A 72,089-nucleotide genomic window follows, 5' to 3' on the forward strand; every position below is an offset into this window, starting at 1 on the left:
TCTATGTTGTAGGGAGAAAGCTTGAGGAACTGCAAATCGATATGATATGTCTGTTTGTATAGATGACATTTTATGCACTTGCGATGGAAAAGACTTTTTGCCTTTCTCTAAAACCATTTTTACTGCGATTTTGTTGGTCCATTGCATACGAATTCCAACCCACTTTGTCCGGATATGACTGGATGAAACCAGAAATATCCGGTTGTGTTTTGGCTAACTCAATCCCAGATATTGTGAAAGATTCTGTATTTGTGTTCTCCGGATATTATGAACGGATTTTATGGTTTTGCATGTTTTTTGTCAGGGAACATTTAATTTTGTACCGTAGAAACACTAATTGGTTCCACACGGAGACACCAGCTCTACACATTTGTATTTTCTAGGGAGAAAGCTAGAGGAACTGCGGCAAACAAACATGATATTTCTGTTTGTATAGATGACATTTTATGCACTTTCTTAACAAAAAGACTTTACTTTTCTCCAAAACCATTTTTACTGTGATTTTCTCGGTCCATTGCATACGAATTCCACCTCACTTTGTCCGGATATGACTGGATGAAACCAGAAATATCCGTTTTCTTTTTTTTTGGCTTACTATATCCCAGATATTACTACAGACTCTGTGTTTGTGTTTTCTGGATATTATCGATGGATTATATTGTTTTGAATGTTTTTATCCGGGAACATTTAATTTTGTGCTGGGAAACACTAATTGGTTCCACATGGAGACACCAGTCTACACATTCGTATTTTCTAGGGAGAAAGCTAGAATAACTGCGGTAAACAAACATGATGTTTCTGTTTGTATAGATGACATTTTATGCACTGGCTTAAGGAAAAGACTTTGTTTTCCTCCAAAACCATTTTTACTGCGATTTTCCCGGTTCATTGCATACGAATTCCACCAACCTTAGTCCGGATATGACTGGATGAAACCAGAAATATCCGGTTGTGTTTTGGCTAACTCAATCCCAGATATTGCGACGGAATCGGTGTTTGTGTTTTCTGGACATTATCAACGGACTTTATTGTTTTGAATGTTTTTATCAGGGAACATTTAATTTTGTACCTTAGAAACACTAATAGGTTCAACATGGAGACACCAGTCTACACATTCGTATGTTCTAGGGAGAAAGTTAGAGGAACTGCGGCAAACAAACATGATATTTCTGTTTGTATACATGACATTTTATGCACTTGCATAACGAAAAAAACTTTGCTTTTCTCCAAAACCATTTTTACTGTGATTTTCTCGGTCCATTGCATACGAATTCCACACCACTTTGTCCGGATATGACTGGATGAAACCAGAAATATCCGGTTGTGTTTTGGCTAACTCAATCCCAGATATTGTGAAAGCTTCTGTATTTGTGTTCTCCGGATATTATGAACGGATTTTATGGTTTTGCATGTATTTTATCAGGGAACATTTAATTTTGTACCGTAGAAACACTAATTGGTTCCACACGGAGACACCAGCTCTACACATTTGTATTTTCTAGGGAGAAAGCTAGAGGAACTGCGGCAAACAAACATGATATTTCTGTTTCTATAGATGACATTTTATGCACTTTCCTAAGAAAAAGACTTTACTTTTCTCCAAAACCATTTTTACTGTGATTTTCTCTGTCCATTGCATACGAATTCCACCTCACTTTGTCCGGATATGACTGGATGAAACCAGAAATATCCGTTTTCTTTTTTTTTTTTGGCTTACTATATCCCAGATATTACTACAGACTCTGTGTTTGTGTTTTCTGGATATTATCGATGGATTATATTGTTTTGAATGTTTTTATCAGGGAACATTTAATTTTGTGCTGGGAAACACTAATTGGTTCCACATGGAGACACCAGTCTACACATTCGTATTTTCTAGGGAGAAAGCTAGAATAACTGCGGTAAACAAACATGATGTTTCTGTTTGTATAGATGACATTTTATGCACTGGATTAAGGAAAAGACTTTGTTTTACTCCAAAACCATTTTTACTGCGATTTTCCCGGTTCATTGCATACGAATTCCACCAACCTTAGTCCGGATATGACTGGATGAAACCAGAAATATCCGGTTGTGTTTTGGCTAACTCAATCCCAGATATTGCGACGGACTCTGTGTTTGTGTTTTCTGGACATTATCAACGGACTTTATTGTTTTGAATGTTTTTATCAGGGAACATTTAATTTTGTACCTTAGAAACACTAATAGGTTCAACATGGAGACACCAGTATACACATTCGTATGTTCTAGGGAGAAAGTTAGAGGAACTGCGGCAAACAAACATGATATTTCTGTTTGTATACATGACATTTTATGCACTTGCACAACGAAAAAAACTTTGCTTTTCTCCAAAACCATTTTTACTGTGATTTTCTCGGTCCATTGCATACGAATTCCACCTCGCTTTGTCCAGATATGACTGGATGAAACCAGAAATATCCGGTTGTGTTTTGGCTTACTACAACCCAGATATTGTGAAAGCCTCTGTGTTTATGTTTTCCGGATATTTTCAACGGAATTTATGTTTTTGCATGTTATTTATCAGGGAACATTTAATTTTGTGCTGGGAAACACTAATTGGTTCCACATGGAGACACCAGCTCTACACATTCATATTTTCTAGGGAGAAAGCTAGAGGAACTGCGGCAAACAAACATCATATTTCTGTTTGTATAGATGACATTTTATGCACTTTCCTAAAGAAAAGTCTTTGCTTTTCTCCAAAACCATTTTTCCTGTGATATTCTCGATCCATTACATATGAATTCCACCCCACTTTGTCCAGATATGAGTGGATGAAACCAGAAATATCCGGTTGTGTTTTGTCTTACTATATCCCAGATATTGCTACAGCCTCAGTGTCTGTGTTTTCTGGATATTATCGATGGATTTTATTGTTTTGAATGTTTTTATCAGGGAACATTTAATTTTGTACCGTAGAAACACTAATTGGTTCCACATGGAGACACCAGTAACACATTCCTATGTCCTAGGGAGAAAGCTTGAGGAACTGCAAATCGATATGATATGTCTGTTTGTATAGATGACATTTTATGCACTTGCGATGGAAAAGACTTTTTGCCTTTCTCTAAAACCATTTTTACTGCGATTTTGTTGGTCCATTGCATACGAATTCCAACCCACTTTGTCGGGATATGACTGGATGAAACCAGAAATATCCGGTTGTGTTTTGGCTAACTCAATCCCAGATATTGTGAAAGCTTCTGTATTTGTGTTCTCCAGATATTATGAATGGATTTTATGGTTTTGCATGTTTTTTGTCAGGGAACATTTAATTTTGTACCGTAGAAACACTAATTGGTTCCACACGGAGACACCAGCTCTACACATTTGTATTTTCTAGGGAGAAAGCTAGAGGAACTGCGGCAAACAAACATGATATTTCTGTTTGTATAGATGACATTTTATGCACTTTCCTAAGAAAAAGACTTTACTTTTCTCCAAAACCATTTTTACTGTGATTTTCTCGGTCCATTGCATACGAATTCCACCTCACTTTGTCCGGATATGACTGGATGAAACCAGAAATATCCGTTTTCTTTTTTTTTTGGCTTACTATATCCCAGATATTACTACAGACTCTGTGTTTGTGTTTTCTGGATAATATCGATGGATTATATTGTTTTGAATGTTTTTATCAGGGAACATTTAATTTTGTGCTGGGAAACACTAATTGGTTCCACATGGAGACACCAGTCTACACATTCGTATTTTCTAGGGAGAAAGCTAGAATAACTGCGGTAAACAAACATGATGTTTCTGTTTGTATAGATGACATTTTATGCACTGGCTTAAGGAAAAGACTTTGTTTTACTCCAAAACCATTTTTACTGCGATTTTCCCGGTTCATTGCATACGAATTCCACCAACCTTAGTCTGGATATGACTGGATGAAACCAGAAATATCCGGTTGTGTTTTGGCTAACTCAATCCCAGATATTGCGACGGACTCTGTGTTTGTGTTTTCTGGACATTATCAACGGACTTTATTGTTTTGAATGTTTTTATCAGGGAACATTTAATTTTGTACCTTAGAAACACTAATAGGTTCAACATGGAGACACCAGTATACACATTCGTATGTTCTAGGGAGAAAGTTAGAGGAACTGCGGCAAGCAAACATGATATTTCTGTTTGTATACATGACATTTTATGCACTTGCATAATGAAAAAAACTTTGCTTTTCTCCAAAACCATTTTTACTGTGATTTTCTCGGTCCATTGCATACGAATTCCACCTCGCTTTGTCCGGATATGACTGGATGAAACCAGAAATATCCGGTTGTGTTTTGGCTTACTACAACCCAGATATTGTGAAAGCCTCTGTGTTTATGTTTTCCGGATATTATCAACGGAATTTATGTTTTTGCATGTTATTTATCAGGGAACATTTAATTTTGTGCTGGGAAACACTAATTGGTTCCACATGGGACACCAGCTCTACACATTCATATTTTCTAGGGAGAAAGCTAGAGGAACTGCGGCAAACAAACATGATATTTCTGTTTGTATAGATGACATTTTATGCACTTTCCTAAAGAAAAGACTTTGCTTTTCTCCAAAACCATTTTTCCTGTGATATTCTCAATCCATTACATATGAATTCCACCCCACTTTGTCCGGATATGAGTGGATGAAACCAGAAATATCCGGTTGTGTTTTGTCTTACTATATCCCAGATATTGCTACAGCCTCAGTGTCTGTGTTTTCTGGATATTATCGATGGATTTTATTGTTTTGAATGTTTTTATCAGGGAACATTTAATTTTGTACCGTAGAAACACTAATTGGTTCCACATGGAGACACCAGTAACACATTCCTATGTTGTAGGGAGAAAGCTTGAGGAACTGCAAATCGATATGATATGTCTGTTTGTATAGATGACATTTTATGCACTTGCGATGGAAAAGACTTTTTGCCTTTCTCTAAAACCATTTTTACTGCGATTTTGTTGGTCCATTGCATACGAATTCCAACCCACTTTGTCCGGATATGACTGGATGAAACCAGAAATATCCGGTTGTGTTTTGGCTAACTCAATCCCAGATATTGTGAAAGCTTCTGTATTTGTGTTCTCCAGATATTATGAATGGATTTTATGGTTTTGCATGTTTTTTGTCAGGGAACATTTAATTTTGTACCGTAGAAACACTAATTGGTTCCACACGGAGACACCAGCTCTACACATTTGTATTTTCTAGGGAGAAAGCTAGAGGAACTGCGGTAAACAAACATGATATTTCTGTTTGTATAGATGACATTTTATGCACTTTCCTAAGAAAAAGACTTTACTTTTCTCCAAAACCATTTTTACTGTGATTTTCTCGGTCCATTGCATACGAATTCCACCTCACTTTGTCCGGATATGACTGGATGAAACCAGAAATATCCGTTTTCTTTTTTTTTTGGCTTACTATATCCCAGATATTACTACAGACTCTGTGTTTGTGTTTTCTGGATAATATCGATGGATTATATTGTTTTGAATGTTTTTATCAGGGAACATTTAATTTTGTGCTGGGAAACACTAATTGGTTCCACATGGAGACACCAGTCTACACATTCGTATTTTCTAGGGAGAAAGCTAGAATAACTGCGGTAAACAAACATGATGTTTCTGTTTGTATAGATGACATTTTATGCACTGGCTTAAGGAAAAGACTTTGTTTTACTCCAAAACCATTTTTACTGCGATTTTCCCGGTTCATTGCATACGAATTCCACCAACCTTAGTCTGGATATGACTGGATGAAACCAGAAATATCCGGTTGTGTTTTGGCTAACTCAATCCCAGATATTGCGACGGACTCTGTGTTGGTGTTTTCTGGACATTATCAACGGACTTTATTGTTTTGAATGTTTTTATCAGGGAACATTTAATTTTGTACCTTAGAAACACTAATAGGTTCAACATGGAGACACCAGTATACACATTCGTATGTTCTAGGGAGAAAGTTAGAGGAACTGCGGCAAGCAAACATGATATTTCTGTTTGTATACATGACATTTTATGCACTTGCATAATGAAAAAAACTTTGCTTTTCTCCAAAACCATTTTTACTGTGATTTTCTCGGTCCATTGCATACGAATTCCACCTCGCTTTGTCCGGATATGACTGGATGAAACCAGAAATATCCGGTTGTGTTTTGGCTTACTACAACCCAGATATTGTGAAAGCCTCTGTGTTTATGTTTTCCGGATATTATCAACGGAATTTATGTTTTTGCATGTTATTTATCAGGGAACATTTAATTTTGTGCTGGGAAACACTAATTGGTTCCACATGGAGACACCAGCTCTACACATTCATATTTTCTAGGGAGAAAGCTAGAGGAACTGCGGCAAACAAACATGATATTTCTGTTTGTATAGATGACATTTTATGCACTTTCCTAAAGAAAAGACTTTGCTTTTCTCCAAAACCATTTTTCCTGTGATATTCTTGATCCATTACATATGAATTCCACCCCACTTTGTCCGGATATGAGTGGATGAAACCAGAAATATCCGGTTGTGTTTTGTCTTACTATATCCCAGATATTGCTACAGCCTCAGTGTCTGTGTTTTCTGGATATTATCGATGGATTTTATTGTTTTGAATGTTTTTATCAGGGAACATTTAATTTTGTACCATAGAAACACTAATTGGTTCCACATGGAGACACCAGTAACACATTCCTATGTTCTAGGGAGAAAGCTTGAGGAACTGCAAATCGATATGATATGTCTGTTTGTATAGATGACATTTTATGCACTTGCGATGGAAAAGACTTTTTGCCTTTCTCTAAAACCATTTTTACTGTGATTTTGTTGGTCCATTGCATACGAATTCCAACCCACTTTGTCCGGATATGACTGGATGAAACCAGAAATATCCGGTTGTGTTTTGGCTAACTCAATCCCAGATATTGTGAAAGCTTCTGTATTTGTGTTCTCCGGATATTATGAACGGATTTTATGGTTTTGCATGATTTTTGTCAGGGAACATTTAATTTTGTACCGTAGAAACACTAATTGGTTCCACATGGAGACACCAGCTCTACACATTTGTATATTCTAGGGAGAAAGCTAGAGGAACTGCGGCAAACAAACATGATATTTCTGTTTGTATAGATGACATTTTATGCACTTTCCTAACAAAAAGACTTTACTTTTCTCCAAAACCATTTTTACTGTGATTTTCTCGGTCCATTGCATACGAATTCCACCTCACTTTGTCCGGATATGACTGGATGAAACCAGAAATATCCGTTTTCTTTTTTTTTGGCTTACTATATCCCAGATATTACTACAGACTCTGTGTTTGTGTTTTCTGGATATTATCGATGGATTATATTGTTTTGAATGTTTTTATCAGGGAACATTTAATTTTGTGCTGGGAAACACTAATTGGTTCCACATGGAGACACCAGTCTACACATTTGTATTTTCTAGGGAGAAAGCTAGAATAACTGCGGTAAACAAACATGATGTTTCTGTTTGTATAGATGACATTTTATGCACTGGATTAAGGAAAAGACTTTGTTTTACTCCAAAACCATTTTTACTGCGATTTTCCCGGTTCATTGCATACGAATTCCACCAACCTTAGTCCGGATATGACTGGATGAAACCAGAAATATCCGGTTGTGTTTTGGCTAACTCAATCCCAGATATTGCGACGGACTCTGTGTTTGTGTTTTCTGGACATTATCAACGGACTTTATTGTTTTGAATGTTTTTATCAGGGAACATTTAATTTTGTACCTTAGAAACACTAATAGGTTCAACATGGAGACACCAGTATACACATTCGTATGTTCTAGGGAGAAAGTTAGAGGAACTGCGGCAAACAAACATGATATTTCTGTTTGTATACATGACATTTTATGCACTTGCATAATGAAAAAAACTTTGCTTTTCTCCAAAACCATTTTTACTGTGATTTTCTCGGTCCATTGCATACGAATTCCACCTCGCTTTGTCCGGATATGACTGGATGAAACCAGAAATATCCGGTTGTGTTTTGGCTTACTACAACCCAGATATTGTGAAAGCCTCTGTGTTTATGTTTTCCGGATATTATCAACGGAATTTATGTTTTTGCATGTTATTTATCAGGGAACATTTCATTTTGTGCTGGGAAACACTAATTGGTTCCACATGGAGACACCAGCTCTACACATTCATATTTTCTAGGGAGAAAGCTAGAGGAACTGCCGCAAACAAACATCATATTTCTGTTTGTATAGATGACATTTTATGCACTTTCCTAAAGAAAAGACTTTGCTTTTCTCCAAAACCATTTTTCCTGTGATATTCTCGATCCATTACATATGAATTCCACCCCACTTTGTCCAGATATGAGTGGATGAAACCAGAAATATCCGGTTGTGTTTTGTCTTACTATATCCCAGATATTGCTACAGCCTCAGTGTCTGTGTTTTCTGGATATTATCGATGGATTTTATTGTTTTGAATATTTTTATCAGGGAACATTTAATTTTGTACCGTAGAAACACTAATTGGTTCCACATGGAGACACCAGTAACACATTCCTATGTTGTAGGGAGAAAGCTTGAGGAACTGCAAATCGATATGATATGTCTGTTTGTATAGATGACATTTTATGCACTTGCGATGGAAAAGACTTTTTGCCTTTCTCTAAAACCATTTTTACTGCGATTTTGTTGGTCCATTGCATACGAATTCCAACCCACTTTGTCCGGATATGACTGGATGAAACCAGAAATATCCGGTTGTGTTTTGGCTAACTCAATCCCAGATATTGTGAAAGCTTCTGTATTTGTGTTCTCCGGATATTATGAACGGATTTTATGGTTTTGCATGTTTTTTGTCAGGGAACATTTAATTTTGTACCGTAGAAACACTAATTGGTTCCACACGGAGACACCAGCTCTACACATTTGTATTTTCTAGGGAGAAAGCTAGAGGAACTGCGGCAAACAAACATGATATTTCTGTTTGTATAGATGACATTTTATGCACTTTCCTAACAAAAAGACTTTACTTTTCTCCAAAACCATTTTTACTGTGATTTTCTCGGTCCATTGCATACGAATTCCAACCCACTTTGTCCGGATATGACTGGATGAAACCAGAAATATCCGTTTTCTTTTTTTTTTGGCTTACTATATCCCAGATATTACTACAGACTCTGTGTTTATGTTTTCTGGATATTATCGGTGGATTATATTGTTTTGAATGTTTTTATCAGGGAACATTTAATTTTGTGCTGGGAAACACTAATTGGTTCCACATGGAGACACCAGTCTACACATTCGTATTTTCTAGGGAGAAAGCTAGAATAACTGCGGTAAACAAACATGATGTTTCTGTTTGTATAGATGACATTTTATGCACTTTCCTAAGAAAAAGACTTTACTTTTCTCCAAAACCATTTTTACTGTGATTTTCTCGGTCCATTGCATACGAATTCCACCTCACTTTGTCCGGATATGACTGGATGAAACCAGAAATATCCGTTTCCTTTTTTTTTTGTCTTACTATATCCCAGATATTACTACAGACTCTGTGTTTGTGTTTTCTGGATAATATCGATGGATTATATTGTTTTGAATGTTTTTATCAGGGAACATTTAATTTTGTGCTGGGAAACACTAATTGGTTCCACATGGAGACACCAGTCTACACATTCGTATTTTCTAGGGAGAAAGCTAGAATAACTGCGGTAAACAAACATGATGTTTCTGTTTGTATAGATGACATTTTATGCACTGGATTAAGGAAAAGACTTTGTTTTACTCCAAAACCATTTTTACTGCGATTTTCCCGGTTCATTGCATACGAATTCCACCAACCTTAGTCTGGATATGACTGGATGAAACCAGAAATATCCGGTTGTGTTTTGGCTAACTCAATCCCAGATATTGCGACGGACTCTGTGTTTGTGTTTTCTGGTCATTATCAACGGACTTTATTGTTTTGAATGTTTTTATCAGGGAACATTTAATTTTGTACTTTAGAAACACTAATAGGTTCAACATGGAGACACCAGTATACACATTCGTATGTTCTAGGGAGAAAGTTAGAGGAACTGCGGCAAACAAACATGATATTTCTGTTTGTATACATGACATTTTATGCACTTGCATAACGAAAAAAACTTTGCTTTTCTCCAAAACCATTTTTACTGTGATTTTCTCGGTCCATTGCATACGAATTCCACCTCGCTTTGTCCGGATATGAGTGGATGAAACCAGAAATCTCCGGTTGTGTTTTGGCTTACTACAACCCAGATATTGTGAAAGCCTCTGTGTTTATGTTTTCCGGATATTATCAACGGAATTTATGTTTTTGCATGTTATTTATCAGGGAACATTTAATTTTGTGCTGGGAAACACTAATTGGTTCCACATGGAGACACCAGCTCTACACATTCATATTTTCTAGGGAGAAAGCTAGAGGAATTGCGGCAAATAAACATCATATTTCTGTTTGTATAGATGACATTTTATGCACTTTCCTAAAGAAAAGACTTTGCTTTTCTCCAAAACCATTTTTCCTGTGATATTCTCGATCCATTACATATGAATTCCACCCCACTTTGTCCAGATATGAGTGGATGAAACCAGAAATATCCGGTTGTGTTTTGTCTTACTATATCCCAGATATTGCTACAGCCTCAGTGTCTGTGTTTTCTGGATATTATCGATGGATTTTATTGTTTTGAATGTTTTTATCAGGGAACATTTAATTTTGTACCGTAGAAACACTAATTGGTTCCACATGGAGACACCAGTAACACATTCCTATGTTGTAGGGAGAAAGCTTGAGGAACTGCAAATCGATATGATATGTCTGTTTGTATAGATGACATTTTATGCACTTGCGATGGAAAAGACTTTTTGCCTTTTTCTAAAACCATTTTTACTGCGATTTTGTTGGTCCATTGCATACGAATTCCAACCCACTTTGTCCGGATATGACTGGATGAAACCAGAAATATCCGGTTGTGTTTTGGCTAACTCAATCCCAGATATTGTGAAAGCTTCTGTATTTGTGTTCTCCGGATATTATGAACGGATTTTATGGTTTTGCATGATTTTTGTCAGGGAACATTTAATTTTGTACCGTAGAAACACTAATTGGTTCCACACGGAGACACCAGCTCTACACATTTGTATTTTCTAGGGAGAAAGCTTGAGGAACTGCGGCAAACAAACATGATATTTCTGTTTGTATAGATGACATTTTATGCACTTTCCTAAGAAAAAGACTTTACTTTTCTCCAAAACCATTTTTACTGTGATTTTCTCGGTCCATTGCATACGAATTCCACCTCACTTTGTCCGGATATGACTGGATGAAACCAGAAATATCCGGTTGTGTTTTGGCTAACTCAATCCCAGATATTGTGAAAGCTTCTGTATTTGTGTTCTCCGGATATTATGAACGGATTTTATGGTTTTGCATGTTTTTTGTCAGGGAACATTTAATTTTGTACCGTAGAAACACTAATTGGTTCCACACGGAGACACCAGCTCCACACATTTGTATTTTCTAGGGAGAAAGCTAGAGGAACTGCGGCAAACAAACATGATATTTCTGTTTGTATAGATGACATTTTATGCACTTTCCTAACAAAAAGACTTTACTTTTCTCCAAAACCATTTTTACTGTGATTTTCTCGGTCCATTGCATACGAATTCCACCTCACTTTGTCCGGATATGACTGGATGAAACCTGAAATATCCGTTTTCTTTTTTTTTGGCTTACTATATTCAAGATATTACTACAGACTCTGTGTTTGTGTTTTCTGGATATTATCGATGGATTATATTGTTTTGAATGTTTTTATCAGGGAACATTTAATTTTGTGCTGGGAAACACTAATTGGTTCCACATGGAGACACCAGTCTACACATTCGTATTTTCTAGGGAGAAAGCTAGAATAACTGCGGTAAACAAACATGATGTTTCTGTGTGTATAGATGACATTTTATGCACTGGCTTAAGGAAAAGACTTTGTTTTACTCCAAAACCATTTTTACTGCGATTTTCCCGGTTCATTGCATACGAATTCCACCAAACTTAGTCCGGATATGACTGGATGAAACCAGAAATATCCGGTTGTGTTTTGGCTAACTCAATCCCAGATATTGCGACGGACTCTGTGTTTGTGTTTTCTGGACATTATCAACGGACTTTATTGTTTTGAATGTTTTTATCAGGGAACATTTAATTTTGTACCTTAGAAACACAAATAGGTTCAACATGGAGACACCAGTATACACATTCGTATGTTCTAGGGAGAAAGTTAGAGGAACTGCGGCAAACAAACATGATATTTCTGTTTGTATACATGACATTTTATACACTTGCATAACGAATAAACTTTGCTTTTCTCCAAAACCATTTTTACTGTGATTTTCTCAGTCCATTGCATACGAATTCCACCTCACTTTGTCCGGATATGACTGGATGAAACCAGAAATATCCGTTTCCTTTTTTTTTTTGGCTTACTATATCCCAGATATTACTACAGACTCTGTGTTTGTGTTTTCTGGATATTATCGATGGATTATATTGTTTTGAATGTTTTTATCAGGGAACATTTAATTTTGTGCTGGGAAACACTAATTGGTTCCACATGGAGACACCAGCTCTACACATTCATATTTTCTAGGGAGAAAGCTAGAGGAATTGCGGCAAACAAACATCATATTTCTGTTTGTATAGATGACATTTTATGCACTTTCCTAAAGAAAAGACTTTGCTTTTCTCCAAAACCATTTTTCCTGTGATATTCTCGATCCATTACATATGAATTCCACCCCACTTTGTCCAGATATGAGTGGATGAAACCAGAAATTTCCGGTTTTGTTTTGTCTTACTATATCCCAGATATTGCTACAGCCTCAGTGTCTGTGTTTTCTGGATATTATCGATGGATTTTATTGTTTTGAATGTTTTTATCAGGGAACATTTAATTTTGTACCGTAGAAACACTAATTGGTTCCACATGGAGACACCAGTAACACATTCCTATGTTGTAGGGAGAAAGCTTGAGGAACTGCAAATCGATATGATATGTCTGTTTGTATAGATGACATTTTATGCACTTGCGATGGAAAAGACTTTTTGCCTTTCTCTAAAACCATTTTTACTGCGATTTTGTTGGTCCATTGCATACGAATTCCAACCCACTTTGTCCGGATATGACTGGATGAAACCAGAAATATCCGGTTGTGTTTTGGCTAACTCAATCCCAGATATTGTGAAAGCTTCTGTATTTGTGTTCTCCGGATATTATGAACGGATTTTATGGTTTTGCATGATTTTTGTCAGGGAACATTTAATTTTGTACCGTAGAAACACTAATTGGTTCCACACGGAGACACCAGCTCTACACATTTGTATTTTCTAGGGAGAAAGCTTGAGGAACTGCGGTAAACAAACATGATATTTCTGTTTGTATAGATGACATTTTATGCACTTTCCTAAGAAAAAGACTTTACTTTTCTCCAAAACCATTTTTACTGTGATTTTCTCGGTCCATTGCATACGAATTCCACCTCACTTTGTCTGGATATGACTGGATGAAACAAGAAATATCCGGTTGTGTTTTGGCTAACTCAATCCCAGATATTGTGAAAGCTTCTGTATTTGTGTTCTCCGGATATTATGAACGGATTTTATGGTTTTGCATGTTTTTTTTTCAGGGAACATTTAATTTTTTACCGTAGAAACACTAATTGGTTCCACACGGAGACACCAGCTCCACACATTTGTATTTTCTAGGGAGAAAGCTAGAGGAACTGCGGCAAACAAACATGATATTTCTGTTTGTATAGATGACATTTTATGCACTTTCCTAACAAAAAGACTTTACTTTTCTCCAAAACCATTTTTACTGTGATTTTCTCGGTCCATTGCATACGAATTCCACCTCACTTTGTCCGGATATGACTGGATGAAACCAGAAATATCCGTTTTCTTTTTTTTTGGCTTACTATATTCAAGATATTACTACAGACTCTGTGTTTGTGTTTTCTGGATATTATCGATGGATTATATTGTTTTGAATGTTTTTATCAGGGAACATTTAATTTTGTGCTGGGAAACACTAATTGGTTCCACATGGAGACACCAGTCTACACATTCGTATTTTCTAGGGAGAAAGCTAGAATAACTGCGGTAAACAAACATGATGTTTCTGTGTGTATAGATGACATTTTATGCACTGGCTTAAGGAAAAGACTTTGTTTTACTCCAAAACCATTTTTACTGCGATTTTCCCGGTTCATTGCATACGAATTCCACCAAACTTAGTCCGGATATGACTGGATGAAACCAGAAATATCCGGTTGTGTTTTGGCTAACTCAATCCCAGATATTGCGACGGACTCTGTGTTTGTGTTTTCTGGACATTATCAACGGACTTTATTGTTTTGAATGTTTTTATCAGGGAACATTTAATTTTGTACCTTAGAAACACTAATAGGTTCAACATGGAGACACCAGTATACACATTCGTATGTTCTAGGGAGAAAGTTAGAGGAACTGCGGCAAACAAACATGATATTTCTGTTTGTATACATGACATTTTATACACTTGCATAACGAATAAACTTTGCTTTTCTCCAAAACCATTTTTACTGTGATTTTCTCAGTCCATTGCATACGAATTCCACCTCACTTTGTCCGGATATGACTGGATGAAACCAGAAATATCCGTTTTCTTTTTTTTTTGGCTTACTATATCCCAGATATTACTACAGACTCTGTGTTTGTGTTTTCTGGATATTATCGATGGATTATATTGTTTTGAATGTTTTTATCAGGGAACATTTAATTTTGTGCTGGGAAACACTAATTGGTTCCACATGGAGACACCAGCTCTACACATTCATATTTTCTAGGGAGAAAGCTAGAGGAACTGCGGCAAACAAACATCATATTTCTGTTTGTATAGATGACATTTTATGCACTTTCCTAAAGAAAAGACTTTGCTTTTCTCCAAAACCATTTTTCCTGTGATATTCTCGATCCATTACATATGAATTCCACCCCACTTTGTCCAGATATGAGTGGATGAAACCAGAAATATCCGGTTGTGTTTTGTCTTACTATATCCCAGATATTGCTACAGCCTCAGTGTCTGTGTTTTCTGGATATTATCGATGGATTTTATTGTTTTGAATATTTTTATCAGGGAACATTTAATTTTGTACCGTAGAAACACTAATTGGTTCCACATGGAGACACCAGTAACACATTCCTATGTTGTAGGGAGAAAGCTTGAGGAACTGCAAATCGATATGATATGTCTGTTTGTATAGATGACATTTTATGCACTTGCGATGGAAAAGACTTTTTGCCTTTCTCTAAAACCATTTTTACTGCGATTTTGTTGGTCCATTGCATACGAATTCCAACCAACTTTGTCCGGATATGACTGGATGAAACCAGAAATATCCGGTTGTGTTTTGGCTAACTCAATCCCAGATATTGTGAAAGCTTCTGTATTTGTGTTCTCCGGATATTATGAACGGATTTTATGGTTTTGCATGTTTTTTGTCAGGGAACATTTAATTTTGTACCGTAGAAACACTAATTGGTTCCACACGGAGACACCAGCTCTACACATTTGTATTTTCTAGGGAGAAAGCTAGAGGAACTGCGGCAAACAAACATGATATTTCTGTTTGTATAGATGACATTTTATGCACTTTCCTAAGAAAAAGACTTTACTTTTCTCCAAAACCATTTTTACTGTGATTTTCTCGGTCCATTGCATACGAATTCCACCTCACTTTGTCCGGATATGACTGGATGTAACCAGAAATATCCGATTCCTTTTTTTTTTGTCTTACTATATCCCAGATATTACTACAGACTCTGTGTTTGTGTTTTCTGGATAATATCGATGGATTATATTGTTTTGAATGTTTTTATCAGGGAACATTTAATTTTGTGCTGGGAAACACTAATTGGTTCCACATGGAGACACCAGTCTACACATTCGTATTTTCTAGGGAGAAAGCTAGAATAACTGCGGTAAACAAACATGATGTTTCTGTTTTTATAGATGACATTTTATGCACTGGCTTAAGGAAAAGACTTTGTTTTACTCAAAAACCATTTTTACTGCGATTTTCCCGGTTCATTGCATACGAATTCCACCAACCTTAGTCTGGATATGACTGGATGAAACCAGAAATATCCGGTTGTGTTTTGGCTAACTCAATCCCAGATATTGCGACGGACTCTGTGTTTGTGTTTTCTGGTCATTATCAACGGACTTTATTGTTTTGAATGTTTTTATCAGGGAACATTTAATTTTGTACCTTAGAAACACAAATAGGTTCAACATGGAGACACCAGTCTACACATTCGTATGTTCTAGGGAGAAAGTTAGAGGAACTGCGGCAAACAAACATGATATTTCTGTGTGTATACATGACATTTTATGCACTTGCATAACGAAAAAAACTTTGCTTTTCTCCAAAACCATTTTTAATGTGATTTTCTCGGTCCATTGCATACGAATTCCACCTCGCTTTGTCCGGATATGAGTGGATGAAACCAGAAATATCCGGTTGTGTTTTGGCTTACTACAACCCAGATATTGTGAAAGCCTCTGTGTTTATGTTTTCCGGATATTATCAACGGAATTTATGTTTTTGCATGTTATTTATCAGGGAACATTTAATTTTGTGCTGGGAAACACTAATTGGTTCCACATGGAGACACCAGCTCTACACATTCATATTTTCTAGGGAGAAAGCTAGAGGAATTGCGGCAAACAAACATCATATTTCTGTTTGTATAGATGACATTTTATGCACTTTCCTAAAGAAAAGACTTTGCTTTTCTCCAAAACCATGTTTCCTGTGATATTCTCGATCCATTACATATGAATTCCACCCCACTTTGTCCAGATATGAGTGGATGAAACCAGAAATATCCGGTTGTGTTTTGTCTTACTATATCCCAGATATTGCTACAGCCTCAGTGTCTGTGTTTTCTGGATATTATCGATGGATTTTATTGTTTTGAATGTTTTTATCAGGGAACATTTAATTTTGTACCTTAGAAACACTAATTGGTTCCACATGGAGACACCAGTAACACATTCCTATGTTGTAGGGAGAAAGCTTGAGGAACTGCAAATCGATATGATATGTCTGTTTGTATAGATGACATTTTATGCACTTGCGATGGAAAAGACTTTTTGCCTTTCTCTAAAACCATTTTTACTGTGATTTTGTTGGTCCATTGCATACGAATTCCAACCCACTTTGTCCGGATATGACTGGATGAAACCAGAAATATCCGGTTGTGTTTTGGCTAACTCAATCCCAGATATTGTGAAAGCTTCTGTATTTGTGTTCTCCGGATATTATCAACGGATTTTATGGTTTTGCATGTTTTTTGTGAGGGAACATTTAATTTTGTACCGTAGAAACACTAATTGGTTCCACACGGAGACACCAGCTCTACACATTTGTATTTTCTATGGAGAAAGCTTGAGGAACTGCGGCAAACAAACATGATATTTCTGTTTGTATAGATGACATTTTATGCACTTTCCTAAGAAAAAGACTTTACTTTTCTCCAAAACCATTTTTACTGTGATTTTCTCGGTCCATTGCATACGAATTCCACCTCACTTTGTCCGGATATGACTGGATGAAACCAGAAATATCCGGTTGTGTTTTGGCTAACTCAATCCCAGATATTGTGAAAGCTTCTGTATTTGTGTTCTCCGGATATTATGAACGGATTTTATGGTTTTGCATGTTTTTTGTCAGGGAACATTTAATTTTGTACCGTAGAAACACTAATTGGTTCCACACGGAGACACCAGCTCCACACATTTGTATTTTCTAGGGAGAAAGCTAGAGGAACTGCGGCAAACAAACATGATATTTCTGTTTGTATAGATGACATTTTATGCACTTTCCTAACAAAAAGACTTTACTTTTCTCCAAAACCATTTTTACTGTGATTTTCTCGGTCCATTGCATACGAATTCCCCCTCACTTTGTCCGGATATGACTGGATGAAACCTGAAATATCCGTTTTCTTTTTTTTTGGCTTACTATATTCAAGATATTACTACAGACTCTGTGTTTGTGTTTTCTGGATATTATCGATGGATTATATTGTTTTGAATGTTTTTATCAGGGAACATTTAATTTTGTGCTGGGAAACACTAATTGGTTCCACATGGAGACACCAGTCTACACATTCGTATTTTCTAGGGAGAAAGCTAGAATAACTGCGGTAAACAAACATGATGTTTCTGTGTGTATAGATGACATTTTATGCACTGGCTTAAGGAAAAGACTTTGTTTTACTCCAAAACCATTTTTACTGCGATTTTCCCGGTTCATTGCATACGAATTCCACCAAACTTAGTCCGGATATGACTGGATGAAACCAGAAATATCCGGTTGTGTTTTGGCTAACTCAATCCCAGATATTGCGACGGACTCTGTGTTTGTGTTTTCTGGACATTATCAACGGACTTTATTGTTTTGAATGTTTTTATCAGGGAACATTTAATTTTGTACCTTAGAAACATTAATAGGTTCAACATGGAGACACCAGTATACACATTCGTATGTTCTAGGGAGAAAGTTAGAGGAACTGCGGCAAACAAACATGATATTTCTGTTTGTATACATGACATTTTATGCACTTGCATAATGAAATAAACTTTGCTTTTCTCCAAAACCATTTTTACTGTGATTTTCTCAGTCCATTGCATACGAATTCCACCTCGCTTTGTCCGGATATGACTGGATGAAACCAGAAATATCCGTTTTCTTTTTTTTTTGGCTTACTATATCCCAGATATTACTACAGACTCTGTGTTTGTGTTTTCTGGATATTATCGATGGATTATATTGTTTTGAATGTTTTTATCAGGGAACATTTAATTTTGTGCTGGGAAACACTAATTGGTTCCACATGGAGACACCAGCTCTACACATTCATATTTTCTAGGGAGAAAGCTAGAGGAATTGCGGCAAACAAACATCATATTTCTGTTTGTATAGATGACATTTTATGCACTTTCCTAAAGAAAAGACTTTGCTTTTCTCCAAAACCATTTTTCCTGTGATATTCTCGATCCATTACATATGAATTCCACCCCACTTTGTCCAGATATGTGTGGATGAAACCAGAAATTTCCGGTTTTGTTTTGTCTTACTATATCCCAGATATTGCTACAGCCTCAGTGTCTGTGTTTTCTGGATATTATCGATGGATTTTATTGTTTTGAATGTTTTTATCAGGGAACATTTAATTTTGTACCGTAGAAACACTAATTGGTTCCACATGGAGACACCAGTAACACATTCCTATGTTGTAGGGAGAAAGCTTGAGGAACTGCAAATCGATATGATATGTCTGTTTGTATAGATGACATTTTATGCACTTGCGATGGAAAAGCCTTTTTGCCTTTCTCTAAAACCATTTTTACTGCGATTTTGTTGGTCCATTGCATACGAATTCCAACCCACTTTGTCCGGATATGACTGGATGAAACCAGAAATATCCGGTTGTGTTTTGGCTAACTCAATCCCAGATATTGTGAAAGCTTCTGTATTTGTGTTCTCCGGATATTATGAACGGATTTTATGGTTTTGCATGATTTTTGTCAGGGAACATTTAATTTTGTACCGTAGAAACACTAATTGGTTCCACACGGAGACACCAGCTCTACACATTTGTATTTTCTAGGGAGAAAGCTAGAGGAACTGCGGCAAACAAACATGATATTTCTGTTTGTATAGATGACATTTTATGCACTTTCCTAAGAAAAAGACTTTACTTTTCTCCAAAACCATTTTTACTGTGATTTTCTCGGTCCATTGCATACGAATTCCACCTCACTTTGTCCGGATATGACTGGATGAAACCAGAAATATCCGGTTGTGTTTTGGCTAACTCAATCCCAGATATTGTGAAAGCTTCTGTATTTGTGTTCTCCGGATATTATGAACGGATTTTATGGTTTTGCATGTTTTTTTTCAGGGAACATTTAATTTTGTACCGTAGAAACACTAATTGGTTCCACACGGAGACACCAGCTCCACACATTTGTATTTTCTAGGGAGAAAGCTAGAGGAACTGCGGCAAACAAACATGATATTTCTGTTTGTATAGATGACATTTTATGCACTTTCCTAACAAAAAGACTTTACTTTTCTCCAAAACCATTTTTACTGTGATTTTCTCGGTCCATTGCATACGAATTCCACCTCACTTTGTCCGGATATGACTGGATGAAACCTGAAATATCCGTTTTCTTTTTTTTTGGCTTACTATATTCAAGATATTACTACAGACTCTGTGTTTGTGTTTTCTGGATATTATCGATGGATTATATTGTTTTGAATGTTTTTATCAGGGAACATTTAATTTTGTGCTGGGAAACACTAATTGGTTCCACATGGAGACACCAGTCTACACATTCGTATTTTCTAGGGAGAAAGCTAGAATAACTGCGGTAAACAAACATGATGTTTCTGTGTGTATAGATGACATTTTATGCACTGGCTTAAGGAAAAGACTTTGTTTTACTCCAAAACCATTTTTACTGCGATTTTCCCGGTTCATTGCATACGAATTCCACCAAACTTAGTCCGGATATGACTGGATGAAACCAGAAATATCCGGTTGTGTTTTGGCTAACTCAATCCCAGATATTGCGACGGACTCTGTGTTTGTGTTTTCTGGACATTATCAACGGACTTTATTGTTTTGAATGTTTTTATCAGGGAACATTTAATTTTGTACCTTAGAAACATTAATAGGTTCAACATGGAGACACCAGTATACACATTCGTATGTTCTAGGGAGAAAGTTAGAGGAACTGCGGCAAACAAACATGATATTTCTGTTTGTATACATGACATTTTATACACTTGCATAACGAATAAACTTTGCTTTTCTCCAAAACCATTTTTACTGTGATTTTCTCAGTCCATTGCATACGAATTCCACCTCACTTTGTCCGGATATGACTGGATGAAACCAGAAATATCCGTTTTCTTTTTTTTTTGGCTTACTATATCCCAGATATTACTACAGACTCTGTGTTTGTGTTTTCTGGATATTATCGATGGATTATATTGTTTTGAATGTTTTTATCAGGGAACATTTAATTTTGTGCTGGGAAACACTAATTGGTTCCACATGGAGACACCAGCTCTACACATTCATATTTTCTAGGGAGAAAGCTAGAGGAATTGCGGCAAACAAACATCATATTTCTGTTTGTATAGATGACATTTTATGCACTTTCCTAAAGAAAAGACTTTGCTTTTCTCCAAAACCATTTTTCCTGTGATATTCTCGATCCATTACATATGAATTCCACCCCACTTTGTCCAGATATGTGTGGATGAAACCAGAAATTTCCGGTTTTGTTTTGTCTTACTATATCGCAGATATTGCTACAGCCTCAGTGTCTGTGTTTTCTGGATATTATCGATGGATTTTATTGTTTTGAATGTTTTTATCAGGGAACATTTAATTTTGTACCGTAGAAACACTAATTGGTTCCACATGGAGACACCAGTAACACATTCCTATGTTGTAGGGAGAAAGCTTGAGGAACTGCAAATCGATATGATATGTCTGTTTGTATAGATGACATTTTATGCACTTGCGATGGAAAAGACTTTTTGCCTTTCTCTAAAACCATTTTTACTGCGATTTTGTTGGTCCATTGCATACGAATTCCAACCCACTTTGTCCGGATATGACTGGATGAAACCAGAAATATCCGGTTGTGTTTTGGCTAACTCAATCCCAGATATTGTGAAAGCTTCTGTATTTGTGTTCTCCGGATATTATGAACGGATTTTATGGTTTTGCATGATTTTTGTCAGGGAACATTTAATTTTGTACCGTAGAAACACTAATTGGTTCCACACGGAGACACCAGCTCTACACATTTGTATTTTCTAGGGAGAAAGCTTGAGGAACTGCGGCAAACAAACATGATATTTCTGTTTGTATAGATGACATTTTATGCACTTTCCTAAGAAAAAGACTTTACTTTTCTCCAAAACCATTTTTACTGTGATTTTCTCGGTCCATTGCATACGAATTCCACCTCACTTTGTCCGGATATGACTGGATGAAACCAGAAATATCCGGTTGTGTTTTGGCTAACTCAATCCCAGATATTGTGAAAGCTTCTGTATTTGTGTTCTCCGGATATTATGAACGGATTTTATGGTTTTGCATGTTTTTTTTCAGGGAACATTTAATTTTGTACCGTAGAAACACTAATTGGTTCCACACGGAGACACCAGCTCCACACATTTGTATTTTCTAGGGAGAAAGCTAGAGGAACTGCGGCAAACAAACATGATATTTCTGTTTGTATAGATGACATTTTATGCACTTTCCTAACAAAAAGACTTTACTTTTCTCCAAAACCATTTTTACTGTGATTTTCTCGGTCCATTGCATACGAATTCCACCTCACTTTGTCCGGATATGACTGGATGAAACCTGAAATATCCGTTTTCTTTTTTTTTTGGCTTACTATATTCAAGATATTACTACAGACTCTGTGTTTGTGTTTTCTGGATATTATCGATGGATTATATTGTTTTGAATGTTTTTATCAGGGAACATTTAATTTTGTGCTGGGAAACACTAATTGGTTCCACATGGAGACACCAGTCTACACATTCGTATTTTCTAGGGAGAAAGCTAGAATAACTGCGGTAAACAAACATGATGTTTCTGTGTGTATAGATGACATTTTATGCACTGGCTTAAGGAAAAGACTTTGTTTTACTCCAAAACCATTTTTACTGCGATTTTCCCGGTTCATTGCATACGAATTCCACCAAACTTAGTCCGGATATGACTGGATGAAACCAGAAATATCCGGTTGTGTTTTGGCTAACTCAATCCCAGATATTGCGACGGACTCTGTGTTTGTGTTTTCTGGACATTATCAACGGACTTTATTGTTTTGAATGTTTTTATCAGGGAACATTTAATTTTGTACCTTAGAAACACTAATAGGTTCAACATGGAGACACCAGTATACACATTCGTATGTTCTAGGGAGAAAGTTAGAGGAACTGCGGCAAACAAACATGATATTTCTGTTTGTATACATGACATTTTATACACTTGCATAACGAATAAACTTTGCTTTTCTCCAAAACCATTTTTACTGTGATTTTCTCAGTCCATTGCATACGAATTCCACCTCACTTTGTCCGGATATGACTGGATGAAACCAGAAATATCCGTTTTCTTTTTTTTTTTGGCTTACTATATCCCAGATATTACTACAGACTCTGTGTTTGTGTTTTCTGGATATTATCGATGGATTATATTGTTTTGAATGTTTTTATCAGGGAACATTTAATTTTGTGCTGGGAAACACTAATTGGTTCCACATGGAGACACCCGTCTACACATTCGTATTTTCTAGGGAGAAAGCTAGAATAACTGCGGTAAACAAACATGATGTTTCTGTTTGTATAGATGACATTTTATGCACTGGCTTAAGGAAAAGACTTTGTTTTACTCCAAAACCATTTTTACTGCGATTTTCCCGGTTCATTGCATACGAATTCCACCTCGCTTTGTCCGGATATGACTGGATGAAACCAGAAATATCCGGTTGTGTTTTGGCTTACTACAACCCAGATATTGTGAAAGCCTCTGTGTTTATGTTTTCCGGATATTATCAACGGAATTTATGTTTTTGCATGTTATTTATCAGGGAACATTTAATTTTGTGCTGGGAAACACTAATTGGTTCCACATGGAGACACCAGCTCTACACATTCATATTTTCTAGGGAGAAAGCTAGAGGAACTGCGGCAAACAAACATCATATTTCTGTTTGTATAGATGACATTTTATGCACTTTCCTAAAGAAAAGACTTTGCTTTTCTCCAAAACCATTTTTCCTGTGATATTCTCAATCCATTACATATGAATTCCACCCCACTTTGTCCAGATAAGAGTGGATGAAACCAGAAATATCCGGTTGTGTTTTGTCTTACTATATCCCAGATATTGCTACAGCCTCAGTGTCCGTGTTTTCTGGATATTATCGATGGATTTTATTGTTTTGAATGTTTTTATCAGGGAACATTTAATTTTGTACCGTAGAAACACTAATTGGTTCCACATGGAGACACCAGTAACACATTCCTATGTTGTAGGGAGAAAGCTTGAGGAACTGCAAATCGATATGATATGTCTGTTTGTATAGATGACATTTTATGAACTTGCGATGGAATAGACTTTTTGCCTTTCTCTAAAACCTTTTTTACTGCGATTTTGTTGGTCCATTGCATACGAATTCCAACCCACTTTGTCCGGATATGACTGGATGAAACCAGAAATATCCGGTTGTGTTTTGGCTAACTCAATCCCAGATATTGTGAAAGCTTCTGTATTTGTGTTCTCCGGATATTATGAACGGATTTTATGGTTTTGCATGTTTTTTATCAGGGAACATTTAATTTTGTACCGTAGAAACACTAATTGGTTCCACACGGAGACACCAGCTCTACACATTTGTATTTTCTAGGGAGAAAGCTAGAGGAACTGCGGCAAACAAACATGATATTTCTGTTTGTATAGATGACATTTTATGCACTTTCCTAACAAAAAGACTTTACTTTTCTCCAAAACCATTTTTACTGTGATTTTCTCGGTCCATTGCATACGAATTCCACCTCACTTTGTCCGGATATGACTGGATGAAACCAGAAATAACCGTTTTCTTTTTTTTTGGCTTACTATATCCCAGATATTACTACAGACTCTGTGTTTGTGTTTTCTGGATATTATCGATGGATTATATTGTTTTGAATGTTTTTATCAGGGAACATTTAATTTTGTGCTGGGAAACACTAATTGGTTCCACATGGAGACACCAGTCTACACATTCGTATTTTCTAGGGAGAAAGCTAGAATAACTGCGGTAAACAAACATGATGTTTCTGTGTGTATAGATGACATTTTATGCACTGGCTTAAGGAAAAGACTTTGTTTTACTCCAAAACCATTTTTACTGCGATTTTCCCGGTTCATTGCATACGAATTCCACCAAACTTAGTCCGGATATGACTGGATGAAACCAGAAATATCCGGTTGTGTTTTGGCTAACTCAATCCCAGATATTGCGACGGACTTTGTGTTTGTGTTTTCTGGACATTATCAACGGACTTTATTGTTTTGAATGTTTTTATCAGGGAACATTTAATTTTGTACCTTAGAAACACAAATAGGTTCAACATGGAGACACCAGTATACACATTCGTATGTTCTAGGGAGAAAGTTAGAGGAACTGCGGCAAACAAACATGATATTTCTGTTTGTATACATGACATTTTATGCACTTGCATAACGAAAAAACTTTGCTTTTCTCCAAAACCATTTTTACTGTGATTTTCTCGGTCCATTGCATACGAATTCCACCTCACTTTGTCCAGATATGACTGGATGAAACCAGAAATATCCGTTTTCTTTTTTTTTGGCTTACTATATCCCAGATATTACGACAGACTCTGTGTTTGTGTTTTCTGGACATTATCGATGGATTATATTGTTTTGAATGTTTTTATCAGGGAACATTTAATTTTGTGCTGGGAAACACTAATTGGTTCCACATGGAGACACCAGTCTACACATTCATATTTTCTAGGGAGAAAGCTAGAATAACTGCGGTAAACAAACATGATGTTTCTGTTTGTATAGATGACATTTTATGCACTGGCTTAAGGAAAAGACTTTGTTTTACTCCAAAACCATTTTTACTGCGATTTTCCCGGTTCATTGCATACGAATTCCACCAAACTTAGTCCGGATATGACTGGATGAAACCAGAAATATCTGGTTGTGTTTTGGCTAACTCAATCCCAGATATTGCGACGGACTCTGTGTTTGTGTTTTCTGGACATTATCAACGGACTTTATTGTTTTGAATGTTTTTATCAGGGAACATTTAATTTTGTACCTTAGAAACACTAATAGGTTCAACATGGAGACACCAGTATACACATTCGTATGTTCTAGGGAGAAAGTTAGAGGAACTGCGGCAAACAAACATCATATTTCTGTTTGTATAGATGACATTTTATGCACTTTCCTAAAGAAAAGACTTTGCTTTTCTCCAAAACCATTTTTCCTGTGATATTCTCGATCCATTACATATGAATTCCGCCCCACTTTGTCCGGATATGAGTGGATGAAACCAGAAATATCCGGTTGTGTTTTGTCTTACTATATCCCAGATATTGCTACAGCCTCAGTGTCTGTGTTTTCTGGATATTATCGACGGATTTTATTGTTTTGAATGTTTTTATCAGGGAACATTTAATTTTGTACCTTAGAAACACAAATAGGTTCAACATGGAGACACCAGTCTACACATTCGTATGTTCTAGGGAGAAAGTTAGAGGAACTGCGGCAAACAAACATGATATTTCTGTTTGTATACATGACATTTTATGCACTTGCATAACGAAAAAATCTTTGCTTTTCTCCAAAACCATTTTTACTGCGATTTTCCCGGTTCATTGCATACGAATTCCACCAACCTTAGTCCGGATATGACTGGATGAAACCAGAAATATCCGGTTGTGTTTTGGCTAACTCAATCCCAGATATTGTGAAAGCTTCTGTATTGGTGTTTTCTGGATATTATCAACGGATTTTATGGTTTTGCATGTTTTTTATCAGGGAACATTTAATTTTGTACCGTAGAAACACTAATTGGTTCCACACGGAGACACCAGCTCTACACATTTGTATTTTCTAGGGAGAAAGCTAGAGGAACTGCGGCAAACAAACATGATATTTCTGTTTGTATAGATGACATTTTATACACTTGCATAACGAAAAAGACTTTACTTTTCTCCAAAACCATTTTTACTGTGATTTTCTCGGTCCATTGCATACGAATTCCAACTCACTTTGTCCGGATATGACTGGATGAAACCAGAAATATCCGTTTTCTTTTTTTTTTGGCTTACTATATCCCAGATATTACTACAGACTCTGTGTTTGTGTTTTCTGGATATTATCGATGGATTATATTGTTTTGAATGTTTTTATCAGGGAACATTTAATTTTGTGCTGGGAAACACTAATTGGTTCCACATAGAGACACCAGCTCTACACATTCATATTTTCTAGGGAGAAAGCTAGAATAACTGCGGCAAACAAACCTCATATTTCTGTTTGTATAGATGACATTTTATGCACTTTCCTAAAGAAAAGACTTTGCTTTTCTCCAAAACAATTTTTCCTGTGATATTCTCCATCCATTACATATGAATTCCACCTCACTTTGCCAAATATGAGTGGATGAAACCAGAAATATCCAGTTGTGTTTTGTCTTACTATATCCCAGATATTGCTACAGCCTCAGTGTCTGTGTTTTCTGGATATTATCGATGGATTATATTGTGTTGAATGTTTTTATCAGGGAACATTTAATTTTGTGCTGGGAAACACTAATTGTTTCCAGATGGAGACACCAGCTCTACACATTCATATTTTCTAGGGAGAAAGCTAGAATAACTGCGGCAAACAAACATCATATTTCTGTTTGTATAGATGACATTTTATGCAATTTTCTAAAGAAAAGACTTTGCTTTTCTCCAAAACCATTTTTCCTGTGATATTCTCAATCCATTACATATGAATTCCACCCCACTTTTTCCAGATATGAGTGGATGAAACCAGAAATATCCGGTTGTGTTTTGTCTTACTATATCCCAGATATTGCTACAGCCTCAGTGTCTGTGTTTTCTGGATATTATCGATGGATTTTATTGTTTTGAATGTTTTTATCAGGGAACATTTAATTTTGTACCGTAGAAACACTAATTGGTTCCACATGGAGACACTGGTAACACATTCCTATGTTCTAGAGAGAAAGCTTGAGGAACTGCAAATCGATATGATATGTCTGTTTGTATAGATGACATTTTATGCACTTGCGATGGAAAAGACTTTTTGCCTTTCTCTAACACCATTTTTACTGCGATTTTGTTGGTCCATTGCATACGAATTCCAACCCACTTTGTCCAGATATGACTGGATGAAACCAGAAATATCCAGTTGTGTTTTGGCTAACTCAATCCCAGATATTGTGAAAGCTTCTGTATTTGTGTTCTCCAGATATTATGAACGGATTTTATGGTTTTGCATGTTTTTTATCAGGGAACATTTAATTTTGTACCGTAGAAACACTAATTGGTTCCACACGGAGACACCAGCTCTACACATTTGTATTTTCTAGGGAGAAAGCTAGAGAACTGCGGCAAATAAACATGATATTTCTGTTTGTATAGATGACATTTTATGCACTTTCCTAAGAAAAAGACTTTACTTTTCTCCAAAACCATTTTTACTGTGATTTTCTCGGTCCATTGCATACGAATTCCACCTCACTTTGTCCGGATATGACTGGATGAAACCAGAAATATCCGTTTTCTTTTTTTTTTGGCTTACTATATCCCAGATATAACTACAGACTATGTGTTTGTGTTTTCTGGATATTATCGATGGATTATATTATTTTGAATGTTTTTCTCAGGGGACATTTAATTTTGTGCTGGGAAACACTAATTGGTTCCACATGGAGACACCAGTCTACACATTCGTATTTTCTAGGGAGAAAGCTAGAATAACTGCGGTAAACAAACATGATGTTTCTGTTTGTATAGATGACATTTTATGCACTGGCTTAAGGAAAAGACTTTGTTTTACTCCAAAACCATTTTTACTGCGATTTTCCCGGTTCATTGCATACGAATTCCACCAAACTTAGTCCGGATATGACTGGATGAAACCAGAAATATCCGGTTGTGTTTTGGCTAAATCAATCCCAGATATTGCGATGGACTCTGTGTATGTGTTTTCTGGACATTATCAACGGACTTTATTGTTTTGAATGTTTTTATCAGGGAACATTTAATTTTGTACCTTAGAAACACTAATAGGTTCAACATGGAGACACCAGTATACACATTCGTATGTTCTAGGGAGAAAGTTAGAGGAACTGCGGCAAACAAACATGTTATTTCTGTTTGTATACATGACATTTTATGCACTTGCATAACGAAAAAAACTTTGCTTTTCTCCAAAACCATTTTTACTGTGATTTTCTAGGTCCATTGCATACGAATTCCACCTCGCTTTGTCCGGATATGAGTGGATGAAACCAGAAATATCCGGATGTGTTTTGGCTTACTACAACCCAGATATTGTGAAAGCCTCTGTGTTTATGTTTTCCGGATATTATCAACGGAATTTATGTTTTTGCATGTTATTTATCAGGGAACATTTAATTTTGTGCTGGGAAACACTAATTGGTTCCACATGGAGACACCAGCTCTACACATTCGTATTTTCTAGGGAGAAAGCTAGAGGAATTGCGGCAAACAAACATCATATTTCTGTTTGTATAGATGACATTTTATGCACTTTCCTAAAGAAAAGACTTTGCTTTTCTCCAAAACCATTTTTCCTGTGATATTCTCGATCCATTACATATGAATTCCACCCCACTTTGTCCGGATATGAGTGGATGAAACCAGAAATATCCGGTTGTGTTTTGTCTTACTATATCCCAGATATTGCTACAGCCTCAGTGTCTGTGTTTTCTGGATATTATCGATGGATTTTATTGTTTTGAATGTTTTTATCAGGGAACATTTAATTTTGTACCGTAGAAACACTAATTGGTTCCACATGGAGACACCAGCTCTACACATTCATATTTTCTAGGGAGAAAGCTAGAGGAATTGCGGCAAAGAAACATCATATTTCTGTTTGTATAGATGACATTTTATGCACTTTCCTAAAGAAAAGACTTTGCTTTTCTCCAAAACCATTTTTCCTGTGATATTCTCGATCCATTACATATGAATTCCACCCCACTTTGTCCGGATATGAGTGGATGAAACCAGAAATATCCGGTTGTGTTTTGTCTTACTATATCCCAGATATTGCTACAGCCTCAGTGTCTGTGTTTTCTGGATATTATCGATGGATTTTATTGTTTTGAATGTTTTTATCAGGGAACATTTAATTTTGTACCGTAGAAACACTAATTGGTTCCACATGGAGACACCAGTAACACATTCCTATGTTCTAGGGAGAAAGCTTGAGGAACTGCAAATCGATATGATATGTCTGTTTGTATAGATGACATTTTATGCACTTGCGATGGAAAAGACTTTTTGCCTTTCTCTAAAACCATTTTTACTGCGATTTTGTTGGTCCATTGCATACGAATTCCAACCCACTTTGTCCGGATATGACTGGATAAAACCAGAAATATCCAGTTGTGTTTTGGCTAACTCAATCCCAGATATTGTGAAAGCTTCTGTATTTGTGTTCTCCGGATATTATGAACGGATTTTATGGTTTTGCATGTTTTTTATCAGGGAACATTTAATTTTGTACCGTAGAAACACTAATTGGTTCCACACGGAGACACCAGCTCTACACATTTGTATTTTCTAGGGAGAAAGCTAGAGGAACTGCGGCAAACAAACATGATATTTCTGTTTTTATAGATGACATTTTATGCACTTTCCTTAGAAAAAGACTTTACTTTTCTCCAAAACCATTTTTACTGTGATTTTCTCGGTCCATTGCATACGAATTCCACCTCGCTTTGTCCGGATATGACTGGATGAAACCAGAAATAACCGTTTTCTTTTTTTTTTGGCTTACTATATCCCAGATATTACTACAGACTCTGTGTTTTTGTTTTCTGGATATTATCGATGGATTATATTGGTTTGAATGTTTTTCTCAGGGAACATTTAATTTTGTGCTGGGAAACACTAATTGGTTCCACATGGAGACACCAGTCTACACATTCGTATTTTCTAGGGAGAAAGCTAGAATAACTGCGGTAAACAAACATGATGTTTCTGTGTGTATAGATGACATTTTATGCACTGGCTTAAGGAAAAGACTTTGTTTTACTCCAAAACCATTTTTACTGCGATTTTCCCGGTTCATTGCATACGAATTCCACCAACCTTAGTCCGGATATGACTGGATGAAACCAGAAATATCCGGTTGTGTTTTGGCTAACTCAATCCCAGATATTGTGAAAGCTTCTGTATTGGTGTTTTCGGGATATTATCAACGGATTTTATGGTTTTGCATGTTTTTTATCAGGGAACATTTAATTTTGTGCTGGGAAACACTAATTGGTTCCACAAGGAGACACAAGCTCTACACATTTGTATTTTCTAGGGAGATAGCTAGAGGAACTGCGGCAAATAAACATGATATTTCTGTTTGTATAGATGACATTTTATGCACTTTCCTAAGAAAAGACTTTACTTTTCTCCAAAACCATTTTTTACTGTGATTTTCTCAGTCCATTGCATACGAATTCCAACTCACTTTGTCCGGATATGACTGGATGAAACCAGAAATATCCGTTTTCTTTTTTTTTTGGCTTACTATATCCCAGATATTACTACAGACTCTGTGTTTGTGTTTTCTGGATATTATGGATGGATTATATTGTTTTGAATGTTTTTATCAGGGAACATTTAATTTTGTGCTGGGAAACACTAATTGGTTCCACATGGAGACACCAGCTCTACACATTCATATTTTCTAGGGAGAAAGCTAGAGGAATTGCGGTAAACAAACATCATATTTCTGTTTGTATAGATGACATTTTATGCACTTTCCTAAAGAAAAGACTTTGCTTTTCTCCAAAACCATTTTTCCTGTGATATTCTCCATCCATTACATATGAATTCCACCTCACTTTGTCCAGATATGAGTGGATGAAACCAGAAATATCCGGTTGTGTTTTGTCTTACTATATCCCAGATATTGCTACAGCCTCAGTGTCTGTGTTTTCTGGATATTATCGATGGATTTTATGGTTTTGAATGTTTTTATCAGGGAACATTTAATTTTGTACCGTAGAAACACTAATTGGTTCCACATGGAGACACCAGTAACACATTCCTATGTTGTAGGGAGAAAGCTTGAGGAACTGCAAATCGATATGATATGTCTGTTTGTATAGATGACATTTTATGCACTTGCGATGGAAAAGACTTTTTGCCTTTCTCTAAAACCATTTTTACTGCGATTTTGTTGGTGCATTGCATACGAATTTTAACCACTTTGTCCAGATATGACTGGATGAAACCAGAAATATCCGGTTGTGTTTTGGCTAACTCAATCCCAGATATTGTGAAAGCTTCTGTATTTGTGTTCTCCGGATATTATGAACGGATTTTATGGTTTTGCATGTTTTTTATCAGGGAACATTTAATTTTGTACCGTAGAAACACTAATTGGTTCCACACGGAGACACCAGCTCTACACATTTGTATTTTCTAGGGAGAAAGCTAGAGGAACTGCGGCAAACAAACATGATATTTCTGTTTTTATAGATGACATTTTATGCACTTTCCTTAGAAAAAAACTTTACTTTTCTCCAAAACCATTTTTACTGTGATTTTCTCGGTCCATTGCATACGAATTCCACCTCGCTTTGTCCGGATATGACTGGATGAAACCAGAAATAACCGTTTTCTTTTTTTTTTGGCTTACTATATCCCAGATATTACTACAGACTCTGTGTTTGTGTTTTCTGGATATTATCGATGGATTATATTGTTTTGAATGTTTTTCTCAGGGAACATTTAATTTTGTGCTGGGAAACACTAATTGGTTCCACATGGAGACACCAGTCTACACATTCGTATTTTCTAGGGAGAAAGCTAGAATAACTGCGGTAAACAAACATGATGTTTCTGTTTGTATAGATGACATTTTATGCACTGGGTTAAGGAAAAGACTTTGTTTTACTCCAAAACCATTTTTACTGCGATTTTCCCGGTTCATTGCATACGAATTCCACCAACCTTAGTCCGGATATGACTGGATGAAACCAGAAATATCCGGTTGTGTTTTGGCTAACTCAATCCCAGATATTGTGAAAGCTTCTGTATTGGGGTTTTCCGGATATTATCAACGGATTTTATGGTTTTGCATGTTTTTTATCAGGGAACATTTAATTTTGTGCTGGGAAACACTAATTGGTTCCACAAGGAGACACAAGCTCTACACATTTGTATTTTCTAGGGAGATAGCTAGAGGAACTGCGGCAAACAAACATGATATTTCTGTTTGTATAGATGTCATTTTATGCACTTTCCTAAGAAAAGACTTTACGTTTCTCCAAAACCATTTTTACTGTGATTTTCTCAGTCCATTGCATACAAATTCCACCTCACTTTGTCCGGATATGACTGGATGAAACCAGAAATATCCGTTTTCTTTTTTTTTTTGGCTTACTATATCCCAGATATTACTACAGACTCTGTGTTTGTGTTTTCTGGATATTATCGATGGATTATATTGTTTTGAATGTTTTTATCAGGGAACATTTAATTTTGTGCTGGGAAACACTAATTGGTTCCACATGGAGACACCAGCTCTAAACATTCATATTTTCTAGGGAGAAAGCTAGAATAACTGCGGCAAACAAACCTCATATTTCTGTTTGTATAGATGACATTTTATGCACTTTCCTAAAGAAAAGACTTTGCTTTTCTCCAAAACCATTTTTCCTGTGATATACTCCAACCATTACATATGAATTCCACCTACTTTGTCCGGATATGAGTGGATGAAACCAGAAATATCCGGTTGTGTTTTGTCTTACTATATCCCAGATATTGCTACAGCCTCAGTGTCTATGTTTTCTGGATATTATCGATGGATTTTATTGTTTTGAATGTTTTTATCAGGGAACATTTAATTTTGTACCGTAGAAACACTAATTGGTTCCACATGGAGACACCAGTAACACATTCCTATGTTGTAGGGAGAAAGCTTGAGGAACTGCAAATCGATATGATATGTCTGTTTGTATAGATGACATTTTATGCACTTGCGATGGAAAAGACTTTTTGCCTTTCTCTAAAACCATTTTTACTGCGATTTTGTTGGTCCATTGCATACGAATTCCAACCACTTTGTCCAGATATGACTGGATGAAACCAGAAATATCCGGTTGTGTTTTGGCTAACTCAATCCCAGATATTGTGAAAGCTTCTGTATTTGTGTTCTCTGGATATTATGAACGGATTTTATGGTTTTGCATGTTTTTTATCAGGGAACATTTAATTTTGTACCGTAGAAACACTAATTGGTTCCACACGGAGACACCAGCTCTACACATTTGTATTTTCTAGGGAGAAAGCTAGAGGAACTGCGGCAAACAAACATGATATTTCTGTTTGTATAGATGACATTTTATGCACTTTCCTAAGAAAAAAGACTGTACTTTTCTCCAAAACCATTTTTACTGTGATTTTCTCAGTCCATTGCATACGAATTCCACCTCACTTTGTCCGGATATGACTGGATGAAACCAGAAATATCCGTTTTCTTTTTTTTTTGGCTTACTATATCCCAGATATTACTACAGACTCTGTGTTTGTGTTTTCTGGATATTATCGATGGATTATATTGTTTTGAATGTTTTTATCAGGGAACATTTAATTTTGTGCTGGGAAACACTAATTGGTTCCACATGGAGACACCAGTCTACACATTCGTATTTTCTAGGGAGAAAGCTAGAATAACTGCGGTAAACAAACATGATGTTTCTGTTTGTATAGATGACATTTTATGCACTGGATTAAGGAAAAGACTTTGTTTTACTCCAAAACCATTTTTACTGCGATTTTCCCGGTTCATTGCATACGAATTCCACCAACCTTAGTCCGGATATGACTGGATGAAACCAGAAATATCCGGTTGTGTTTTGGCTAACTCAATCCCAGATATTGCGAGGGACTCTGTGTTTGTGTTTTTGGACATTATCAACGGACTTTATTGTTTTGAATGTTTTTATCAGGGAACATTTAATTTTGTACCTTAGAAACACTAATAGGTTCAACATGGAGACACCAGTATACACATTCGTATGTTCTAGGGAGAAAGTTAGAGGAACTGCGGCAAACAAACATGATATTTCTGTTTGTATACATGACATTTTATGCACTTGCGTAACGAAAAAAAAACATTGCTTTTCTCCAAAACCATTTTTACTGTGATTTTGTTGGTCCAATGCATACGAATTCCAACCCACTTTGTCCGGATATGACTGGATGAAACCAGAAATATCCGGTTGTGTTTTGGCTAACTCAATCCCAGATATTGTGAAAGCTTCTGTATTTGTGTTCTCCGGATATTATGAACGGATTTTATGGTTTTGCATGTTTTTTATCAGGGAACATTTAATTTTGTACCGTAGAAACACTAATTGGTTCCACACGGAGACACCAGCTCTACACATTTGTATTTTCTAGGGAGAAAGCTAGAGGAACTGCGGCAAACAAACATGATATTTCGTTTGTATAGATGACATTTTATGCACTTTCCTAACAAAAAGACTTTACTTTTCTCCAAAACCATTTTTACTGTGATTTTCTCAGTCCATTGCATACGAATTCCAACTCACTTTGTCCGGATATGACTGGATGAAACCAGAAATATCCGTTTTCTTTTTTTTTTGGCTTACTATATCCCAGATATTACTACAGACTCTGTGTTTGTGTTTTCTGGATATTATCGATGGACTATATTCTTTTGAATGTTTTTATCAGGGAATATTTAATTTTTTGCTGGGAAACACTAATTGGTTCCACATGGAGACACCAGCTCTACACATTCATATTTTCTAGGGAGAAAGCTAGAATAACTGCGGCAAACAAACCTCATATTTCTGTTTGTATAGATGACATTTTATGCACTTTCCTAAAGAAAAGACTTTGCTTTTCTCCAAAACCATTTTTCCTGTGATATTCTCCAACCATTACATATGAATTCCACCTCACTTTGTCCAGATATGAGTGGATGAAACCAGAAATATCCGGTTGTGTTTTGTCTTACTATATCCCAGATATTGCTACAGCCTCAGTGGCTGTGTTTTCTGGATATTATCGATGGATTTTATGGTTTTGAATGTTTTTCTCAGGGAACATTTAATTTTGTGCTGGGAAACACTAATTGGTTCCACATGGAGACACCAGTCTACACATTCTTATTTTCTAGGGAGAAAGCTAGAATAACTGCGGTAAACAAACATGATGTTTCTGTTTGTATAGATGACATTTTATGCACTGGCTTAAGGAAAAGACTTTGTTTTACTCCAAAACCATTTTTACTGCGATTTTCCCGGTTCATTGCATACGAATTCCACCAAACTTAGTCCGGATATGACTGGATGAAACCAGAAATATCCGGTTGTGTTTTGGCTAAATGAATCCCAGATATTGCGACGGACTCTGTGTTTGTGTTTTCTGTACATTATCAACGGACTTTATTGTTTTGAATGTTTTTATCAGGGAACATTTAATTTTGTACCTTAGAAACACTAATAGGTTCAACATGGAGACACCAGTATACACATTCGTATGTTCTAGGGAGAAAGTTAGAGGAACTGCGGCAAACAAACATGATATTTCTGTTTGTATACATGACATTTTATGCACTTGCATAACGAAAAAAACTTTGCTTTTCTCCAAAACCATTTTTACTGTGATTTTCTTGGTCCAAGCATACGAATTCCACCTCGCTTTGTCCGGATATGACTGGATGAAACCAGAAATATCCGGTTGTGTTTTGGCTTACTACAACCCAGATATTGTGAAAGACTCTGTGTTTATGTTTTCCGGATATTATCAATGGAATTTATGTTTTTGCATGTTATTTATCAGGGAACATTTAAATTTGTGCTGGGAAACACTAATTGGTTCCACATGGAGACACCAGCTCTACACATTCGTATTTTCTAGGGAGAAAGCTAGAGGAACTGCGGCAAACAAACATCATATTTCTGTTTGTATAGATGACATTTTATGCACTTTCCTAAAGAAAAGACTTTGCTTTTCTCCAAAACCATTTTTCCTGTGATATTCTCGATCCATTACATATGAATTCCACCCCACTTTGTCCGGATATGAGTGGATGAAACCAGAAATATCCGGTTGTGTTTTGTCTTACTATATCCCAGATATTGCTACAGCCTCAGTGTCTGTGTTTTCTGGATATTATCGATGGATTTTATTGTTTTGAATGTTTTTATCAGGGAACATTTAATTTTGTACCGTAGAAACACTAATTGGTTCCACATGGAGACACCAGTAACACATTCCTATGTTCTAGGGAGAAAGCTTGAGGAACTGCAAATCGATATGATATGTCTGTTTGTATAGATGACATTTTATGCACTTGCGATGGAAAAGACTTTTTGCCTTTCTCTAAAACCATTTTTACTGCGATTTTGTTGGTCCATTGCATACGAATTCCAACCCACTTTGTCCGGATATGACTGGATGAAACCAAAAATATCCGGTTGTGTTTTGGCTAACTCAATCCCAGATATTGTGAAAGCTTCTGTATTTGTGTTCTCCGGATATTATGAACGGATTTTATGGTTTTGCATGTTTTTTATCAGGGAACATTTAATTTTGTACCATAGAAACACTAATTGGTTCCACACGGAGACACCAGCTCTACACATTTGTATTTTTTAGGGAGAAAGCTAGAGGAACTGCGGCAAACAAACATGATATTTCTGTTTGTATAGATGACATTTTATGCACTTTCCTAAGAAAAAGACTTTGCTTTCTCCAAAACCATTTTTACTGTGATTTTCTCGGTCCATTGCATACGAATTCCACCTCACTTTGTCCGGATATGACTGGATGAAACCAGAAATATCCGTTTTCTTTTTTTTTTTTGCTTAATATATCCCAGATATTACTACAGACTCTGTGTTTGTGTTTTCTGGATATTATCGATGGATTATATTGTTTTGAATGTTTTTATCAGGGAACATTTAATTTTGTGCTGGGAAACACTAATTGGTTCCACATGGAGACACCAGTCTACACATTCGTATTTTCTAGGGAGAAAGCTAGAATAACTGCGGTAAACAAACATGATGTTTCTGTTTGTATAGATGACATTTTATGCACTGGCTTAAGGAAAAGACTTTGTTTTACTCCAAAACCATTTTTACTGCAATTTTCCCGGTTCATTGCATACGAATTCCACCAAACTTAGTCCGGATATGACTGGATGAAACCAGAAATATCCGGTTGTGTTTTGTCTAAATCAATCCCAGATATTGCGACGGACTCTGTGTATGTGTTTTCTGGACATTATCAACGGACTTTATTGTTTTGAATGTTTTTATCAGGGAACATTTAATTTTGTACCTTAGAAACACTAATAGGTTCAACATGGAGACACCAGTATACACATTCGTATGTTCTAGGGAGAAAGTTAGTGGAACTGCGGCAAACAAACATGATATTTCTGTTTGTATACATGACATTTTATGCACTTGCATAACGAAAAAAACTTTGCTTTTCTCCAAAACCATTTTTACTGTGATTTTCTCGGTCCATTGCATACGAATTCCACCTCGCTTTGTCCGGATATGAGTGGATGAAACCAGAAATATCCGGTTGTGTTTTGGCTTACTACAACCCAGATATTGTGAAAGCCTCTGTGTTTATGTTTTCCGGATATTATCAATGGAATTTATGTTTTTGCATGTTATTTATCAGGGAACATTTAATTTTGTGCTGGGAAACACTAATTGGTTCCACATGGAGACACCAGCTCTACACATTCGTATTTTCTAGGGAGAAAGCTAGAGGAACTGCGGCAAACAAACATCATATTTCTGTTTGTATAGATGACATTTTATGCACTTTCCTAAAGAAAAGACTTTGCTTTTCTCCAAAACCATTTTTCCTGTGATATTCTTGATTCATTACATATGAATTCCACCCCACTTTGTCCGGATATGAGTGGATGAAACCAGAAATATCCGGTTGTGTTTTGTCTTACTATATCCCAGATATTGCTACAGCCTCAGTGTCTGTGTTTTCTGGATATTATCGATGGATTTTATGGTTTTGAATGTTTTTATCAGGGAACATTTAATTTTGTACTGTAGAAACACTAATTGGTTCCACATGGAGACACCAGTAACACATTCCTATGTTGTAGGGAGAAAGCTTGAGGAACTGCAAATCGATATGATATGTCTGTTTGTATAGATGACATTTTATGCACTTGCGATGGAAAAGACTTTTTGCCTTTCTCTAAAACCATTTTTACTGCGATTTTGTTGGTGCATTGCATACGAATTTCAACCACTTTGTCCAGATATGACTGGATGAAACCAGAAATATCCGGTTGTGTTTTGGCTAACTCAATCCCAGATATTGTGAAAGCTTCTGTATTTGTGTTCTCCGGATATTATGAACGGATTTTATGGTTTTGCATGTTTTTTATCAGGGAACATTTAATTTTGTACCGTAGAAACACTAATTGGTTCCACACGGAGACACCAGCTCTACACATTTGTATTTTCTAGGGAGAAAGCTAGAGGAACTGCGGCAAACAAACATGATATTTCTGTTTTTATAGATGACATTTTATGCACTTTCCTTAGAAAAAAACTTTACTTTTCTCCAAAACCATTTTTACTGTGATTTTCTCGGTCCATTGCATACGAATTCCACCTCGCTTTGTCCGGATATGACTGGATGAAACCAGAAATAACCGTTTTCTTTTTTTTTTGGCTTACTATATCCCAGATATTACTACAGACTCTGTGTTTGTGTTTTCTGGATATTATCGATGGATTATATTGTTTTGAATGTTTTTATCAGGGAACATTTACTTTTGTGCTGGGAAACACTAATTGGTTCCACATGGAGACACCAGTCTACACATTCGTATTTTCTAGGGAGAAAGCTAGAATAACTGCGGTAAACAAACATGATGTTTCTGTTTGTATAGATGACATTTTATGCACTGGCTTAAGGAAAAGACTTTGTTTTACTCCAAAACCATTTTTACTGCGATTTTCCCGGTTCATTGCATACGAATTCCACCAAACTGAGTCCGGATATGACTGGATGAAACCAGAAATATCCGGTTGTGTTTTGGCTAAATCAGTCCCAGATATTGCGACGGACTCTGTGTATGTGTTTTCTGGACATTATCAACGGACTTTATTGTTTTGAATGTTTTTATCAGGGAACATTTAATTTTGTACCTTAGAAACACTAATAGGTTCAACATAGAGACACCAGTATACACATTCGTATGTTCTAGGGAGAAAGTTAGAGGAACTGCAGCAAACAAACATGATATTTCTGTTTGTATACATGACATTTTATGCACTTGCATAACGAAAAAAACTTTGCTTTTCTCCAAAACCATTTTTACTGTGATTTTCTCGTTCCATTGCATACGAATTCCACCTCGCTTTGTCCGGATATGACTGGATGAAACCAGAAATATCCGGTTGTGTTTTGGCTTACTACAACCCACATATTGTGAAAGCCTCTGTGTTTATGTTTTCCGGATATTATCAAGGGAATTTATGTTTTTGCATGTTATTTATCAGGGAACATATAATTTTGTGCTGGGAAACACTAATTGGTTCCACATGGAGACACCAGCTCTACACATTCGTATTTTCTAGGGAGAAAGCTAGAGGAACTGCGGCAAACAAACATCATATTTCTGTTTGTATAGATGACATTTTATGCACTTTCCAAAAGAAAAGACTTTGCTTTTCTCCAAAACCATTTTTCCTGTGATATTCTTGATTCATTACATATGAATTCCACCCCACTTTGTCCGGATATGAGTGGATGAAACCAGAAATATCCGGTTGTGTTTTGTCTTACTATATCCCAGATATTGCTACAGCCTCAGTGTCTGTGTTTTCTGGATATTATCGATGGATTTTATTGTTTTGAATGTTTTTATCAGGGAACATTTAATTTTGTACCGTAGAAACACTAATTGGTTCCACACGGAGACACCAGCTCTACACATTCATATTTTCTAGGGAGAAAGCTAGAGGAATTGCGGCAAAGAAACATCATATTTCTGTTTGTATAGATGACATTTTATGCACTTTCCTAAAGAAAAGACTTTGCTTTTCTCCAAAACCATTTTTCCTGTGATATTCTCGATCCATTACATATGAATTCCACCCCACTTTGTCCGGATATGAGTGGATGAAACCAGAAATATCCGGTTGTGTTTTGTCTTACTATATCCCAGATATTGCTACAGCCTCAGTGTCTGTGTTTTCTGGATATTATCGATGGATTTTATTGTTTTGAATGGTTTCATCAGGGAACATTTAATTTTGTACCGTAGAAACACTAATTGGTTCCACATGGAGACACCAGTAACACATTCCTATGTTGTAGGGAGAAAGCTTGAGGAACTGCAAATCGATATGATATGTCTGTTTGTATAGATGACATTTTATGCACTTGCGATGGAAAAGACTTTTTGCCTTTCTCTAAAACCATTTTTACTGCGATTTTGTTGGTCCATTGCATACGAATTCCAACCCACTTTGTCCGGATATGACTGGATAAAACCAGAAATATCCAGTTGTGTTTTGGCTAACTCAATCCCAGATATTGTGAAAGCTTCTGTATTTGTGTTCTCCAGATATTATGAACGGATTTTATGGTTTTGCATGTTTTTTATCAGGGAACATTTAATTTTGTACCGTAGAAACACTAATTGGTTCCACACGGAGACACCAGCTCTACACATTTGTATTTTCTAGGGAGAAAGCTAGAGGAACTGCGGCAAACAAACATGATATTTCTGTTTTTATAGATGACATTTTATGCACTTTCCTTAGAAAAAGACTTTACTTTTCTCCAAAACCATTTTTACTGTGATTTTCTCGGTCCATTGCATACGAATTCCACCTCGCTTTGTCCGGATATGACTGGATGAAACCAGAAATAACCGTTTTCTTTTTTTTTGGCTTACTATATCCCAGATATTACTACAGACTCTGTGTTTGTGTTTTCTGGATATTATCGATGGATTATATTGTTTTGAATGTTTTTCTCAGGGAACATTTAATTTTGTGCTGGGAAACACTAATTGGTTCCACATGGAGACACCAGTCTACACATTCGTATTTTCTAGGGAGAAAGCTAGAATAACTGCGGTAAACAAACATGATGTTTCTGTGTGTATAGATGACATTTTATGCACTGGCTTAAGGAAAAGACTTTGTTTTACTCCAAAACCATTTTTACTGCGATTTTCCCGGTTCATTGCATACGAATTCCACCAACCTTAGTCCGGATATGACTGGATGAAACCAGAAATATCCGGTTGTGTTTTGGCTAACTCAATCCCAGATATTGTGAAAGCTTCTGTATTGGGGTTTTCCGGATATTATCAACGGATTTTATGGTTTTGCATGTTTTTTATCAGGGAACATTTAATTTTGTGCTGGGAAACACTAATTGGTTCCACAAGGAGACACAAGCTCTACACATTGGTATTTTCTAGGGAGATAGCTAGAGGAACTGCGGCAAACAAACATGATATTTCTGTTTGTATAGATGACATTTTATGCACTTTCCTAAGAAAAGACTTTACGTTTCTCCAAAACCATTTTTACTGTGATTTTCTCAGTCCATTGCATACGAATTCCAACTCACTTTGTCCGGATATGACTGGATGAAACCAGAAATATCCGTTTTCTTTTTTTTTTTGGCTTACTATATCCCAGATATTACTACAGACTCTGTGTTTGTGTTTTCTGGATATTATCGATGGATTATATTGTTTTGAATGTTTTTATCAGGGAACATTTAATTTTGTGCTGGGAAACACTAATTGGTTCCACATGGAGACACCAGCTCTACACATTCATATTTTCTAGGGAGAAAGCTAGAATAACTGCGGCAAACAAACCTCATATTTCTGTTTGTATAGATGACATTTTATGCACTTTCCTAAAGAAAAGACTTTGCTTTTCTCCAAAACCATTTTTCCTGTGATATTCTCCAACCATTACATATGAATTCCACCTACTTTGTCCAGATATGAGTGGATGAAACCAGAAATATCCGGTTGTGTTTTGTCTTACTATATCCCAGATATTGCTACAGCCTCAGTGTCTATGTTTTCTGGATATTATCGATGGATTTTATGGTTTTGAATCTTTTTATCAGGGAACATTTAATTTTGTACCGTAGAAACACTAATTGGTTCCACATGGAGACACCAGTAACACATTCCTATGTTGTAGGGAGAAAGCTTGAGGAACTGCAAATCGATATGATATGTCTGTTTGTATAGATGACATTTTATGCACTTGCGATGGAAAAGACTTTTTGCCTTTCTCTAAAACCATTTTTACTGCGATTTTGTTGGTCCATTGCAAACGAATTCCAACCACTTTATCCAGATATGACTGGATGAAACCAGAAATATCCGGTTGTGTTTTGGCTAACTCAATCCCAGATATTGTGAAAGCTTCTGTATTTGTGTTCTCTGGATATTATGAACGGATTTTATGGTTTTGCATGTTTTTTATCAGGGAACATTTAATTTTGTACCGTAGAAACACTAATTGGTTCCACACGGAGACACCAGCTCTACACATTTGTATTTTCTAGGGAGAAAGCTAGAGGAACTGCGGCAAACAAACATGATATTTCTGTTTGTATAGATGACATTTTATGCACTTTCCTAAGAAAAAAGACTGTACTTTTCTCCAAAACCATTTTTACTGTGATTTTCTCAGTCCATTGCATACGAATTCCACCTCACTTTGTCCGGATATGACTGGATGAAACCAGAAATATCCGTTTTCTTTTTTTTTTGGCTTACTATATCCCAGATATTACTACAGACTCTATGTTTGTGTTTTCTGGATATTATCGATGGATTATATTGTTTTGAATGTTTTTATCAGGGAACATTTAATTTTGTGCTGGGAAACACTAATTGGTTCCACATGGAGACACCAGTCTACACATTCGTATTTTCTAGGGAGAAAGCTAGAATAACTGCGGTAAACAAACATGATGTTTCTGTTTGTATAGATGACATTTTATGCACTGGATTAAGGAAAAGACTTTGTTTTACTCCAAAACCATTTTTACTGCGATTTTCCCGGTTCATTGCATACGAATTCCACCAACCTTAGTCCGGATATGACTGGATGAAACCAGAAATATCCGGTTGTGTTTTGGCTAACTCAATCCCAGATATTGCGACGGACTCTGTGTTTGTGTTTTCTGGACATTATCAACGGACTTTATTGTTTTGAATGTTTTTATCAGGGAACATTTAATTTTGTACCTTAGAAACACTAATAGGTTCAACATGGAGACACCAGTATACACATTCGTATGTTCTAGGGAGAAAGTTAGAGGAACTGCGGCAAACAAACATGATATTTCTGTTTGTATACATGACATTTTATGCACTTGCATAACGAAAAAAAACATTGCTTTTCTCCAAAACCATTTTTACTGTGATTTTGTTGGTCCATTGCATACGAATTCCAACCCACTTTGTCCGGATATGACTGGATGAAACCGGAAATATCCGGTTGTGTTTTGGCTAACTCAATCCCAGATATTGTGAAAGCTTCTGTATTTGTGTTCTCCGGATATTATGAACGGATTTTATGGTTTTGCATGTTTTTTATCAGGGAACATTTAATTTTGTACCGTAGAAACACTAATTGGTTCCACACGGAGACACCAGCTCTACACATTTGTATTTTCTAGGGAGAAAGCTAGAGGAACTGCGGCAAACAAACATGATATTTCTGTTTGTATAGATGACATTTTATGCACTTTCCTAAGAAAAAGACTTTACTTTTCTCCAAAACCATTTTTACTGTGATTTTCTCAGTCCATTGCATACGAATTCCAACTCACTTTGTCCGGATATGACTGGATGAAACCAGAAATATCCGTTTTCTTTTTTTTTTGGCTTACTATATCCCAGATATTACTACAGACTCTGTGTTTGTGTTTTCTGGATATTATCGATGGACTATATTCTTTTGAATGTTTTTATCAGGGAATATTTAATTTTTTGCTGGGAAACACTAATTGGTTCCACATGGAGACACCAGCTCTACACATTCATATTTTCTAGGGAGAAAGCTAGAATAACTGCGGCAAACAAACCTCATATTTCTGTTTGTATAGATGACATTTTATGCACTTTCCTAAAGAAAAGACTTTGCTTTTCTCCAAAACCATTTTTCCTGTGATATTCTCCAACCATTACATATGAATTCCACCTCACTTTGTCCAGATATGAGTGGATGAAACCAGAAATATCCGGTTGTGTTTTGTCTTACTATATCCCAGATATTGCTACAGCCTCAGTGGCTGTGTTTTCTGGATATTATCGATGGATTTTATGGTTTTGAATGTTTTTCTCAGGGAACATTTAATTTTGTGCTGGGAAACACTAATTGGTTCCACATGGAGACACCAGTCTACACATTCTTATTTTCTAGGGAGAAAGCTAGAATAACTGCGGTAAACAAACATGATGTTTCTGTTTGTATAGATGACATTTTATGCACTGGCTTAAGGAAAAGACTTTGTTTTACTCCAAAACCATTTTTACTGCGATTTTCCCGGTTCATTGCATACGAATTCCACCAAACTTAGTCCGGATATGACTGGATGAAACCAGAAATATCCGGTTGTGTTTTGGCTAAATGAATCCCAGATATTGCGACGGACTCTGTGTTTGTGTTTTCTGTACATTATCAACGGACTTTATTGTTTTGAATGTTTTTATCAGGGAACATTTAATTTTGTACCTTAGAAACACTAATAGGTTCAACATGGAGACACCAGTATACACATTCGTATGTTCTAGGGAGAAAGTTAGAGGAACTGCGGCAAACAAACATGATATTTCTGTTTGTATACATGACATTTTATGCACTTGCATAACGAAAAAAACTTTGCTTTTCTCCAAAACCATTTTTACTGTGATTTTCTTGGTCCAAGCATACGAATTCCACCTCGCTTTGTCCGGATATGACTGGATGAAACCAGAAATATCCGGTTGTGTTTTGGCTTACTACAACCCAGATATTGTGAAAGACTCTGTGTTTATGTTTTCCGGATATTATCAATGGAATTTATGTTTTTGCATGTTATTTATCAGGGAACATTTAAATTTGTGCTGGGAAACACTAATTGGTTCCACATGGAGACACCAGCTCTACACATTCATATTTTCTAGGGAGAAAGCTAGAGGAACTGCGGCAAACAAACATCATATTTCTGTTTGTATAGATGACATTTTATGCACTTTCCTAAAGAAAAGACTTTGCTTTTCTCCAAAACCATTTTTCCTGTGATATTCTCGATCCATTACATATGAATTCCACCCCACTTTGTCCGGATATGAGTGGATGAAACCAGAAATATCCGGTTGTGTTTTGTCTTACTATATCCCAGATATTGCTACACCTCAGTGTCTGTGTTTTCTGGATATTATCGATGGATTTTATTGTTTTGAATGTTTTTATCAGGGAACATTTAATTTTGTACCGTAGAAACACTAATTGGTTCCACATGGAGACACCAGTAACACATTCCTATGTTCTAGGGAGAAAGCTTGAGGAACTGCAAATCGATATGATATGTCTGTTTGTATAGATGACATTTTATGCACTTGCGATGGAAAAGACTTTTTGCCTTTCTCTAAAACCATTTTTACTGCGATTTTGTTGGTCCATTGCATACGAATTCCAACCCACTTTGTCCGGATATGACTGGATGAAACCAAAAATATCCGGTTGTGTTTTGGCTAACTCAATCCCAGATATTGTGAAAGCTTCTGTATTTGTGTTCTCCGGATATTATGAACGGATTTTATGGTTTTGCATGTTTTTTATCAGGGAACATTTAATTTTGTACCATAGAAACACTAATTGGTTCCACACGGAGACACCAGCTCTACACATTTGTATTTTCTAGGGAGAAAGCTAGAGGAACTGCGGCAAACAAACATGATATTTCTGTTTGTATAGATGACATTTTATGCACTTTCCTAAGAAAAAGACTTTGCTTTTCTCCAAAACCATTTTTACTGTGATTTTCTCGGTCCATTGCATACGAATTCCACCTCACTTTGTCCGGATATGACTGGATGAAACCAGAAATATCCGTTTTCTTTTTTTTTTTTGCTTACTATATCCCAGATATTACTACAGACTCTGTGTTTGTGTTTTCTGGATATTATCGATGGATTATATTGTTTTGAATGTTTTTATCAGGGAACATTTAATTTTGTGCTGGGAAACACTAATTGGTTCCACATGGAGACACCAGTCTACACATTCGTATTTTCTAGGGAGAAAGCTAGAATAACTGCGGTAAACAAACATGATGTTTCTGTTTGTATAGATGACATTTTATGCACTGGCTTAAGGAAAAGACTTTGTTTTACTCCAAAACCATTTTTACTGCAATTTTCCCGGTTCATTGCATACGAATTCCACCAAACTTAGTCCGGATATGACTGGATGAAACCAGAAATATCCGGTTGTGTTTTGGCTAAATCAATCCCAGATATTGCGACGGACTCTGTGTATGTGTTTTCTGGACATTATCAACGGACTTTATTGTTTTGAATGTTTTTATCAGGGAACATTTAATTTTGTACCTTAGAAACACTAATAGGTTCAACATGGAGACACCAGTATACACATTCGTATGTTCTAGGGAGAAAGTTAGTGGAACTGCGGCAAACAAACATGATATTTCTGTTTGTATACATGACATTTTATGCACTTGCATAACGAAAAAAACTTTGCTTTTCTCCAAAACCATTTTTACTGTGATTTTCTCGGTCCATTGCATACGAATTCCACCTCGCTTTGTCCGGATATGAGTGGATGAAACCAGAAATATCCGGTTGTGTTTTGGCTTACTACAACCCAGATATTGTGAAAGCCTCTGTGTTTATGTTTTCCGGATATTATCAATGGAATTTATGTTTTTGCATGTTATTTATCAGGGAACATTTAATTTTGTGCTGGGAAACACTAATTGGTTCCACATGGAGACACCAGCTCTACACATTCGTATTTTCTAGGGAGAAAGCTAGAGGAACTGCGGCAAACAAACATCATATTTCTGTTTGTATAGATGACATTTTATGCACTTTCCTAAAGAAAAGACTTTGCTTTTCTCCAAAACCATTTTTCCTGTGATATTCTTGATTCATTACATATGAATTCCACCCCACTTTGTCCGGATATGAGTGGATGAAACCAGAAATATCCGGTTGTGTTTTGTCTTACTATATCCCAGATATTGCTACAGCCTCAGTGTCTGTGTTTTCTGGATATTATCGATGGATTTTATTGTTTTGAATGTTTTTATCAGGGAACATTTAATTTTGTACCGTAGAAACACTAATTGGTTCCACATGGAGACACCAGTAACACATTCCTATGTTCTAGGGAAAAAGCTTGAGGAACTGCAAATCGATATGATATGTCTGTTTGTATAGATGACATTTTATGCACTTGCGATGGAAAAGACTTTTTGCCTTTCTCTAAAACCATTTTTACTGCGATTTTGTTGGTCCATTGCATACGAATTCCAACCCACTTTGTCCGGATATGACTGGATGAAACCAGAAATATCCGGTTGTGTTTTGGCTAACTCAATCCCAGATATTGTGAAAGCTTCTGTATTTGTGTTCTCCGGATATTATGAACGGATTTTATGGTTTTGCATGTTTTTTATCAGGGAACATTTAATTTTGTACCGTAGAAACACTAATTGGTTCCACACGGAGACACCAGCTCTACACATTTGTATTTTCTAGGGAGAAAGCTAGAGGAACTGCGGCAAACAAACATGATATTTCTGTTTGTATAGATGACATTTTATGCACTTTCCTAACAAAAAGACTTTACTTTTCTCCAAAACCATTTTTACTGTGATTTTCTCAGTCCATTGCATACGAATTCCACCTCACTTTGTCCGGATATGACTGGATGAAACCAGAAATATCCGTTTTCTTTTTTTTTTGGCTTACTATATCCCAGATATTACTACAGACTCTGTGTTTGTGTTTTCTGGATATTATCGATGGATTATATTGTTTTGAATGTTTTTATCAGGGAACATTTACTTTTGTGCTGGGAAACACTAATTGGTTCCACATGGAGACACCAGTCTACACATTCGTATTTTCTAGGGAGAAAGCTAGAATAACTGCGGTAAACAAACATGATGTTTCTGTTTGTATAGATGACATTTTATGCACTGGCTTAAGGAAAAGACTTTGTTTTACTCCAAAACCATTTTTACTGCGATTTTCCCGGTTCATTGCATACGAATTCCACCAAACTGAGTCCGGATATGACTGGATGAAACCAGAAATATCCGGTTGTGTTTTGGCTAAATCAGTCCCAGATATTGCGACGGACTCTGTGTATGTGTTTTCTGGACATTATCAACGGACTTTATTGTTTTGAATGTTTTTATCAGGGAACATTTAATTTTGTACCTTAGAAACACTAATAGGTTCAACATGGAGACACCAGTATACACATTCGTATGTTCTAGGGAGAAAGTTAGAGGAACTGCAGCAAACAAACATGATATTTCTGTTTGTATACATGACATTTTATGCACTTGCATAACGAAAAAAACTTTGCTTTTCTCCAAAACCATTTTTACTGTGATATTCTCGTTCCATTGCATACGAATTCCACCTCGCTTTGTCCGGATATGACTGGATGAAACCAGAAATATCCGGTTGTGTTTTGTCTTACTATATCCCAGATATTGCTACAGCCTCAGTGTCTGTGTTTTCTGGATATTATCGATGGATTTTATTGTTTTGAATGTTTTTATCAGGGAACATTTAATTTTGTACCGTAGAAACACTAATTGGTTCCACACGGAGACACCAGTAACACATTCCTATGTTGTAGGGAGAATGCTTGAGGAACTGCAAATCGATATGATATGTCTGTTTGTATAGATGACATTTTATGCACTTGCGATGGAAAAGACTTTTTGCCTTTCTCTAAAACCATTTTTACTGCGATTTTGTTGGTCCATTGCATACGAATTCCAACCCACTTTGTCCGGATATGACTGGATGAAACCAGAAATATCCGGTTGTGTTTTGGCTAACTCAATCCCAGATATTGTGAAAGCTTCTGTATTTGTGTTCTCCGGATATTATGAACGGATTTTATGGTTTTGCATGTTTTTTATCAGGGAACATTTAATTTTGTACCGTAGAAACACTAATTGGTTCCACACGGAGACACCAGCTCTACACATTTGTATTTTCTAGGGAGAAAGCTAGAGGAACTGCGGCAAACAAACATGATATTTCTGTTTGTATAGATGACATTTTATGCACTTTCCTAACAAAAAGACTTTACTTTTCTCCAAAACCATTTTTACTGTGATTTTCTCAGTCCATTGCATACGAATTCCACCTCACTTTGTCCGGATATGACTGGATGAAACCAGAAATATCCGTTTTCTTTTTTTTTTGGCTTACTATATCCCAGATATTACTACAGACTCTGTGTTTGTGTTTTCTGGATATTATCGATGGATTATATTGTTTTGAATGTTTTTATCAGGGAACATTTACTTTTGTGCTGGGAAACACTAATTGGTTCCACATGGAGACACCAGTCTACACATTCGTATTTTCTAGGGAGAAAGCTAGAATAACTGCGGTAAACAAACATGATGTTTCTGTTTGTATAGATGACATTTTATGCACTGGCTTAAGGAAAAGACTTTGTTTTACTCCAAAACCATTTTTACTGCGATTTTCCCGGTTCGTTGCATACGAATTCCACCAAACTGAGTCCGGATATGACTGGATGAAACCAGAAATATCCGGTTGTGTTTTGGCTAAATCAGTCCCAGATATTGCGACGGACTCTGTGTATGTGTTTTCTGGACATTATCAACGGACTTTATTGTTTTGAATGTTTTTATCAGGGAACATTTAATTTTGTACCTTAGAAACACTAATAGGTTCAACATGGAGACACCAGTATACACATTCGTATGTTCTAGGGAGAAAGTTAGAGGAACTGCAGCAAACAAACATGATATTTCTGTTTGTATACATGACATTTTATGCACTTGCATAACGAAAAAAACTTTGCTTTTCTCCAAAACCATTTTTACTGTGATATTCTCGTTCCATTGCATACGAATTCCACCTCGCTTTGTCCGGATATGACTGGATGAAACCAGAAATATCCGGTTGTGTTTTGTCTTACTATATCCCAGATATTGCTACAGCCTCAGTGTCTGTGTTTTCTGGATATTATCGATGGATTTTATTGTTTTGAATGTTTTTATCAGGGAACATTTAATTTTGTACCGTAGAAACACTAATTGGTTCCACACGGAGACACCAGTAACACATTCCTATGTTGTAGGGAGAATGCTTGAGGAACTGCAAATCGATATGATATGTCTGTTTGTATAGATGACATTTTATGCACTTGCGATGGAAAAGACTTTTTGCCTTTCTCTAAAACCATTTTTACTGCGATTTTGTTGGTCCATTGCATACGAATTCCAACCCACTTTGTCCGGATATGACTGGATGAAACCAGAAATATCCGGTTGTGTTTTGGCTAACTCAATCCCAGATATTGTGAAAGCTTCTGTATTTGTGTTCTCCGGATATTATGAACGGATTTTATGGTTTTGCATGTTTTTTATCAGGGAACATTTAATTTTGTACCGTAGAAACACTAATTGGTTCCACACGGAGACACCAGCTCTACACATTTGTATTTTCTAGGGAGAAAGCTAGAGGAACTGCGGCAAACAAACATGATATTTCTGTTTGTATAGATGACATTTTATGCACTTTCCTAACAAAAAGACTTTACTTTTCTCCAAAACCATTTTTACTGTGATTTTCTCGGTCCATTGCATATGAATTCCACCTCACTTTGTCCGGATATGACTGGATGAAACCAGAAATAACCGTTTTCTTTTTTTTTTGGCTTACTATATCCCAGATATTACTACAGACTGTGTGTTTGTGTTTTCTGGATATTATCGATGGATTATATTGTTTTGAATGTTTTTATCAGGGAACATTTACTTTTGTGCTGGGAAACACTAATTGGTTCCACATGGAGACACCAGTCTACACATTCGTATTTTCTAGGGAGAAAGCTAGAATAACTGCGGTAAACAAACATGATGTTTCTGTTTGTATAGATGACATTTTATGCACTGGCTTAAGGAAAAGACTTTGTTTTACTCCAAAACCATTTTTACTGCGATTTTCCCGGTTCATTGCATACGAATTCCACCAAACTGAGTCCGGATATGACTGGATGAAACCAGAAATATCCGGTTGTGTTTTGGCTAAATCAATCCCAGATATTGCGACGGACTCTGTGTTTGTGTTTTCTGGACATTATCAACGGACTTTATTGTTTTGAATGTTTTTATCAGGGAACATTTAATTTTGTACCTTAGAAACACTAATAGGTTCAACATGGAGACACCAGTCTACACATTCGTATGTTCTAGGGAGAAAGTTAGAGGAACTGCGGCAAACAAACATGATATTTCTGTTTGTATACATGACATTTTATGCACTTGCATAACGAAAAAAACTTTGCTTTTCTCCAAAACCATTTTTACTGTGATTTTCTTGGTCCATTGCATACGAATTCCACCTCGCTTTGTCCGGATATGACTGGATGAAACCAGAAATATCCGGTTGTGTTTTGGCTTACTACAACCCAGATATTGTGAAAGCCTCTGTGTTTATGTTTTCCGGATATTATCAACGGAATTTATGTTTTTGCATGTTATTTATCAGGGAACATTTAATTTTGTGCTGGGAAACACTAATTGGTTCCACATGGAGACACCAGCTCTACACATTCGTATTTTCTAGGGAGAAAGCTAGAGGAACTGCGGCAAACTAACATCATATTTCTGTTTGTATAGATGACATTTTATGCACTTTCCTAAAGAAAAGACTTTGCTTTTCTCCAAAACCATTTTTCCTGTGATTTTCTCGGTCCATTACATATGAATTCCACCCCACTTTGTCCGGATATGAGTGGATGAAACCAGAAATATCCAGTTGTGTTTTGTCTTACTATATCCCAGATATTGCTACAGCCTCAGTGTCTGTGTTTTCCGGATATTATCGATGGATTTTATTGTTTTGAATGTTTTTATCAGGGAACATTTAATTTTGTACCGTAGAAACACTAATTGGTTCCACATGGAGACACCAGTAACACATTCCTATGTTGTAGGGAGAAAGCTTGAGGAACTGCAAATCGATATGATATGTCTGTTTGTATAGATGACATTTTATGCACTTGCGATGGAAAAGACTTTTTGCCTTTCTCTAAAACCATTTTTACTGTGATTTTGTTGGTCCATTGCATACGAATTCCAACCCACTTTGTCCGGATATGACTGGATGAAACCAGAAATATCCGGTTGTGTTTTGGCTAACTCAATCCCAGATATTGTGAAAGCTTCTGTATTTGTGTTCTCCAGATATTATGAACGGATTTTATGGTTTTGCATGTTTTTTATCAGGGAACATTTAATTTTGTACCGTAGAAACACTAATTGGTTCCACACGGAGACACCAGCTCTATACATTTGTATTTTCTAGGGAGAAAGCTAGAGGAACTGCGGCAAACAAACATGATATTTCTGTTTGTATAGATGACATTTTATGCACTTTCCTTAGAAAAAAACTTTACTTTTCTCCAAAACCATTTTTACTGTGATTTTCTCGGTCCATTGCATACGAATTCCACCTCACTTTGTCCGGATATGACTGGATGAAACCAGAAATATCCGTTTTATTTTTTTTTTTTGGCTTACTATATCCCAGATATTACTACACTCTGTGTTTGTGTTTTCTGGATATTATCGATGGATTATATTGTTTTGAATGTTTTTATCAGGGAACATTTAATTTTGTGCTGGGAAACACTAATTGGTTCCACATGGAGACACCAGTCTACACGTTTGTATTTTCTAGGGAGAAAGCTAGAATAACTGCGGTAAACAAACATGATGTTTCTGTTTGTATAGATGACATTTTATGCACTGGCTTAAGGAAAAGACTTTGTTTTACTCCAAAACCATTTTTACTGCGATTTTCCCGGTTCATTGCATACGAATTCCACCAAACTTAGTCCGGATATGACTGGATGAAACCAGAAATATCCGGTTGTGTTTTGGCTAACTCAATCCCAGATATTGCGACGGACTCTGTGTTTGTGTTTTCTGGACATTATCAACGGACTTTATTGTTTTGAATGTTTTTATCAGGGAACATTTAATTTTGTACCGTAGAAACACTAATAGATTCAACATGGAGACACCAGTATACACATTCGTATGTTCTAGGGAGAAAGTTAGAGGAACTGCGGCAAACAAACATGATATTTCTGTTTGTATACATGACATTTTATGCACTTGCATAACGAAAAAAACTTTGCTTTTCTCCAAAACCATTTTTACTGTGATTTTCTCGATCCATTACATACGAATTCCACCCCACTTTGTCCGGATATGAGTGGATGAAACCAGAAATATCCGGTTGTGTTTTGGAAAATCAATCCCAGATATTGCGACGGACTCTGTGTTTGTGTTTTCTGGACATTATCAACGGACTTTATTGTTTTGAATGTTTTTATCAGGGAACATTTAATTTTGTACCGTAGAAACACTAATAGATTCAACATGGAGACACAAGTATACACATTCGTATGTTCTAGGGAGAAAGTTAGAGGAACTGCGGCAAACAAACATCATATTTCTGTTTGTATACATGACATTTTATGCACTTGCATAACGAAAAAAACTTTGCTTTTCTCCAAAACCATTTTTCCTGTGATTTTCTCGATCCATTACATACGAATTCCACCCCACTTTGTCCGGATATGAGTGGATGAAACCAGAAATATCCGGTTGTGTTTTGTCTTACTATATCCCAGATATTGCTACAGCCTCAGTGTCTGTGTTTTCTGGATATTATCGATGGATTTTATTGTTTTGAATGTTTTTATCAGGGAACATTTAATTTTGTGCTGGGAAACACTAATTGTTTGCACATGGAGACACCAGTCTACACATTCGTATTTTCTAGGGAGAAAGCTAGAATAACTGCGGTAAACAAACATGATGTTTCTGTTTGTATAGATGACATTTTATGCACTGGATTAAGGAAAAGACTTTGTTTTACTCCAAAACCATTTTTACTGCGATTTTCCCAGTTTATTGCATATGAATTCCACCAACCTTAGTCCGGATATGACTGGATGAAACCAGAAATATCCGGTTGTGTTTTGGCTAACTCAATCCCAGATATTGCGACGGACTCTGTGTTTGTGTTTTCTGGACATTATCAATGGACTTTATTGTTTTGAATGTTTTTATCAGGGAACATTTAATTTTGTACCTTAGAAACACTAATAGGTTCAACATGGAGACACCAGTCTACACATTCGTATGTTCTAGGGAGAAAGTTAGAGGAACTGCGGCAAACAAACGTGATATTTCTGTTTGTATACATGATATTTTATGCACTTGCATAACGAAAAAAACTTTGCTTTTCTCCAAAACCATTTTTACTGTGATTTTCTCGGTCCATTGCATATGAATTCCACCTCGCTTTGTCCGGATATGACTGGATGAAACCAGAAATATCCGGTTGTGTTTTGGCTAACTCAATCCCAGATATTGTGAAAGCTTCTGTATTTGTGTTCTCCGGATATTATCAACGGATTTTATGGTTTTGCATGATTTTTATCAGGGAATATTTAATTTTGTACCGTAGAAACACTAATTGGTTCCACACGGAGACACCAGTAACACATTCCTATGTTGTAGGGAGAAAGCTTGAGGAACTGCAAATCGATATGATATGTCTGTTTGCATAGATGACATTTTATGCACTTGCGATGGAAAAGACTTTTTGCCTTTCTCTAAAACCATTTTTACTGCGATTTTGTTGGTCCATTGCATACGAATTCCACCAAACTTAGTCCGGATATGACTTGATGAAACCAGAAATATCCAGTTGTGTTTTGGCTAACTCAATCCCAGATATTGTGAAAGCTTCTGTATTTGTGTTCTCCGGATATTATGAACGGATTTTATGGTTTTGCATGTTTTTTATCAGGGAACATTTAATTTTGTACCATAGAAACACTAATTGGTTCCACACGGAGACACCAGCTCTACACATTCGTATTTTCTAGGGAGAAAGCTAGAGGAACTGCGGCAAACAAAGATGATATTTCTATTTGTATAGATGACATTTTATGCACTTTCCTAAGAAAAAGACTTTACTTTTCTCCAAAACCATTTTTACTGTGATTTTCTCGGTCCATTGCATACGAATTCCACCTCACTTTGTCCGGATATGACTGGATGAAACCAGAAATATCCGTTTTCTTTTTTTTTGGCTTACTATATCCCAGATATTACTACAGACTCTGTGTTTGTGTTTTCTGGATATTATCGATGGATTATATTGTTTTGAATGTTTTTATCAGGGAACATTTAATTTTGTGCTGGGAAACACTAATTGGTTCCACATGGAGACACCAGTCTACACATTCGTATTTTCTAGGGAGAAAGCTAGAATAACTGCGGTAAACAAACATGATGTTTCTGTTTGTATAGATGACATTTTATGCACTGGCTTAAGGAAAAGACTTTGTTTTACTCCAAAACCATTTTTACTGCGATTTTCCCGGTTCATTGCATACGAATTCCACCAAACTTAGTCCGGATATGACTGGATGAAACCAGAAATATCCGGTTGTGTTTTGGCTAACTCAATCCCAGATATTGCGACGGACTCTGTGTTTGTGTTTTCTGGACATTATCAACGGACTTTATTGTTTTGAATGTTTTTATCAGGGAACATTTAATTTTGTACCTTAGAAACACTAATAGGTTCAACATGGAGACACCAGTCTACACATTCGTATGTTCTAGGGAGAAAGTTAGAGGAACTGCGGCAGAAAACATGATATTTCTGTTTGTATACATGACATTTTATGCACTTGCATAACGAAAAAAACTTTGCTTTTCTCCAAAACCATTTTTACTGTGATTTTCTCAGTCCACTGCATACGAATTCCACCTCGCTTTGTCCGGATATGACTGGATGAAACCAGAAATATCCGGTTGTGTTTTGGCTTACTACAACCCAGATATTGTGAAAGCCTCTGTGTTTATGTTTTCCGCATATTATCAACGGAATTTATGTTTTTGCATGTTATTTATCAGGGAACATTTAATTTTGTGCTGGGAAACACTAATTGGTTCCACATGGAGACACCAGCTCTACACATTCATATTTTCTAGGGAGAAAGCTAGAGGAATTGCGGCAAACAAACATCATATTTCTGTTTGTATAGATGACATTTTATGCACTTTCCTAAAGAAAAGACTTTGCTTTTCTCCAAAACCATTTTTCCTGTGATATTCTCGATCCATTACATATGAATTCCACCCCACTTTGTCCAGATATGAGTGGATGAAACCAGAAATATCCGGTTGTGTTTTGTCTTACTATATCCCAGATGTTGCTACAGCCTCAGTGTCTGTGTTTTCTGGATATTATCGATGGATTTTATTGTTTTGAATGTTTTTATCAGGGAACATTTAATTTTTTACCGTAGAAACACTAATTGGTTTCACATGGAGACACCAGTAACACATTCCTTTGTTGTAGGGAGAAAGCTTGAGGAACTGCAGATCGATATGATATGTCTGTTTGTATAGATGACATTTTATGCACTTGCGATGGAAAAGACTTTTTGCCTTTCTCTAAAACCATTTTTACTGCGATTTTGTTGGTCCATTGCATACGAATTCCAACCCACTTTGTCCGGATATGACTGGATGAAACCAGAAATATCCGGTTGTGTTTTGGCTAACTCAATCCCAGATATTGTGAAAGCTTCTGTATTTGTGTTCTCCGGATATTATGAACGGATTTTATGGTTTTGCATGTTTTTTATCAGGGAACATTTAATTTTGTACCGTAGAAACACTAATTGGTTCCACACGGAGACACCAGCTCTACACATTTGTATTTTCTAGGGAGAAAGCTAGAGGAACTGCGGCAAACAAACATGATATTTCTGTTTGTATAGATGACATTTTATGCACTTTCCTAAGAAAAAGACTTTACTTTTCTCCAAAACCATATTTACTGTGATTTTCTCGGTCCATTGCATACGAATTCCACCTCACTTTGTCCGGATATGACTGGATGAAACCAGAAATATCCGTTTTCTTTTTTTTTTTTTGGCTTACTATATCCCAGATATTACTACAGACTCTGTGTTTGTGTTTTCTGGATATTATCGATGGATTATATTGTTTTGAATGTTTTTATCAGGGAACATTTAATTTTGTGCTGGGAAACACTAATTGTTTGCACATGGAGACACCAGTCTACACATTCGTATTTTCTAGGGAGAAAGCTAGAATAACTGCGGTAAACAAACATGATGTTTCTGTTTGTATAGATGACATTTTATGCACTGGATTAAGGAAAAGACTTTGTTTTACTCCAAAACCATTTTTACTGCGATTTTCCCAGTTTATTGCATATGAATTCCACCAACCTTAGTCCGGATATGACTGGATGAAACCAGAAATATCCGGTTGTGTTTTGGCTAACTCAATCCCAGATATTGCGACGGACTCTGTGTTTGTGTTTTCTGGACATTATCAATGGACTTTATTGTTTTGAATGTTTTTATCAGGGAACATTTAATTTTGTACCTTAGAAACACTAATAGGTTCAACATGGAGACACCAGTCTACACATTCGTATGTTCTAGGGAGAAAGTTAGAGGAACTGCGGCAAACAAACGTGATATTTCTGTTTGTATACATGATATTTTATGCACTTGCATAACGAAAAAAACTCTGCTTTTCTCCAAAACCATTTTTACTGTGATTTTCTCGGTCCATTGCATATGAATTCCACCTCGCTTTGTCCGGATATGACTGGATGAAACCAGAAATATCCGGTTGTGTTTTGGCTAACTCAATCCCAGATATTGTGAAAGCTTCTGTATTTGTGTTCTCCGGATATTATGAACGGATTTTATGGTTTTGCATGATTTTTATCAGGGAATATTTAATTTTGTACCGTAGAAACACTAATTGGTTCCACACGGAGACACCAGTAACACATTCCTATGTTGTAGGGAGAAAGCTTGAGGAACTGCAAATCGATATGATATGTCTGTTTGTATAGATGACATTTTATGCACTTGCGATGGAAAAGACTTTTTGCCTTTCTCTAAAACCATTTTTACTGCGATTTTGTTGGTCCATTGCATACGAATTCCACCAAACTTAGTCCGGATATGACTTGATGAAACCAGAAATATCCGGTTGTGTTTTGGCTAACTCAATCCCAGATATTGTGAAAGCTTCTGCATTTGTGTTCTCCGGATATTATGAACGGATTTTATGGTTTTGCATGTTTTTTATCAGGGAACATTTAATTTTGTACCATAGAAACACTAATTGGTTCCACACGGAGACACCAGCTCTACACATTCATATTTTCTAGGGAGAAAGCTAGAGGAACTGCGGCAAACAAACATGATATTTCTGTTTGTATGATGACATTTTATGCACTTTCCTAAGAAAAAGACTTTACTTTTCTCCAAAACCATTTTTACTGTGATTTTCTCGGTCCATTGCATACGAATTCCACCTCACTTTTCCGGATATGACTGGATGAAACCAGAAATATCCGTTTTCTTTTTTTTTGGCTTACTATATCCCAGATATTACTACAGACTCTGTGTTTGTGTTTTCTGGATATTATCGATGGATTATATTGTTTTGAATGTTTTTATCAGGGAACATTTAATTTTGTGCTGGGAAACACTAATTGGTTCCACATGGAGACACCAGTCTACACATTCGTATTTTCTAGGGAGAAAGCTAGAATAACTGCGGTAAACAAACATGATGTTTCTGTTTGTATAGATGACATTTTATGCACTGGCTTAAGGAAAAGACTTTGTTTTACTCCAAAACCATTTTTACTGCGATTTTCCCGGTTCATTGCATACGAATTCCACCAAACTTAGTCCGGATATGACTGGATGAAACCAGAAATATCCGGTTGTGTTTTGGCTAACTCAATCCCAGATATTGCGACGGACTCTGTGTTTGTGTTTTCTGGACATTATCAACGGACTTTATTGTTTTGAATGTTTTTATCAGGGAACATTTAATTTTGTACCTTAGAAACACTAATAGGTTCAACATGGAGACACCAGTCTACACATTCGTATGTTCTAGGGAGAAAGTTAGAGGAACTGCGGCAAACAAACATGATATTTCTGTTTGTATACATGACATTTTATGCACTTGCATAACGAAAAAAACTTTGCTTTTCTCCAAAACCATTTTTACTGTGATTTTCTCAGTCCACTGCATACGAATTCCACCTCGCTTTGTCCGGATATGACTGGATGAAACCAGAAATATCCGGTTGTGTTTTGGCTTACTACAACCCAGATATTGTGAAAGCCTCTGTGTTTATGTTTTCCGCATATTATCAACGGAATTTATGTTTTTGCATGTTATTTATCAGGGAACATTTAATTTTGTGCTGGGAAACACTAATTGGTTCCACATGGAGACACCAGCTCTACACATTCATATTTTCTAGGGAGAAAGCTAGAGGAATTGCGGCAAACAAACATCATATTTCTGTTTGTATAGATGACATTTTATGCACTTTCCTAAAGAAAAGACTTTGCTTTTCTCCAAAACCATTTTTCCTGTGATATTCTCGATCCATTACATATGAATTCCACCCCACTTTGTCCAGATATGAGTGGATGAAACCAGAAATATCCGGTTGTGTTTTGTCTTACTATATCCCAGATGTTGCTACAGCCTCAGTGTCTGTGTTTTCTGGATATTATCGATGGATTTTATTGTTTTGAATGTTTTTATCAGGGAACATTTAATTTTTTACCGTAGAAACACTAATTGGTTTCACATGGAGACACCAGTAACACATTCCTTTGTTGTAGGGAGAAAGCTTGAGGAACTGCAAATCGATATGATATGTCTGTTTGTATAGATGACATTTTATGCACTTGCGATGGAAAAGACTTTTTGCCTTTCTCTAACACCATTTTTACTGTGATTTTGTTGGTCCATTGCATACGAATTCCAACCCACTTTGTCTGGATATGACTGGATGAAACCAGAAATATCCGGTTGTGTTTTGGCTAACTCAATCCCAGATATTGTGAAAGCTTCTGTATTTGTGTTCTCCGGATATTATGAACGGATTTTATGGTTTTGCATGTTTTTTATCAGGGAACATTTAATTTTGTACTGTAGAAACACTAATTGGTTCCACACGGAGACACCAGCTCTACACATTTGTATTTTCTAGGGAGAAAGCTAGAGGAACTGCGGCAAACAAACATGATATTTCTGTTTGTATAGATGACATTTTATGCACTTTCCTAACAAAAAGACTTTACTTTTCTCCAAAACCATTTTTACTGTGATTTTCTCGGTCAATTGCATATGAATTCCACCTCACTTTGTCCGGATATGAGTGGATGAAACCAGAAATAACCGTTTTCTTTTTTTTTTGGCTTACTATATCCCAGATATTACTACAGACTCTGTGTTTGTGTTTTCTGGATATTATCGATGGATTATATTGTTTTGAATGTTTTTATCAGGGAACATTTAATTTTGTGCTGGGAAACACTAATTGGTTCCACATGGAGACACCAGTCTACACATTCGTATTTTCTAGGGAGAAAGCTAGAATAACTGCGGTAAACAAACATGATGTTTCTGTTTGTATAGATGACATTTTATGCACTGGATTAAGGAAAAGACTTTGTTTTACTCCAAAACCATTTTTACTGCAATTTTCCCGGTTCATTGCATACGAATTCCACCAAACTTAGTCCGGATATGACTGGATGAAACCAGAAATATCCGGTTGTGTTTTGGCTAACTCAATCCCAGATATTGCGACGGACTCTGTGTTTGTGTTTTCTGGACATTATCAACGGACTTTATTGTTTTGAATGTTTTTATCAGGGAACATTTAATTTTGTACCTTAGAAACACTAATAGGTTCAACATGGAGACACCAGTCTACACATTCGTATGTTCTAGGGAGAAAGTTAGAGGAACTGCGGCAAACAAACATGATATTTCTGTTTGTATACATGACATTTTATGCACTTGCATAACGAAAAAAACTTTGCTTTTCTCCAAAACCATTTTTACTGTGATTTTCTTGGTCCATTGCATACGAATTCCACCTCGCTTTGTCCGGATATGACTGGATGAAACCAGAAATATCCGGTTGTGTTTTGGCTTACTACAACCCAGATATTGTGAAAGCCTCTGTGTTTATGTTTTCCGGATATTATCAACGGAATTTATGTTTTTGCATGTTATTTATCAGGGAACATTTAATTTTGTGCTGGGAAACACTAATTGGTTCCACATGGAGACACCAGCTCTACACATTCGTATTTTCTAGGGAGAAAGCTAGAGGAACTGTGGCAAACAAACATGATATTTCTGTTTGTATAGATGACATTTTATGCACTTTCCTAAAGAAAAGACTTTGCTTTTCTCCAAAACCATTTTTCCTGTGATATTCTCGATCCATTACATATGAATTCCACCCCACTTTGTCCGGATATGAGTGGATGAAACCAGAAATATCCGCTTGTGTTTTGTCTTACTATATCCCAGATATTGCTACAGCCTCAGTGTCTGTGTTTTCTGGATATTATCGATGGATTTTATTGTTTTGAATGTTTTTATCAGGGAACATTTAATTTTGTACCGTAGAAACACTAATTGGTTCCACATGGAGACACCAGTAACACATTCCTATGTTCTAGGGAGAAAGCTTGAGGAACTGCAAATCGATATGATATGTCTGTTTGTATAGATGACATTTTATGCACTTGTGATGGAAAAGACTTTTTGCCTTTCTCTAACACCATTTTTACTGTGATTTTGTTGGTCCATTGCATACGAATTCCAACCCACTTTGTCCGGATATGACTGGATGAAACCAGAAATATCCGGTTGTGTTTTGGCTAACTCAATCCCAGATATTGTGAAAGCTTCTGTATTTGTGTTCTCCGGATATTATGAACGGATTTTATGGTTTTGCATGTTTTTTATCAGGGAACATTTAATTTTGTACCGTAGAAACACTAATTGGTTCCACACGGAGACACCAGCTCTACACATTTGTATTTTCTAGGGAGAAAGCTAGAGGAACTGCGGCAAACAAACATGATATTTCTGTTTGTATAGATGACATTTTATGCACTTTCCTAACAAAAAGACTTTACTTTTCTCCAAAACCATTTTTACTGTGATTTTCTCGGTCCATTGCATACGAATTCCACCTCACTTTGTCCAGATATGACTGGATGAAACCAGAAATATCCGTTTTCTTTTTTTTTTTTTGGCTTACTATCTCCCAGGTATTACTACAGACTCTGTGTTTGTGTTTTCTGGATATTATCGATGGATTATATTGTTTTGAATGTTTTTATCAGGGAACATTTAATTTTGTGCTGGGAAACACTAATTGGTTCCACATGGAGACACCAGTCTACACATTCGTATTTTCTAGGGAGAAAGCTAGAATAACTGCGGTAAACAAACATGATGTTTCTGTTTGTATAGATGACATTTTATGCACTGGCTTAAGGAAAAGACTTTGTTTTACTCCAAAACCATTTTTACTGCAATTTTCCCGGTTCATTGCATACGAATTCCACCAAACTTAGTCCGGATATGACTGGATGAAACCAGAAATATCCGGTTGTGTTTTGGCTAACTCAATCCCAGATATTGCAACGGACTCTGTGTTTGTGTTTTCTGGACATTATCAACGGACTTTATTGTTTTGAATGTTTTTATCAGGGAACATTTAATTTTGTACCTTAGAAACACTAATAGGTTCAACATGGAGACACCAGTATACACATTCGTATGTTCTAGGGAGAAAGTTAGAGGAACTGCGGCAAACAAACATGATATTTCTGTTTGTATACATGACATTTTATGCACTTGCATAACGAAAAAACTTTGCTTTTCTCCGAAACCATTTTTACTGTGATTTTCTCGGTCCATTGCATACGAATTCCACCTCGCTTTGTCCAGATATGACTGGATGAAACCAGAAATATCCGGTTGTGTTTTGGCTTACTACAACCCAGATATTGTGAAAGCCTCTGTGTTTATGTTTTCCGCATATTATCAACGGAATTTATGTTTTTGCATGTTATTTATCAGGGAACATTTAATTTTGTGCTGGGAAACACTAATTGGTTCCACATGGAGACACCAGCTCTACACATTCATATTTTCTAGGGAGAAAGCTAGAGGAATTGCGGCAAACAAACATCATATTTCTGTTTGTATAGATGACATTTTATGCACTTTCCTAAAGAAAAGACTTTGCTTTTCTCCAAAACCATTTTTCCTGTGATATTCTCGATCCATTACATATGAATTCCACCCCACGTTGTCCAGATATGAGTGGATGAAACCAGAAATATCCGGTTGTGTTTTGACTTACTATACCCCAGATGTTGCTACAGCCTCAGTGTCTGTGTTTTCTGGATATTATCTATGGATTTTATTGTTTTGAATGTTTTTATCAGGGAACATTTAATTTTGTACCGTAGAAACACTAATTGGTTCCACATGGAGACACCAGTAACACATTCCTTTGTTGTAGGGAGAAAGCTTGAGGAACTGCAAATCGATATGATATGTCTGTTTGTATAGATGACATTTTATGCACTTGCGATGGAAAAGACTTTTTGCCTTTCTCTAAAACCATTTTTACTGCGATTTTGTTGGTCCATTGCATACGAATTCCAACCCACTTTGTCCGGATATGACTGGATGAAACCAGAAATATCCGGTTGTGTTTTGGCTAACTCAATCCCAGATATTGTGAAAGCTTCTGTATTTGTGTTCTCCGGATATTATGAACGGATTTTATGGTTTTGCATGTTTTTTTATCAGGGAACATTTAATTTTGTACCATAGAAACACTAATTGGTTCCACACGGAGACACCAGCTCTACACATTTGTATTTTCTAGGGAGAAAGCTAGAGGAACTGCGGCAAACAAACATGATATTTCTGTTTGTATAGATGACATTTTATGCACTTTCCTAACAAAAAGACTTTACTTTTCTCCAAAACCATTTTTACTGTGATTTTCTCGATCCATTGCATACGAATTCCACCTCACTTTGTCCGGATATGACTGGATGAAACCAGAAATATCCGTTTTCTTTTTTTTTTTTTTTTTGGCTTACTATATCCCAGATATTACTACAGACTCTGTGTTTGTGTTTTCTGGATATTATCGATGGATTATATTGTTTTGAATGTTTTTATCAGGGAACATTTAATTTTGTGCTGGGAAACACTAATTGGTTCCACATGGAGACACCAGCTCTACACATTCGTATTTTCTAGGGAGAAAGCTAGAATAACTGCGGTAAACAAACATGATGTTTCTGTTTGTATAGATGACATTTTATGCACTGGCTTAAGGAAAAGACTTTGTTTTACTCCAAAACCATTTTTACTGCGATTTTCCCGGTTCATTGCATACGAATTCCACCAAACTTAGTCCGGATATGACTGGATGAAACCAGAAATATCCGGTTGTGTTTTGGCTAACTCAATCCCAGATAGTGCGACAGACTCTGTATTTGTGTTTTCTGGACATTATCAGCGGACTTTATTGTTTTGAATGTTTTTATCAGGGAACATTTAATTTTGTACCTTAGAAACACTAAAAGGTTCAACATGGAGACACCAGTCTACACATTCGTATGTTCTAGGGAGAAAGTTAGAGGAACTGCGGCAAACAAACGTGATATTTCTGTTTGTATAGATGACATTTTATGCACTTTCCTAAAGAAAAGACTTTGCTTTTCTCCAAAACCATTTTTCCTGTGATATTCTCGGTGCATTACATATGAATTCCACCCCACTTTGTCCAGATATGATTGGATGAAACCAGAAATATCCGGTTGTGTTTTGTCTTACTATATCCCAGATATTGCTACAGCCTCAGTGTCTGTCTTTTCTGGATATTATCGATGGATTTTATTGTTTTGAATATTTTTATCAGGGAACATTTAATTTTTTTCCATAGAAACACTAATTGGTTCCACATGGAGACACCAGTAACACATTCCTATGTTGTAGGGAGAAAGCTTGAGGAACTGCAAATCGATATGATATGTCTGTTTGTATAGATGACATTTTATGCACTTGCGATGGAAAAGCCTTTTTGCCTTTCTCTAAAACCATTTTTACTGCGATTTTGTTGGTCCATTGCATACGAATTCCAACCCACTTTGTCCGGATATGACTGGATGAAACCAGAAATATCCGGTTGTGTTTTGGCTAACTCAATCCCAGATATTGTGAAAGCTTCTGTATTTGTGTTCTCCGGATATTATGAACGGATTTTATGGTTTTACATGTTTTTTATCAGGGAACATTTAATTTTGAACCGTAGAAACACTAATTGGTTCCACACGGAGCCACCAGCTCTACACATTTGTATTTTCTAGGGAGAAAGCTAGAGGAACTGCAGCAAACAAACATGATATTTCTGTTTGTATAGATGACATTTTATGCACTTTCCTAACAAAAAGACTTTACTTTTCTCCAAAACCATTTTTACTGTGATTTTCTCGGTCCATTGCATACGAATTCCACCTCACTTTGTCCGGATATGACTGGATGAAACCAGAAATATCCGTTTTCTTTTTTTTTTTGGCTTACTATATCCCAGATATTACTATAGAATCTGTGTTTGTGTTTTCTGGATATTATCGATGGATTATATTGTTTTGAATGTTTTTATCAGGGAACATTTAATTTTGTGCTGGGAAACACTAATTGGTTCCACATGGAGACAGCAGTCTACACATTCGTATTTTCTAGGGAGAAAGCTAGAATAACTGCGGTAAACAAACATGATATTTCTGTTTGTATAGATGACATTCTATGCACTGGCTTAAGGAAAAGACTTTGTTTTACTCCAAAACCATTTTTACTGTGATTTTCCCGGTTCATTGCATACGAATTCCACCAAACTTAGTCCGGATATGACTGGATGAAACCAGAAATATCCGGTTGTGTTTTGGCTAACTCAATCCCAGATATTGCGACGGACTCTGTGTTTGTGTTTTCTGGACATTATCAACGGACTTTATTGTTTTGAATGTTTTTATCAGGGAACATTTAATTTTGTATCTTAGAAACACTAATAGGTTCAACATGGAGACACCAGTCTACACATTTGTATTTTCTAGGGAGAAAGTTAGAGGAACTGCGGCAAACAAACATGATATTTCTGTTTGTATACATGACATTTTATGCACTTTCCTAAAGAAAAGACTTTGCTTTTCTCCAAAACCATTTTTACTGTGATTTTCTCAGTCCACTGCATACGAATTCCACCTCACTTTGTCCGGATATGACTGGATGAAACCAGAAATATCCGGTTGTGTTTTGGCTTACTACAACCCAGATATTGTGAAAGCCTCTGTGTTTATGTTTTCCGCATATTATCAACGGAATTTATGTTTTTGCATGTTATTTATCAGGGAACATTTAATTTTGTGCTGGGAAACACTAATTGGTTCCACATGGAGACACCAGCTCTACACATTCGTATTTTCTAGGGAGAAAGCTAGAGGAACTGCGGCAAACAAACATGATATTTCTGTTTGTATACATGACATTTTATGCACTTTCCTAAAGAAAAGACTTTGCTTTTCTCCAAAACCATTTTTCCTGTGATATTCTCGATCCATTTCATATGAATTCCACCCCACTTTGTCCGGATATGAGCGGATGAAACCAGAAATATCCGGTTGTGTTTTGTCTTACTATATCCCAGATATTGCTACAGCCTCAGTGTCTGTGTTTTCTGGATATTATCGATGGACTTTATTGTTTTGAATATTTTTATCAGGGAACATTTAATTTTGTACCATGGAAACTCTAATTAATTCACCAAAGAGTAACCAGCAGTACACATTCGTATTTTCTAGGGAGAAAGCTAGAGGTACTGCAGCAAACAAACATGATATTTGCGTTTGTATACATGACATTTTATGCACTTGCCTGAAGAAAAGACTTTGCTTTTCTCCAAATCCGTTTTTACTGTGATTTTCTTCATGCATTGCATACGAATTCCACACCACTTTGTCCGGATATGCCTGGATGAAAACAAAAATATCCGGTTATTTTTTGGGTGACTCAAAAGAAATATTGCTATAGCCTTTGTGTTTGTGTTTTCTGGAGATTATCTATTTATTTTATTGTTCTGAGTGTTTGTATCAGGAAACATTTAATTTTTGTTGGAAACACTAATTGGTTCCACATGGAGACACCAGCTCTACACATTCGTATGTTCTAGGGAGACATCTAGAGGAACTGAGGGAAACAAACATGATATTTCTGTTTGTGTAGATGATATTTTATGCACTTGCCTAAAAAAAAAATTTGCTTTTCTGCAAAACCATCTTTACTGTGATTTTTTCGGAGCATTGCATACGAATTCCACCCCACTTTGTCCGGATAGGACTGGATGAAAACAGAAATATCCGGTTGTGTTTTGGCTAACTCATTCCCAGATATTGTGAAAGTCTCTGTGTTTGTGTTTTCCAGATATTATCAAAGTACTTTATGGTTTTGCATATTTTTTATCAGGGAACATTTAATTTTGTGCTGGTATACATTAATTGGTTCCCCATGGAGACACCAGTCTACACATTCGTATGTTCTAGGGAGAAATCTAGAGTATTTGAGGCAAAAAAACATGATATTTCTGTTTCTATAGATGACATTTTATGCACTTTCTTAAAGAAAAGACTTTGCTTTTCTCCAAAACCATTTTTACTGTGATTTTCTCGGTCCATTACATACGAATTCCACACCACTTTGGCCAGATATGCATGGATGAAAACAGAAATATCTGGTTGTGTTTTGGCTACCTCAATCCCAGATATTGCTACAGCCTCTGTATTTGTGTTTCTGGATATTATTGATGTGCTTTATTGTTTTGAATGTTTTTATCAGGGGACATTTAATTTTGTACCGTAGAAGCACTAATTGATACAACATGGAGACACTAGTCTACACATTCTTATTTTCTAGAGAGAAAGCTCGAGGAACTGCGGCAAACAAACATGATATTTCTCTTTGTATAGATGACATTTTATGCACTTGCCTAACGAAAAGACTTTGCTTTTCACTAAAACCATTTTTAATGTGATTTTCTGGGTCCATTGCATAGGACTTCCACCCGACTTTGTCTGGATATGACTGGATGAAACCAGAAATATCCGGTTGCGTTTTGACTAACTCAATCCCAGATATTGTGAATATCTCTGTGTTTGTGTTTTCCAGATATTATCAACGGACTTTATGGTGTTTCATGTCTTTTATCAGGGAACATTTAATTTTATGCTGGGGAACACTAGTTGGTTCCACATGGAGACACCAGCTCTACACATTCGTGTTTTCGGAGGAGAAAGCTAGAGGAACTGTGGCAAACAAACATGATATTTCTGTTTGTATACATGACATTTGATGCACTTCCCTAAAAAATAATTTGCTTTCTCCAAAACCATTTTTACTGTGATTTTCTCGGTCCATTGCATATGAAATCCACACCACTTTGTCCGGATATGTCTGGATGAAACCAGAAATATCCAGTTATTTTTTGGCTAACTATATCCCAGATATGGCTACAGCCTCAGTGTTCGTGTTTTCTGGATATTATCAACAGACTTTATTGTTTTGAATATTTTTATCAGGGAACATTTAATTTTGTACCGTAGAAACACTAATTGATTCGAGATGGAGATACCAGCTCTACACATTCATATTTTCTAGAGAGAAAGCTAGAGGAACTGCGGCAAACAATCATGATATTTCTGTTTGTATAGATAACATTTTATGCACTTGCCTAATGAAAAGACTTTGCTTTTCTCCAAAACCATTTTTACTGTGATTTTCTCAGTCCATTGCATCCGAATTCCAAACCACTTTGTCCGGATATGACTGGATGAAACCAGAAATACCTGGTTTTGTTTTGGCTAACTATATCCCAAATATTGCTAAACCCTCAGTGTTTCGGTTTTCTAGATATTACCGATGGATTTTATTGTTTTGAATGTTTTTATCAGGGAACATTTAATTTTGTACCGTAGAAAGACTAATTGGTTCCACATGGAGACACCAGTCTACACATTCGTATTTTCTAGGGAGAAATCTAGAGGAACTGCGGCAAACAAACGTGATATTTCTGTTTATATAGATGACATTTTATACACTTGCCTAAGGAAAAGACTTTGCTTTTCTCTAAAACCATTTTTACTGTAATTTTCTCAGTCCATTGCATACGAATTCCACACCACTTTCTCCGGATATGACTGGATGAAACCAGAAATATCCGGTTGTGTTTTGGCTAACACAATCCCAGATGTTGCTAGAGCCTCAGTGTTTGAGATTTCTGAATATTATCAACACACTTTATAGTTTTGAATTTTTTTTAACAGGGAACATTTAATTATGTGCTGGGAATCACTAGTTGATTCCACATGGAGACACCAGTTTTATACATTCATATTTTCTAGGGAGAAAGCCAGAAGAACTGTGGCAAAGAAACATGATATTTCTGTTTGTATACATGACATTTTATACACTTCCCTAAAGAAAAGTCTTTGCTTTTCTCCAAAACCATATTCACTGTGATTTTCTCGGTCCATTGCATAAGAATTCCACATCACTTTGTCCGGATATGACTGGATAAAACCAGAAATATCAGGTCGTGTTCTGGCTAACTCAATCCCAGATATTGCTACAGCCTCTGTGTTTGTGTTTTCTGGATATTATCAACGGTCTTTATGGTTTTGAATGTTTTTTATCCGGGAACATTTGATTTTGTGCTGGGAAATACTAATTGGATTTCAATGGAGAAACCAGCTCTAAACATTTGTATTTTCTTAGGAGAAAGCTAGAGGAACTGTGGCAAACAAACATGATATTTCTGTTTGAATAGATGACATTTTATACACTTGCCTAACGAAAAGACTTTGCATTTCTCCAAAACCATTTTCACTGTGATTATTTCGGGCCATTGCATACGAATTCCAAACCACTTTGTCTGGATATGACTGGATAAAACCAGAAATATCCAGTTGTGGTTTGTCTAACTAATTCCAGATATTGGGAAAGCCCCTGTGTTTGTGTTTTCCGGATATTATCAATGGACTTTATGGTTTTCAATGTTTTTTTATCAACTAACATTTAATTTTGTACTGGTAAACGCTAGTTGGTTCCACATGTAGACACCAGCTGTACACATTCCTATATTCTAGGGAGAAAGCTAGAAGAACGGCGGCAAACAAACATGATATTTCTGTTTGAGTAGATGACATTTTATATACTTCCCTAACGAAAAGACTTTGCTTTTCTCCAAAACCATTTTTACTGTGATTTTCTCTGTACATTGCATTTGAATTCCACACCACTTTGTCCGGATATGACTGGATGAAACCAGAAATATCCGGTTGTGTTTTGGATAACTCAATCCGAAATATTGAGAAAGCCTCTGTGTTTGTGATTTCTGATATTATCGATGGACTTTATTGTTTTGAATACTTTTATCAGGGAATATTTAATTTTGTACCATAGAAACACTAATTAATTCACCAAGGAGAATCCAGCTATACACATTCGTATTTTCTAGGGAGAAAACTAGAAGGACTGCGGCAAACAAACATGATATCTGTGCTTCTACACATGACATTTTATGCACTTGCCTAACGAAAAGACTTTTCTTTTCTCCAAAACTATTTTCACTGTGATTATTTCGCGCCATTGCATACAAATTCCACACCACTTTGTCTGGATATGACTGGATGAAACCAGAAATATCCGGCTGTGGTTTGTCTAACTCAATGCCAGATATTGGGAAAGCCTCTGTGTTTGTGTT

The sequence above is a fragment of the Lepus europaeus genome, chromosome 19 (genome assembly GCF_033115175.1).
Source record: "Lepus europaeus isolate LE1 chromosome 19, mLepTim1.pri, whole genome shotgun sequence".
In the NCBI taxonomy this organism is placed as follows: domain Eukaryota; kingdom Metazoa; phylum Chordata; class Mammalia; order Lagomorpha; family Leporidae; genus Lepus; species Lepus europaeus.